The sequence below is a fragment of the Balaenoptera musculus genome, chromosome 16, assembly GCF_009873245.2.
Source record: "Balaenoptera musculus isolate JJ_BM4_2016_0621 chromosome 16, mBalMus1.pri.v3, whole genome shotgun sequence".
Lineage (NCBI taxonomy): Eukaryota > Metazoa > Chordata > Mammalia > Artiodactyla > Balaenopteridae > Balaenoptera > Balaenoptera musculus.
This window is the reverse complement of record NC_045800.1, coordinates 52414614-52486702: the sequence shown is the minus strand read 5'-3', so window position 1 is coordinate 52486702 and position 72089 is coordinate 52414614. Positions and strand designations below refer to the sequence as shown.

Here is a 72089-nt window from a genome sequence, read left to right as displayed (position 1 = left end):
TTACCTACTATCTCTGGGCCATGTTTTTCTCATCTGTAAGTTAGAATAACATGTATATAGTATTTAGAATAGTGCTTGGCACAAAGTACATACTCAAATCAATGTTAACAATAATTATTAACCAACAAATCATTCATGAAATTACCTCTCAAATATCCCTGTACCACAGTAAGATATGTATTTAAAAGTGCTCTGTGAGTTATTTTTTTGTTATTATTTCCTTCACTGAAAACCCATCAATAATCCTCAACTTTAAGAAACCCGTACAGAAATATACAGAATTTAAAAGTGGAAACAAGATGAGGGAAAATTATTTTTCCAAGCTACAAAGACAAAAATCTCATCCTGATGTTGAAATGTTCGGAAAAAAAGAAAGAAAGAAAGAAAGAAAGAAGAAGACTGGTACGTAAAGATTCTTAACCCTTTACACCTTCCAGCTCCTAGATCCATGGAGGTTTGGTGGTTAGGTAATAGGAGGATGTAGTGGGTGTGTCTGAGCCTGGGACGAACACAACAGTGTCTGCAGGGACTGCTGGGGACCACCCTCAAAAGCACCAAAAGAAAAATGCCAGTTCACAGTGCACTACGTTCCCCTCTTCAGGGGTGCCCACAGCCAGGATGAAGAGGATCAAGAGGGAGCAGGGTGAGCTCTGGAACAGGGTGCCTGCTTCACAGAACCCTCCTGCTCAAACGCCGGATATCCCCAATCCCTACACCTTCAGTGTTTTCCCCTTCCCCCAGCTCTGGCCCCAGGCTCTCCATACTCAGCCAATCGTGGGCTGGCAGGAATCATAGCATTTTATTTCAATCACTTAAAGAGACTCTGATATGTCACCATCAGCAATGAGGAGAAGGAGCTGCATGCTTTGGAGTCAGGCAATACTCCAAGGGGCGGACAGATCCTAATCCCATCATGTTGAATCAGGATTCCACGTGCTCTCTTTCTTTGCCCAGTTCTGGGTTTACTCCCACTCCCATGCCCTCTGTCTCCACACTCCCACACACACTTGCATCCACACACACTCTCACACCCGCATCCACATCCACGCAGTCACACAACTCAAAACACTCCTTTTTACATACTTATGCACACCGTCACATGCTTATACACACTCATTCACACACACACACACACACACACACACACACACACACACGTGACCTCACAGCAGCAGCCCCAGGATGCTCTGGCCCTGTGAGAGGCAGGGTGGGCTCCAATATCAAGGAAGTCCATGCTCATCTAGGGGCTGGGGGCGGGGAAAGAGGTCTGCAGTGTTCATAAGGGAGAAAAGTCCAGAAAAAGTGTACCGCTAGTGTGCATTATCTGTATGTATCAAGGTGCTGCCGTTAAATGGCTTCCTCTGACTTCTTTTCCTCACAGCCTTAACAAACACTATGCTAACATATTACATTCAAAATGTTTGTAAACGTGCCACTTTTGGAAAAGGGCTCAGGAGAGACACTTTGTTCCCCCACCTGGCTCCCAGAGCCCCAGACATATTTCTGGGTCTGTTAACAGCACCTGTTTGTCCTGGCAGGTGGCAGCAATTATACCTTCCTAATTTAGGATTTGCCAACATTCACTGCTGGTGGTCGAGATAGAGCTGGGAAAAAGTAATTAATTTTATATCATGGTTGTCATGGCTAAATGAGGACTACGAATTCTTGCTTCTCTTCCCATCGGGACGTGAAGTCTATATCCTTTGCCCTTAGAATCCGGGCTAGATGGAGATTTTCCTTGACCCAGCAGAACGCAGCATGAGCCTGCCCTAAAGAGCCTGGCAGCTTCCTCTTTTGCTCTCCTGGAGCTCTCAGTCACCAGCTAAGGTGGCCACCCTGCTGGAGAGACCACACTGAAGGAGAAAGGCACCTGGCCAGCCCCCAGGTGTTCTAGTCATCACAACAGAGGCACCAGAGGTACTAGATGTGTAAGTAAAGCCATTTTGTTTCTGCCCAATCAAGCTCCTAGTGACCCCATTCCCTGCCACCTGGAGCAACAGTGAGCTTTCCCTACTGAACCTTGCCCATAGGTTGTAGAATCCTATGTTTTAAGGCACTAAATTTTGGGTGGTTTGTTACACGGCAATAGAGAGCTGATATATAAAATGCCTACTGGTACTAATGAGGGTCCCCAACTATAGAATCAGTGTGCACATTAACCTCTGTCCTATGTGACCCACTATTGTGACACCTTATATCTAAAGTCACTTGTAAATATTTTAGGAGATATACGTATATTTAGAAGCTATAGATATATCTTCTAAAATCTCCTCTACAGGAAATTCCCTCGCAGTCCAGTGGTTAGGACTCCATGCTCTCACTGCCAAGGGCCCGGGTTCAATCCCTGGTCGAGGAACAAAGATCCCACAAGCTGTGTGGCATGGCCAAAAAAAAAAAAAAACTCCTCTACAAATCAGATGTATTCACTCCGATCTTATAGCTGAAGAAACTGATGCAAAGACTATTACAGGGTCACACGTCAAGAAAATTATAGAACCAGCTACTGAAAAACCCAGATCTATCTGATTCCAAAGCCTGTGTTCCTTCTGATAGAGCTCGCTACCCCTTAATCATGTGATTCTCTTTTGGTACCCTGCAGCCCGATGGCATTTCTAATATATGAATTAAGTGGGCAGTCCTGGACAAAAGAAATTGTTGAGTAAGCAAATCATCTCCAAAATCCCTAGGGAAACCCTCCGCAGTGTCATCTGCTTTTTTGCTGCAGAGCCCAGTGCAGTGCCCCAGGTACCGCTTCCAGAAAGAACCAACCATAAGCGTTTATCTCTGTGTGTAAGCCTGATCTTTTACCAGCTATTACAATGTGAGTGTGTTTTGGATTTTCTGGTTTCTCTGTTTCATTTTCATGGAACACACCCTGGGTTTTCAGCAGTCTGAAGTTCTCCAAAATTGATTCAGACCTTTCCCCGTCATTTCACAGTGAAAATAAAAGAAGGGATAGCAGTCTTGCAACAAATGTATCCAGGAAATATAAAGGAGGGATAGAGAGAGAGAGAGAATGAGAACTAGAATCTGGAAGATGAGCCAACCAACTGTGCCTCTTTGAAGATGAAAGCCAAACGCTCCCTTAATCAATACTTGAAAAGCACTTCTGGGATGCTTTTTTCACCTTAGGCATCCCAGGAGAACCTTCTTGGGGCAAAAGCTCCAGGCCCTGAGACTGGCCCATTTGACCAACATGTACCTGACCTGCCACTAGACTATTAGAGGATTTGCTAGGCCAGGGAGCCATCATTCTTTATTTCCAGAGCAATTTGCCTGGTGCACACATGAGGATGTTAGGGCTGTGAGGCCATGCAGTGACTAGTGAGCCTTCCCATCTGCTCCTAGCAGGAGCTTTCTGTGGGGAAGGGAGGTGGAGAACGGGGCTTTACTGTCAGTCAGACTGACCTGGGCTCAGATCCTGTCCCCATCAATTACTGTGTAATCTCGGAGAAGGTACTTATCATCTCTAAATTTTAGGTTTCTGATCTGTAAAATAAAAACAATAATACCCTCCAAGTGTTCTTGTAAAAGAGGGCAATCCCATCCATTGTCTTTCTATGAATGAAGGGCAGAAACACACCTCAGGTATAGTGGTCCAATGCAGCTAACAAGATCTGCTACAGAACAAAGGGAAGGGATGTGTAACAGAGACTATTAATTGTCCCCCAGTATCCATTCCGCCCTGTTCCTAGTAAATGAATCCCTTATATTTAGCTGAGCTCATGGCCACCTAAAATAAAGACTACATTCCCAGACTCTGCTGCTGCTAGGTGTGGCTATAGGACAAAGCTCTGGACAATGGAATTTAAGTGAAAGTATCATGCGTGAATTCTGGAAAGACTCCTGAAAGGGAGAAGGGCTATCCTTGTTAGTCCTTTCCTCATTTCTGCTGGCTGGCATGTGGACATGAAGGCTGGAGCCTAAGCAGCCATCTTGAACCATGGGACAGCATGCTAAGGATGACAGAGTAATAACAAAGAAGGCTGAGTTGCTGATGATCAAAGGGGTGCCCAACCTGCCAGGTTCCTTTAGTAAAGGAGAAACAAACTTTTTATACCACCATTATTTTAAGTTTTTCTGTTACTCACAACTGAACTGAACCTTTACTGGTTTTGGAAGTTAACATGCTTTGTGGCAAGTTTGCTCTCAATATATGCTCAAGAATACGTTTTTCAAGAACGTGTATTTCTTTTTTTCTTTTTTATTTTTATTATTTATTTATTTATTTATTTTATTCATTTATTTCTGGCTGTGTTGGGTCTTTGTTGCTGCGTGCGGGCTTTCTCTAGTTGCAGCGAGCGGGGGCTACTCTTTGTTGCGGTGCACAGGCTTCTCATTGCGGTGGCTTCTCTTGTGGAGCACGGGCTCTAGGCGCGCGGGCTTCAGTAGTTGCGGCACGCGGGCTCAGTAGTTGTGGCTCACGGGCTCTAGAGCACAGGCTCAGTAGTTGTGGCACACAGGCTTAGTTGCTCTGCGGCATGTGGGATCTTCCCGGACCAGGTCTCAAACCCGTGTCCCCTGCATTGGCAGGCAGATTCTTAACCACTGCGCCACCAGGGAAGTCCAAGAACGTGTATTTCTGATTGCTTAAAAATTGAATCTGTTTGACATGTTGCCTAAAATGTTCCTCATCTTCTTCAAGCAAGGACACTGTTGGACCCTAACCTAGTGGGCTTGTTAGCAGAGTCCAGGTACTCAATGCTGTTAAAATATTCTAGGAACCCCAGGGGCTTCTGGACTGAAAAGTTAAATTTAAACGAAAAGGTACAGCTTTGGGGAATGTAATACTTCAAACCACATGATGTGCATTCATTAATAATGAAAATAGGGCTTCCCTGGTGGCGCAGTGGTTGAGAATCTGCCTGCCAATGCAGGGGACACGGGTTCGAGCCCTGGTCTGGGAAGATCCCACATGCCGCGGAGCAACTAGGCCCGTGAGCCACAACTACTGAGCCTGCGCGTCTGGAGCCTGTGCTCCGCAACAAGAGAGGCCGCGACAGTGAGAGGCCTGCGCACCGCGATGAGGAGTGGCCCCCGCTTGCCACAACTAGAGAAAGCCCTCGCACAGAAACAAAGACCCAACACAGCCATAAAATAAATAAATAAATAAATAAATAAAAATTTAAAAAAATAAAATAATGAAAATAATAATCGTATCTAGTATGTTTTAATGTTGACTATTGGCTAAGTGCTATATACTTGACATGGACTATCTCATTTAATCTTTCCAACAAACTTGTGATTCGGTACTGTTGTCATTCCTGTATTGTGAGTGAGAAAAACCAAGGCTCTCAGCCACCTCACCAGCTGCCTTCCCAAAACAACACACTGACAGATTCAGCCCTTCAGGCCCTGAGAGTACCATGTCCCTATTTTCCCATATGCCCTGGTATCTAGGTCTGAAGAAGGTGAAGTGAAAACCCTTCAGCACTGCAGTGTGGACAAGGGGACGTTCTTTTACAGACTTGATTCCTGAGTGCCAGGGCCCTAAGTCTGAAACACCGCACGCCCTCACTGAAAAAGTGTCTTTTCCTCCAGTGGCTTCTTCCCTGTGATTCTCTCACCTCACACATAACCTTCCAAGCTGGAGGCAGGATTTGGATTAACACCGGCTCACACTTGATTTATAATATTTCATCTCAAACCCCATTGATCCAGCTAGCATTGATAAATCTTCTGAACTTCGTGTTAGTTCCTGAGATTAGTTTTGAATCATGTATTCATACCCTCAGTCATTTTAAAAGCCCTGACTGCAGGCTCAGGGATAAACTCTACACTATTCTAAATTTATCACCAACTTAATCTGGAATTTGTTCTCATCTCCATGTGAGTTACCTGGACCTCTAGTTAGACGCCAAAGCCCACATCCTGACTCTGGTTCTGCCTCCCTGAATCCCATAAAAAAGATATTCTGGATGTATAAAAATATCAGGTAAGATTAAAATGTGGCCTTTTCTAGTACAGTCCAAGATGATTTGATGTTAGACAAAATTGATAAATAGAGACTTTCATCCGAAAGTAAAATAAATTACCCTGAAATACAGAACCTCTCTCAAAACAGTAAATAAAACACCTGGAGTGCAAATGTTCCTCTGATGCCAAAACCAGTGCACATTGAATATGCTGATGGTGCCTGAAGGAGTTAATGGATAGAGATTCCTGAACATTCACAGCTGAGGAGGTAAGAATACTTTGCTGAGAGGAGCTGAGCGTAATTCTCTTGAGGAAGGCTGTGTGCATTGGGTTTGCTTCCCCTTGTCAGCAATAGTCACAGCCATCTCCCACTTGCAGTGAAATATGCCCAGCGAGCTTGGGCCAGGACAGCTGCTATGGTTTGCAATTACCCTTGAAAAATGAGCAATCTCAAGCCTTGTGTTGGTTGTCCAGAAGTATTAGCAACTGTGTTCTGACTGATCCTTTTAATGCTGGCGTGCACTCAGTCATTTGGAACGGGAAGGTGTGGGCGGCTCTAGACGTGTCTATATTTACCAGCTCAAGAATAGGGAAGGAGACCCTCTGAAGGCCATGAGCTAGTACTCGAGGCACAACAAGGTCATTGATAGTCACATCCTCTCCCTGAGATTTGCGGGAAATCCATTCATTAATTCACCAAAAATGAATTGAGCCTATACTATGCACCTCACATTGTTCTGGCTACGGTCTATAAACCTGACAAAACTCCTGCCCTCATAAAGCCCACATTCTAGAGTGGGGACACAGACAATACAGGAAATAGATGCATAAATATACACCGTGTGTGAAGACATCTACTGCAGATGCTTTGGGTGCTGCACCCATATCCCCAGGGCACCCACCATTCAGCACAAACTGAGTGCTTCTTATCACAGGCCAATGAATTGAGGGCCTTCTTGAGCCACAAAAATATGATTGGCTTTTACAGGACGTGGCCAAATGTACTGGTGAATTAACGTCCCAGGACTGATCTTCCACCAAAGAAGAACAGGAATTGGTATATTTGCCTCTCAGTTCCAAATTCATCCTCTGCTGGCCTCCTGGGATGCTGGAACATATTTTCCTTATCAACTGGCACAATGTAAAACTTTGTTGGCAGAGGGTGCTGGGGGGACCCTGGAGGAGAAAGGGGCTTCTCCTCCTGAATCCCCTCCATTTGCTCCTCTGGGGCAGCAGCTGGCATCGCAGGGACACTAGAGGCACTCACATGACACTCCCTCCCACCCCCAGGAGCTTCAGCAGCACCAGTCTTACAAGTAGCTCCCCAACAAGTTCTGCACAAGGCACATCTCTGGGGACAACTTTCCCTGGTACCCTAGAGGGTAGATTCCCAGCGAATCCTACAGGTGCAGCACCACAGCAAACTTCACCGTCCTGCGGGCCAGAGCCATGCCCTCTCTAATTAGATCTAGATTTCTGCCCTAATGGGGAACCTGTTCAAGATTCGTTCCTTGCTTGGTTCTCTGCCACAGCCCTAGAGATAGTGACTGTTCCTTTTATCTGTTATTCCTGTGTTCTTTATAGCTCTCTCTTTCTCCTTAGTAGGTAATACACTGATATAGTTAATCATTTACATTAAAATTTCCCTGTTTAAATTACTATATGGTTACTGTCTCCTGACTGGACCCTGAATGATACACAATTTTTTTTAATGACTATTTCCTTCTTTAATTCCTAGCTCAAAATATTAGGGACACACCCCCCTAAACATCCTAAACTTCTCCGAATTACTATCTCCACCTAAGAAACCTTGAAAAATGTATCCAGAAGCTGGAAAATGATCACCTTTTCCCTGACAACTCCACTTTTAAGAATCTGTAATAGGCTTCCCCAGTGGTGCAGTGGTTGAGAATCTGCCTGCCAATGCAGGGGACACGGGTTCAAGCCCTGGTCTGGGAAGATCCCACATGCCGCGGAGCAACAGGGCCCGTGAGCCACAATTACTGAGCCTGCGCATCTGGAGCCTGTGCTCCGCAACAAGAGAGGCCACAATAATGAGAGGCCCGCGCATCGCGATGAAGAGTGGCCCCCACTTGCTGCAAATAGAGAAAGCCCTCGCACAGAAACGAAGACCCAACACAGCCATAAAGAAAGAAAGAAAGAATCTGTAATAATCTGAAGAGTGAGCAAAATTTCGAGCAAGAGATAGTAACTGCAGCATTATTTATATCTCAGCCTCCTTCCCTTCTTTTACAAAAATTTATTATAATTTGTATTATTTTATATTACTTGTCAATTCTCTTGCCTTTTGAATTTCTAGCCCCAGTGGAATGTAAGCTCAATGAGGGCAGGTACCACTTCTGTCCTGTTCATCGTTAATTGCCATGAGACTGGATGAGGTCACCTAGGGAGCCAGGGTAGAAGAAAGAAGAGCTCTAAAGCAAGGAGGAAAGGGATGGAGAGGAAATGTGTGGACAGCGTGAGTGGATCCCCTGTGCCTCCACCCCACCCATTAGGGGAGACTGCCGTTGTGTGACTAGAGGGAGTGTGGCTCAGAGGCAACCTCCACAGGTGCATCTGGTACCCACAAGGCATGAGAAAAGGAGCGGAGAGCTAACAGAAAGGTGCAGCTGGGCAGGAGGGGCTAAGACAACTCCAGACCCACACAGGGTCCAGCAGAGTGAACTGGCTTCGAAGAGATCTATAAGGTTCTAAAGTCCTTTCAGAAAAGCAAAGAACCTGCCTCAGAGGTCTGTGTGTGAACACTCACTGGAGGTGAATGTGTGTGTGTGTGTGTGTGTGTATGTGTGTGTGCGTGCACGCACGTGTGTGTATACTGATGGAGGTGGGAGGGGAAACTGCTGTACACCTTGGAAGTGTAGGCGGGCAGCACAGACTACCTGCAGCGCATCGCAGGCTGGTGGAGTGATGCCACCTGTGCCAGGCAGGGCTGACTAAGCAGTGTAGAGATGGCCTTGGCAGAGAAACACTGGAGACGAAGAGGAAGCCCGCTCTCCCCTCCTCCAACCCCTAATCAATCACCAGAGGAGACTCTTCAGGGGAAGCCAGCGGGATAAGGGCCACAGCTGGGTACCACATTGGGATTGAGAAAATCTTGAATGCACTGTGCAAACCTCTGAATCATAGTTTCTATTTGTGAAAGGACCAAGATTAAGTTCTCCCCCATTCGTGGGACTAAAAACCTCACTTACACTTATAAATTAACTGGGGGTTCCACTGATGTGCTTTCAAGTTTTGTGGACGGTTACAACTGTTCAGTTTATACATGTTACATGTGGCCTCAATAAGTAGTTCCCAAACTGTAGATATGTATGTAATGTCAGATATCACTGTTCCAATTTTTGACAAATTTGGGCATCACTTACACTAACTTATACTATTATTTGACATTTTTCTTTAAAACAACTTCCTTTTATAATTAGCTCCATTCTAAGCAATAAAATGTTATAGGTTTGTTGTACTAATTATATTTTTATCATATATTTTATTACATACATTAAAATAAATACCTATTTATATCTACTAGTAAAATAAAAGGTCCGATCTTTATACTACTTAAAATCATCTCGCATACCATTGATGAGTGTAACACGGTTTACACATTTGGGGAAACACGGTACTACAAAATGTGTAAGGTCCTTCATTATTTCCAAATCACTGCAAATAATTTGCAAGGTTCTCTGGGAAATGTCAGAAAGGCTAAGAAAGATTCTGTGAGCTGTTGGCATTTTCCTGATGGAAAGGAAGATACTTTGGCCTATTTTAAGCTTTTTCTCTTCAAACAAATGCTCATCACTGGAGACATTTGGAAATATCGAGAACTTAAAACAGAGCTGCTAGCTTCTTCCATTTCCCTTCTAAGATATCAATATCCTAAGTGATGCCAGCTTGTACAGAATAAGACCCATAATCTTTGGTGCTTGTCTAAACAGCTAAAGGGAAGATAATATTAAGGCAATTACAATATGTAAACAATTAAAGACGCACAGCACATTGTTCTGGTTAGAGTAGTAGAAATGATACTAAAATTGAAACCCAAGAGGACCTGGGTCCCTGTCTCACCTCTGCCACTTACAGGCTGAGCTGGGAACCTGCAGGTAAATTGCTCCCTGTCTCTGCAACTCAATTTTTTTCCTTCTGTAATTGAGAGGGTTGGATTAGACTAAAGCTTCTTAGGCTAAGATTATTGGACAGATACCATCACCTAGTACCACCCTAACAAGAAGGCAAAATATGCAGTAGCCCTCATCAATTTTCTAAATTTTATTATTCTCCTGGAAAAAAAATAGCAACCACTGGACAATGTGGTCTCTAAGACATATTCAGAAGCTGACATTCCCTCAATGGTTTTGAGTCAGCTCTGGATAAAGAACACTTCAGAGGGGGTATCTTCTCAATGAGAGGTTCCTGGGCAAGAGATGGGGCGCTAGGAGACTTGTGCTCACCCAGGACAGAACTGATGGGGACCTTTCTCCTGCCCTTGAATATATGTTCACCAAAGGCTCACCTCAAATGCTTTCCCATGCTTTCACTCCCATCTTAGTTCTTCCGCTGAACCTAGGGCTGTCTTCTTCCGGGGACACTCAGACTCAGCCCAGAGGTCCTGCAGAGGCTAATTCATCCTGGGCTAATTCATCCTGGCCAAGCTCGTTCTAGCCAGTGAGCTGCAGTGTGATGGGCGGCCCTGCGGGTTCCAGGGCACCGATTTTCTCCGAGGTAATCTTACTTTTTCACATTTTCTGCTCTGCAAAACTTGTTCAGAACAGCAATGTAAGGCTTTTGTATTGACTAAGGCGATGCCTTCAAGATGCACAAAATGGCTCAAAGATTTACAGTCGCCTGAATTTTCACTTCTTACTCCTTTACTCACGGTCTTCGTCTTTGAAGCTTGACAAGCCTGTCTCCCTGTACATGCGTTTGTATCCTGTAATCCCTTGTGGCTCGTGTGTGAACTGCCTTAGAATGGACACTTCCTGGTACAGGGATGAGTCCTTAGGAGTCACCTTTATATGTCCCCACTAGCCACTCCTCTGATACAATCGCATGCCACTTTGTTGTGTGACAGGCTTATGCAGGACATTGGGTCCACGCCAGAGCTCTCCTCCAGAAACCTTGGTAACCACGGAAGAGGGACCCAGTTCTCCTGCAGCACCTAGAAAGGGATTAGGTTCACTCCCAGTCCCCTGGAAATAATCTCGAGCTCCGAAATAAAGACGCTTATCCAGGCCCAGCCCAGATGTTGCCACAAGCAGGGTTCTTGCCTCAGTCTCCTGGCCTGGCACGTAAGACTGTCCACAAGTCAGCCAGTGCCCCTTCCCCATCCCGCAAGGCTCCTCCCCACACACTGTTGCACCAGTGAGAGCACAAGCCAGCAGGCCTGTTCCAACATTTTATACCCATTAACTTACTTAACACACAGGAGAACCCTGCAAGAAAATAGTATGGCTCCCACCATTTTATAGATGAGACAACACTGAAACAGAGAAAGAAAAAGCAACTCGCCTGAAGTCACACAGATCCTAAACGCTGGAGCCCATGTTCAAACCCAGGCCCACTCAACTCCCCAGCAGGGAAAGGTATTCACATGCTGACCTCTTGACCTTGCTTCTGCTGATTTTAGCATAAAACCACAAGCAAGACTCAACTGCAAAGCTCTCTGACTCAGTTCTGGATTGGTGCCTACCTCTACTGAAACAGAGCAGGACCCTGTGGGACTCCTGGGCACAAAAGTCTTTATGTGCCCTGAGTTTCTTTTTGGCAAGAAATAGGCTTCATTCAGCCTCCATGACCTTCCCTGCGTTCCAACGAGCAGGTTCAAAGAGATGCTAATCAGAGAAGGGAGGGGGTGTGGAGACAAGGAAGTAGCAGTCAAAAAAAAGAAACAACAATAGTACAGCCTTGGGGCGGGGTCCTGGTTCCCCCTCGAGGGATACACATGACAATACCTTTGAGCTGTTTTGCAGATACTGAAACTGCCACCAGGTGGAAGAAGTTAACTGTATGCTGCTCATAAGCACGTAGCCCCCAGACCTGTTGGAGCCAGAAGGTTGATGATGCTGACTCCCAATTACCTCATCACCAACCCAATCAGAAAAATGTCCACCAGCTGATCACGCCCTGCTCCTTGAACACGATCAGGCTCCTTACTACCCCCTCCTGGGCGGGACACACAGTCTTGAGGGCACTAACCCACTGTGGCCCCTTTTGCCCGGCAAAAGCAATAAAGCTATTCTTTTCTACTTCACCCAAAAGTCTGTCTCTGAGATTCAATTCGGTGTCAGGGTACAGAGGCCAAATTTCGGCTACACTACCAGTGAAAGGCAGAGCAGGAAGTCACAACGAGGAGGCGACATATGTAAGAAGACCCCGAGAAGCACGGGTAAAGCCTGCTGGTGTACCCGGGGAGCACTGGTCCCCAGGGCGCCTCCCCACGTGGGCTGTGTGCCCGCTGTAGCTGCCTGCCCCGCGGAGCTGGGGCCCGGTGGAGGTCTGCAGCCCCACTAGGGTGCTGCCAACTGGAAGGAGCTTACGTGACCGTGACATTTCTCTGTATACTTTTTATTACTAACTTTGAATCATTTTTCTCTTAAAGACTTTGCTGATAAACTCTGAAATGTCTTGTTTTCAGTCAGAATCCAACTGGAGGAACACTGAACACACACACACACCCCAGTTAAGCTGGGCAATTCCTAGAGCCTGCCCGTACTTTCTGAATGTGCCTCCTCCACGCTAAATGCCTTGGAGCCAGTATTTAAAGTCCGATTCAGGGCTTCCCTGGTGGCACAGTGGTTAAGAATCCGCCTGCCAAAGCGGGGGACACGGGTTCGAGCCCTGGTCCGGGAAGATCCCCCATGCCGCGGAGCAACTGAGTCCGTGCACCACAACTACTGAGCCTGTGCTCTAGAGCCCACGTGCCACAACTACTGAGCCCACGTGCCACAACTACTGCGCCCACATGCCACAACTACTGAAGCCCGCGTGCCTAGAGCCCTGTGCTCCACGAGAAGCCATCGCAATGAGAAGCCCGCGCACCACAACGAAGAGTAGCCCCCGCTCGCCGCAACTAGAGAAAGCCCCCACGCAGCAACGAAGACCCAATGCAGCCAAAAATTAATTAATTAATTAATTTTGAAGGAAAAAAAATTTCCGATTCAAATGCCACATACTCCAGAAAGCCTTCCTTGATCTCTCCAGGCAAGAGTCATCATAATCTTTCCCCTCTGTAAACTCTAAGAGCTTTTTACTTTAGCTCTTTTCTGACACTTTTATCTTATGGGTTTGCATCTCATCTCCCCTGATACCCTTGAGGATGCAGAACCTTGCTATGTCCTCCATCTCTATAATGGATATTTCAATACCAATCAATAGATATATGTTGAATTTATTTATTTCGATAATTGTAGTCCCCAGTGATAGCTGATGGTAGAAATTAGATTGTGATTATCATTCATGATCCCTAGTGATGATGAAGATGAAAGATAATGAAAGACAATAGGAAGTGCAAACGATGGCAAATATGTGATTCAAAACAAGGAGATAAAAATTATGCATCCCACTTTCCATGCAAGGAAACGTCATAAATTTGCACTAAGTAAGGATCCTACCAGATAGCGCCAAGAACCTGCAGTTAACTCCATCTTACTGCTGGAAACTCTATAGTTCACAACCTTAATTCTTCTTCTGGTATAATATAAACACATTCATTGGTCAAATTTTTAAAACATCTAAACAGGGAAAATTATTATTTTAACATTCTTTCCTCAACACTGCCACCCTCAAGTGATATTGGTGGATGCCTTAAAATATGTAAAAATATTCAATGCCTCGATTATCCCTGTGAGTTTTAACTGTTGTTTTCATGTACATTAATAATTTCTTGGTGTAATTTTTCCCAAGAGAATGTGTCAAAAGAAAGTATGCATAGATTTACATATGTAATTGCTAATAAACCTCCCAGGAAGAAAATAGCCTTCCAACCAGGTGAAAACCACATCACTTTAAATCAACACTCAATGACTATCAAAGCATATTTATGAAAGTACAGAAGAATGCTAGGCTATAAGTCAAAGGCAATTAGGAGATATAAATGGCAATTTTGACAAATGGCTACTTATCTGACGGTTTTGTGAGCAGTTCCAATCTCTACTATGCCTTATCTGCCATTTTTTCTGCCCAGGCTGTGTACACCCTTATTATTTGGAAGTAATTCCAAGATAGTTGGGCAGTATAGCCCCATCTCCCATCATGGATGACAAAGGGGCAACCTAGCTCCCGGGCTACAGGAGTGTAGGCATGTAATGATGAACCTTGAGGAAGTAATAAAAAGGACTGATTAATGACGAAGTCCTACCAAAATTTAGTTTATAGGGAAGAAGGCATCTCGAATTCAGGTAATAGTGCTGTGGGTAAGGTTTTTTTTTTTTAAGTTATTGGCTGGTGAAAAACACAAAGTGTTTACAAGTGACTTATTATGATGTCTAGAATTGCTTCAAAATATTCCAGCAAAAAAAATTTTTTTTTAATTTTAAATGGGGGATAGATAAAATAAGATGGACAGAATTGTATCAATAATAATCAGGGAATCTGGGAATGAATGCATGGAGCCTCGTTATACTCTGCTCTTGTTGTATATGCTTAAAATTTTTCATAAAAAGGTTTTTAAAACTTTTTAACAAGTCCAAGAGTGTTGCAGGGAAGGTCCCAGAGCAGTGGTGTGCTGGAGGAACTGGTGAGCATCCAGTGACACCAGGGTTACCTGCCTATGGCCGTGCCAGGTCGTCTTGGTTGCTGTCAATTTTATGAGCTAGGTTCTCCAGTCTTCCTGGAGATTCAGTGAACTATCCAATATCCTACAGCACATTTTGGTTTTCTGCTTAATTTCCTGTCGTTTGCAGCCCTGGACCTGAACTGTAAAACCTAGTAAATTAAAAACTCTGGAAGACTTTCAGGTTGCCTCATCCAGTAAGTGCAACTTGGTAACATGAAACCGGATCAAGGACAGCAAACACATTTTAAATGTATGGCTTTTCTCCCCTCCTACACCCATGACTGGCTTTCATAATTAATTTGATACTAATTAATGACCTTCCTGTTACACCTGCTTATGGCCTCAGACTCCTTCCCAACAGGGCTCTCCAGGCAACCACTGCCTAACACAGCTGACTGGGGAATTACAAGATATTCTCCATTCCCAGTTTAAGCAAAGTAGAATAAACAGGAAAATCTGCCACTCCACCTTAAAAAGATCATGTCATTTTAAGCTGATTATAAATGAGTTGAAGATGATTGTGTCTGCCCTCCTCTCCATCTCCCTTTTCCCAGTGGCAAAGGTATAAATGACATACACATTATATTTGGTTTGAATTAATATCAGAAACTCCTCAAAAGAAAACTTCACTGCAAGGGACTATCCCTGGACCTGAAGGCTTTAGAATCCCTTTTGTTCAATCTTATCTCTGTATTTGTTGGTTGGTAAGCCTGGGAGCTCCTCGAGTGAAATCTGAGACTGCCCCCGCCCTTTGTACGTGGAGGGCAAGGAGAGACCAAAAAAAGAGGCTTTGTCATAAGTTCCCTCCGCTGAAGCGTGTGCCCTCCTGGCTTTGCAAAACGGCACGTTAAGGGCTCCAACGTATTATCCTGCACCCCTGCTTTGTCTGCCAGCCCCCAAGCTAGCAGAGTAGCGGACACCTGCACGTCCTTCTCTAACCTCAGCTCTCCTTCCAATTTCCTGATTTGAGCTGAGCCTCTAGTTGGACCTTAGTGTGCAGCGACCTGCCCACAGCAGAGCCTAGCCCACCGCGCACCCACGTGTTTCTCTCCTGTGCCACAGGGAGCTGCACAGTTCCTCAAACAGGCGCATTAGACCAGCCGGTGTTTTCTGGGTGTCCCTGTACTCACGGGGTCCCCAAGCATCTAACATACATGCCACCCCTCTCCACATAGAGGCCAATAGCCAACTCAGGATTTCCCCCCTGGATGTCTCTTTCCCAAGACCCATTCTTCAGCTTCCTGGCTGCCTCCCCAGTTGTTGGTTTCCAACCTTGGGAGCTTCCCAGGGTAAAATTCGAAACTGGCCCCCTGGACACGGAGGGCAGGGACAGACCAAAGAAAGAGGCAGACCACTCCAGACTGAAAGGTGGCAGGCTTAGTAAGCCAGGGAATGTACTCACGAGGCTTATCCTGGGCGGCCACGAGACGAGTAGATTTCCGTTTCTGCCTGCCAGAATCTTAGAAGTTTCTATAGAAACTTCTCTATAGAGGCTTTAACTGGGTTCAGTCTAATATACCGTCCAGATGGTCTCAACAACACTGACTCTCTCAAGGCTGTGTCCGTGAGGCAGCGTCCAGCTCAGGGAAGGCAAGCAGAACTCACATCCCAAGGACAGAGCAGGAGGCCAGAGCCTCCGACTGGATTGCCCCGTGCAGCTCCTGGGTCAGCCGACAGTCAGGTCCTCTCAGCGAGCCCCCTCCAACAGTGTAATCTAAGTTGTTTGCCAAGGCTACAAACCACTCCCCACGCAAGTCTCCAAGTGGGTTTTTTAAGCCCTCCCAAGAACAGGAATGGGCACTTTAGAATTGATTAGGACGTTGAAGGTTTAACGTGCATGGGAATGAGTAAATAACAAGCTCCTGCTGGGTAGCACAGGGAAGTATATTCAGTACCCTGTGAAACCATAACGGAAAAGAAGTTTTAAAAGAATATGTGTATTTGTATAACTGAATCACTTTGCTGTACAGCAGAAATTAACACAGCATTGTAAATCAACTATACTTCAATTTTTAAAAAGTGCATGGGAGTGAGTCATAAAACTAGAATGAGATTGTTTAATCAGAAGAAGTGGCTGAAAATTTATAAAATTGGGAAGAAATCTGGGGACATGCCTCTCCACAGAGAAAAGCTAGGCATTTTTAGAAAAATTAAACTCATGTTTATATCCCCAAAGAGCCGAGAATCCTCAATCACATTAGTTACACATGAAATGGGGATAATAATAACATCTAACTCACACAGTTGTTGTGAATTTTGAAAGAGTCATATGGAAGGTTCATGAAGGCAGACGTTCTGTTTGTTTTGTTCAACACCAAAAATCCTCACCTAGCACACAGGAGGCTCTCAAAGGTATTCATTGAATGAATAGTCACAGGCAGGTGCTAGTGAAATGTTCAACGTGCTATGTTCAAAATCAGCCTATCTAACCCTCCAAACTAACCAGTTCTTAGTTTGGGTTCTCCAAAAGCAGGAACTGAGACAAGGATGTGGGCTCAGGTAATTCATTTGGGAGTGTCCAGAGAAGCTGGAGAGAGAGGGAAGGAGACCCGATAAAGGCTGCTTGACTGAGCTCGTTACTGCTCAGTCCTGCTACGGAAGACACACAGAAATGAAACTTAGAGTCCAAGGTCAGTGTTGGGGTATTTATCCAACAACTCCTGCCCCCAGTGGTTGTTGGTTACTGTGGGAGTACCAACTCCTGTTTCACACTTCCAGGCCCAAGCACACAGGCTGAGCAAGCTCCTTGCACTTGGAGAAAGACCTAAGGCAGAGAGCTGAGACCCATGAGTGTGTAAGGTGGGAGGTGGTCTGCATGAAAGCTCCCACCACACCGTAGCTGGAAGCCAAGTTGGGCAGCACGGAACACCAACAGCACCTGCCCCATACCTCCTAAATAATCAACTGTTAACAGGTGTTAACCATTTGTTAAGTTCCTTGAGTGCCTCAGGAGACAGCCATGGTATCTAATCACAGAACAATTTTATAATTTAAAAAGGATTTGATTCTCTCCTCTGTCTAGACAGAAAATAAGCTTGGAGGATGACTCAGACCCTGTATACTTAAACAGAACACTTCGTGTGCACTTTAAGTTAAGATATGTTAGTCTCTAGTGTGGAAAGTCAGGTTAATACACATTGCTTTGCAGGGAAACTAATTAAATTTTTCAATCTTCCTCCTTGACCTCTATCAATTAACTGTAATTTAAACTTTACCTGGGTCTTCCGATAGAGGAAATAAAGCACACAACCAAAGACCTGAAAAGCAAATACAGTGTTCTTAGGGGAAACTTGTAAAGTGTGAGATAAAAGCTAAGAACCTGGGTACCGTGGAGTTCAACTAATTTCAAACTCTATTATTCAAGGAGGATAAAACCTAGATGGCACAAAGGATCTAACAAATATGCTGGTCCACGTTATCCATTTCAAGGAGATATTAATGAAATTCATATTTTCTACAATAAAATCAAGCAGAGAAACAGATCCAATCACAGGGCCAAGAAAACTATCCTACATAATATTGCTTCCTAAGCATTTTCTCACATGAGTTCTGGATGTTTCAGCAGCCCAACCAAAGGGCTAGTTGAAGGAATGACCAGAATGAGAAAGGACACAAAACTGTAGTGAGACTTTGCCCAGCTCTTCACAGCCTGTGGGAGCTAATAGTGTGACATTAGCAGAAATAACTCATTTTTCACTGGGCCATGCCCCTACCAGGCACTTGAAGTGTTTCTTGGAGTCCCCAGGTATATCTCAGGTGTATTTATGAACATGTCTGCTCCATCTGAGCGCTACTTCTGTCCCTCTGTCTCCTGCCAGATGTCCCCTCTCCCACTGCAGCTGAATTCCTGAACCCCCGAGATATTACCAGTGCACAGTGGTGCCTCTCCCTTTGTCTTATGCTCTGTTGCAAGTGTCAGAGCTCTGCGGCTCATGCCCTAGTGTCCTGGAGAAACATCCTTGTAGGAGTTTATGTACAACACACCTGTTCTCCAAGGGACTCCAACGTCTTCTATGAAATCCAAGGATTAAGGACTTGAACACAAACTGGAATAACAAACACTTCAAAGTCCTCCCAACCACATCCCCTTGGCTCTGGATGGTTCAAAACTTCTCCTTGGTTCTGTCTTCCTTTAGGTGGCTTTCTCTCCCAGGAGTTACCGTAGTCCTTCCAGATATGCCCAGGTGGTCCTGAACCCCAATCTAGGACCCCCTTGATAAAATAATTTTAAAAACGCTTGTTTTTATTTTCTTTATTAATTTTCAACACCTGTTCTCTCTAATGAGCTCATTCTCTACCCAAGATTCAGGATGGTGGTTTTCCCTGCATCCTCATTTCCATAAGACAGCCAAGAAAAGTCACTGGTTTTCAGGTTGTCCAGTTTTTTCTTGTTGTAAGGATAGGAGTGACAGATTCCAAGCTCTTCACATGTAGAAACTGAACTGGAAGTCTTTTCAATGTTAATCTAAACATCATAGTTTCATAAAGGAAAGTTCTCAACAGAAAGAAAAATACATTCATACGTCATTTCAAAACCGAAGACCATCCGTGCCACTGAAGCATCTTCCTCAGAACTTTTGTTGGAAAACAGGACTAAGAAGATGAAAACTTAGGTGCTTCTGTAACTGAGCAGGACCCTATGAGCCTTCCCAGAATAGACTCCCACCCATGTCCTCCGCATGCCTTTTGACTGCAGAAAAACTTTAGTCAAAGAATAAATTTAATCAGAGAAGTGAGAAAATGCAGAAAGGAAAACAGTCAAGCAAGACACAATATTAATACTTTAGCCATTAAACAAAGTCAAGGACCTTTAGTTCTTCCTCAAGTACTATTGATAGTATTCTGAGCCACGGCCTTTGAGCTGTTTTGCAGATACTGAAACCGCCACCAGGTGGAAAAAGTTAACTGTATGCTGCTCATAAGCACGTAGCCCCCAGGCCTGTTGGAGCCAGAAGGTTGATGATGCTGACTCCCAATTACCTCATCACCAACCAATCAGAAAAATGTCCACCAGCTGATCATGCCCTGCTCCTTGAACACCATTAGGCTCCCCACCACCCCCTCCTGGGCAGGACACACAGTCTTGAGGGTATTAACCCGCTGTGGCCCCCTTTGCCTGACAAAGCAATAAAGCTATTTCTACTTCACCCAAAACTCTGTCACGGAGACTTAATCTGGCACTGATGTACAGAGGCCAAATTTTGGCAACACTTGCTTGTGGTGTTTCTGCTCAAGACATCCACAGCCTTTTGTAGAAGAACCTGATTTCATTCTCAGTTCACCCTTCCCCACTGACAATTTTTTCTTATCTATAACGGTTATGTTTGAAGAGATCTGATCCCATGTACAATGTGGCCAGCACACTGGAATAATAAGCCTTAACTGTGTTCCCTTTCATTTCTAAAGATGGAATATTTACAATAAATAATAGCCATAATCTAGGAAGCTTCAGTGTTAGGCAAACATTCTTGAATTTGAAAGTTGAATGCCATCACTTAGTTTTGTCTTGACTCAATACTAATTTAGAATACGCTCACCTCCTTATCTGTGGCTACTTTTTTCAGATTGGTAAGTGACCCTATTGTTCTCTTCCCAATTCTTTTTTGTTTGTTTTAAAATTTTTTATTGGGGGTGGAGCTTCAAGATGGCGGAAGAGTAAGACATGGATATCACCTTCCTCCGCACAAATACATCAGAAATACAGCTACACGTGGAACAACTCCTACAGAACACCTACTGAACGCTGGCAGAACACCTCAGACCTCCCAAAAGGCAAGAAACTCCCCATGTACCTGGGTAGGGCAGAAGAAAAAAGAAAAAACAGAGGCAAAAGAATAGGGATGGGACCTGCGCCAGTGAGAGGGAGCCGTGAAGGAGGAAAGGTTTCCACGCACTAGGAAGCCCCTTCGCGGGCGGAGACTGCGGGTGGTGGAGGGGGGAAGCTTCAGAGCCACGGAGGAGAGCGCAGCCACAGGGGTGCGGAGGGCAAAGCAGAGAGATTCCCACACAGAGGATCGGTGCCGAGCAGCACTCACCAGCCCGAGAGGCTTGTCTGCTCACCCACCGGGGTGGGAGGGACTGGGAGCTGAGGCTCGGGCTTCGGTCAGATCCCAGGGAGAGGACTGGGGTTGGCGGCGTGAACACAGCCTGAAGGGGTTAGTGCGCCACAGCTAGCCAGGAGGGAGTCCAGGAAAAAGTCTGCAGCTGCCGAAGAGGCAAGAGACTTTTTCTTGCCTCTTTGTTTCCTGGTGCGCGAGGAGAGGGGATTCAGAGCGCTGCTTAAAGGAGCTCCAGAGACGGGCGCGAGCCGCGGCTATCAGCATGGACCCCAGAGACGGGCATGACATGCTAAGGCCGCTGCTGCCGCCACCAAGAAGCCTGTGTGCGAGCACAGGTCACTGTCCACACCTCCCCTCCTGGGAGCCTGTGCAGCCCGCCACTGCCAGGGTCCCGTAATCCAGGGACAACTTCCCCGGGAGAATGCACGGTGCGCCGCAGGCTGCTGGAACGTCACGCAGGCCTCTGCCGCCGCAGGCTCGCCCCGCATCCGTACCCTTCCCTCCCCTCGGCCTGAGTGAGCCAGAGCCCCTGAAGCAGCTGCTCCTTTAACCTCATCCTGTCTGAGCGAAGAACAGACGCCCTCAGGTGACCTACACGCAGAAGCGGGTCCAAATCCAAAGCTGAACCCCGGGAGCTGTGCAAACAAAGAAGAGAAAGGGAAATCTCTCCCAGCAGCCTCAGGAGCAGCGGATTAAATCAGCACAATCAACTTGATGTGCCTGCATCTGTGGAATACCTGAATAGACAACAAATCATCCCAAAATTGAGGGGGTGCACATTGGGAGCAACGATAGATATATTTGTTTCCTTTTTCTCTTTTTGTGACTGTGTATGTGTATGCTTCTGTGTATGATTTTCTCTGTATAGCTTTGCTTTCACCATTTGTCCTATGGTTCGGTCTGTCCTTTTTTTGTTTGTTTGTTTTACTTAAAAAAATGTATTTTTCTTAATAATTATTTTTTATTTTTTATTTAATAACTATTTTATTTTACTTTATTCTATTTTATTTTATTTTATCTTCTTCTTTCTCTCTTTCTTTTTTTTTCTCCCTTTTATTCTGAGCCGTGTGGAGGACAGGCTCTTGGTGCTCCAGCCAGGCATCAGGGCTGTGCCTCTGAGGTGGGAGAGCCAAGTTCAGGACACTGGTCCACAAGAGACCTCCCAACTCCACGTAATATCAAACAGCAAAAATCTCCCAGAGATCTCCATCTAAACGCCAAGACCCAGCTCCACTCAATGACCAGCAAGCTACAGTGCAGGACACCCCATGCCAAACAACTAGCAAGACAGGAACACAACCCCATCCATTAGCACAGAGCCTGCCTAAAATCATAATAAGGCCACGGACACCCCAAAACACACCACCGGATGTGGACCTGCTCACCAGAAAAACAAGATCCAGCCTCATTCACCAGAACACAGGCACTAGTCCCCTCCACCAGGAAGCCTACACAACACACTGAACCAACCTTAGCCGCTGGTGAAAGAAACCAAAAACAATGGAAACTACGAACCTGCAGCCTGCGAAAAGGAGACCCCAAACACAGTAAGTTAAGCAAAATGAGAAGACAGAGAAACACACAGCAGATGAAGGAGCAGAGTCAAAACCCACCAGACCTAACAAATGAAGAGGAAATAGGCAGTCTACCTGAAAAAGAATTCAGAATAATAATACTAAAGATGATCCAAAATCTTGGAAATAGAATGGAGAAAATATAAGAAACGTTTAAGAAGGACCTAGAAGAACTAAAGAGCAAACAGAGATGAACAATACAATAAATGAAATTTAAAATTCTCTAGAAGGGATCAATAGCAGAATAACTGAGGCAGAAGAACGGGTAAGTGACCTGGAAGATAAAATAGTGGAAATAACTACTGCAGAGCAGAATAAAGAAAAAAGAATGAAAAGAACTGAGGACCGTCTCAGAGACCTCTGGGACAACATTAAATGCACCAACATTCGAATTATAGCGGTCCCAGAAGAAGAAGAGAAAAAGAAAGGGACTGAGAAAATATTTGAAGAGATTATAGTTGAAAAATTCCCTAATATGGGAAAGGAAATAGTTAATCAAGTCCTGGAAGCACAGAGAGTCCCATACAGGATAAATCCAAGGAGAAACACGCCAAGACACATATTAATCAAACTATCAAAAATTAAACACAAAGAAAAAGTATTAAAAGCAGCAAGGGAAAACAACAAGTAACACATAGGGGAATCCCCATAAGGTTAACAGCTGATCTTTCAGCAGAAACTGTGCAAGCCAGAAAGGAGTGGCAGGACATATTTAAAGTGATGAAAGACAAAAACCTACAACCAAGATTACTCTACCCAGCAAGGATCTCATTCAGATTTGACGGAGAAATTAAAAGCTTTACAGACAAGCAAAAGCTAAGGGACTTCAGCACCACCAAACCAGCTTTACAACAAAAGCTAAAGGAATTTCTCTAGGCAGGAAATACAAGAGAAGGAAACGACCTACAATAATAAACCCAAAACAATTAAGAAAACTGTAATAGGAACATACATATCGATAATTACCTTAAATGTAAATGGATTAAATGCTCCAACCAAAAGACATAGACTGGCAGAATGGATACAAAAACAAGACCCGTATATATGCTGTCTACAAGAGACCCACTTCACACCAAGGGACACATACAGACTGAAAGTGAGGGGATGGAAAAAGATTTTCCATGCAAATGGAAATCAAAAGAAAGCTGGAGTAGCAATTCTCATATCAGACAAAATAGACTTTAAAACAAACACTATTACAAGAGACAAAGAAGGACACTACATAATGATCAAGGGATCGATCAAAGAAGAAGATATAACAATTGTAAATATTTATGCACCCAACATAGGAGCACCTCAATACATACGGCAAATACTAACAGCCATAAAAGGGGAAATCGACAGTAACACAATCATAGTAGGGCACTTTAACACCCCACTTTCACCAATGGACAGATCATCCAAAATGAAAATAAATAAGGAAACACAAGCTTTAAATGATACATTAAACAAGATGGACTTACTTGATATTTATAGGACATTCCATCCAAAAACAACAGAATACACATTCTTCTCAAGTGCTCATGGAACATTCTCCAGGACAGATCACATCTTGGGTCACAAATCAAGCCTTGGTAAATTTAAGAAAATTGAAATCGTATCTTTTCCGACCACAGTGCTATGAGACTAGACATAAATTACAGGAAAAAATCTGTAAGAAATACAAACACATGGAGGCTAAACAACACACTACTTAATAACCAAGAGATCACTGAAGAAATCAAAGAGGAAATCAAAAAATACCTAGAAACAAATGACAATGAAAACACAATGACGCAAAACCTATGGGATGCAGCAAAAGCCATTCTAACAGGGAAGTTTACAGCTTTACAGGTCTACCTTAAGAAACAAGAAACATCTCAAATAAACAACCTAACCTTACCCTTAAAGCAATTAGAGAAAGAAGAACAAAAAAACCCCAAAGTTAGCGAAGGACAGAAGTCATAAAGATCAGAGCATAAATAAATGAAATAGAAATGAAGGAAACGATAGCAAAGATCAATAAAACTAAAAGCTGTTTCTTTGAGAAGATAAACAAAATTGATAAACCATTAGCCAGACTCATCAAGAAAAAAAGGGAGAAGACTCAAATCAATAGAATTAGAAATGAAAAAGGAGAAGTAACAACTGACACTGCAGAAAAACAAAGGATCATGAGAGATTAGTACAAGCAACTTATGCCAATAAAATGGACAACCGACAACCTGTGAGAAATGGACAAATTCTTAGAAATGCACAACCTTCTGAGACTGAACCAGGAAGAAACAGAAAATATGAACAGACCAATCACAAGCACTGAAATTGAAACTGTGATTTTAAATCTTCCAACAGGGCCTTCCTTGGTGGCGCAGTGGTTGAGAATCTGCCTGCCAATGCAGGGGACATGGGTTCGGGCCCTGGTCTGGGAAGATCCCACATGCCGCGGAGCAACTAGGCCCGTGAGCCACAATTACTGAGCCTGCACGTCTGGGGCCTGTGCTCCGCAACAAGAGAGGCCGCGATAGTGAGAAGCCCGCGCACCGCAATGAAGAGTGGCCCCCACTTGCCACAACTAGAGAAAGCCCTCACACAGAAACGAAGACCCAACACAGCCAAAAATAAATAAATAATTAATTTTTTTAAAAAAATCTTCCAACAAACAAAAGTCCAGGACCAGACGGCTTCACAGGCGAATTCTATCAAACATTTAGAGAAGAGCTAACACCTATCCTTCTCAAACTCTTCCAAAATATAGCAGAGGGAGGAACTCTCCCAAACTCATTCTAGGAGGCCACCATCACCCTGAAACCAAAACCAAAGATGTCACAAAGAAAGAAAACTACAGGCCAATATCACTGATGAACATAGATGCAAAAATCCTCAACAAAATACTAGCAAACAGAATCCAACAGCACATTAAAAGGATCATACACTATGATCAAGTACGGTTTACCCCAGGAATGCAAGGATTCTTCAATACACGCAAATCAATCAACATGATACACCATATTAACAAACTGAAGGAGAAAAACCATATGATCATCTCAATAGATGCAGAGAAAGCTTTCGACAAAATTCAACACCCATTTATCATAAAAACCCTCCAGAAAGTAGGCATAAAGGGAATTTTCCTCAACATAATAAAGGCCATATATGACAAACCCACAGCCAACATCGTCCTCAATGGTGAAAAACTGAAACCATTTCCACCAAGATCAGGAAGAAGACAAGGTTGCCCACTCTCACCACTATTATTCAACATAGTTTTGGAAGTTTTAGCCACAGCAATCAGAGAAGAAAAAGAAATAAAAGGAATCCAAATTGGAAAAGAAGAAATAAAGCTGTCACTGTTTGCAGATGACATGATACTATACATAGAGAATCCTAAAGATGCTACCAGAAAACTACTAGAGCTAATCAATGAATTTGGTAAAGTAGCAGGATACAAAATTAATGCACAGAAATCTGTTGCATTCCTATACACTAATGATGAAAAATCTGAAAATGAAATTAAGAAAACACTCCCATTTACCATTGCAACAAAAAGAATAAAATATCTAGGAATAAACCTACCTAAGGAGACAAAAGACCTGTATGCAGAAAATTATAAGACACTGATGAAAGAAATTAAAGATGATACAAATAGATGGAGAGATATACCATGTTCTTGGATTGGAAGAATCAATATTGTGAAAATAACTCTACTACCCAAAGCAATCTACAGATTCAATGCAATCCCTATCAAACTACCACTGGCATTTTTCACAGAACTAGAAAAAAATTTCACAATTTGTATGGAAACACAAAAGACCCCGAATAGCCAAAGCAATCTTGAGAAAAAGAAAATGGAGCTGGGGGAATCAGGCTCCCTGACTTCAGACTATACTACAAAGCTACAGTAATCAAGACAGTATGGTACTGGCACAAAAACAGAAATATAGATCAATGGAACAGGATAGAAAGCCCAGAGATAAACCCACGCACATATGGTCACCTTATCTTTGATAAAGGAGGCAAGCATATACAGTGGAGAAAAGACAGCCTCTTCAATGAGTGGTGCTGGGAAAACTGGACAGCTACACATAAGAGAATGAAATTAGAACACTCCTTAACACCAAACACAAAAATAAACTCAAAATGGATTAAAGACCTAAATGTAAGGCCAGACACCATCAAACTCTTAGAGGAAAACATAGGCAGAACACTCTATGACATAAATCACAGCAAGATCCTTTTTGACCCACTTCCTAGAGAAATGGAAATAAAAACAAAAATAAACAAATGGGACCTAATGAAACTTAAAAGCTTTTGCACAGCAAAGGAAACCATAAACAAGACGAAAAGACAACCCTCAGAATGGGAGAAAATATTTGCAAATGAAGCAACTGACAAAGGATTCATCTCCAAAACATACAAGCAACTCATGCAGCTCAATATCAAAAAAACAAAGAACCCAATCCAAAAATGGGCAGAAGACCTAAATAGACACTTCTCCGAAGAAGATATACAGATTGCCAACAGACACATGAAAGAATGCTCAACATCATTAATCATTAGAGAAATGCAAATCAAAACTACAATGAGATATCATCTCACACAGGTCAGAATGGCCATCATCAAAAAATCTACAAACAATAAATGCTGGAGAGGGTGTGGAGAAAAGGGAACCCTCTTGCACTTTGGTGGGAATGTAAATTGATACAGCCACTATGGAGAACAGTATGGAGGTTCCTTAAAAAACTAAAAATAGAACTACCATACAACCCAGCAATCCCACTACTGGGCATATACCCTGAGAAAACCATAACTCAAAAAGAGTCATGTACCAAAATGTTCATTGCAGCTCTATTTACAATAGCCAGGACACGGAAGCAACCTAAGTGTCCATGGACAGATGAATGGATAGAAAAGTTGTGGCACATATATACAATGGAATATTACTCAGCCATAAAAAGAAACGAAATTGATTTATTTGTAGTGAGGTGGATGGACCTAGAGTCTGTCATACAGAGTGAAGCAAGTCAGAAAGAGAAAAACAAATACCATATGCTAACACATATATATGGAATCTAAAAAAAAAAGAAAAAGAAAATGGTCAGAAAAACCTAGGGGCAAGATGGGAATAAAGGTGCAGACCTACTAGAGAATGGACTTGAGGATACGGGCAGGGGGAAGGGGAAGCTGGGACAAAGTGAGAGAGTGGCATGGACATATATACAGTACCAAACTTAAAATAGATAGCTAGTGGGAAGCAGCCACATAGCACAGAGAGATCAGCTCCTTGCTTTGTGACCACCTAGAGGGGTGGGATAGGGAGGGTGGGAGGGAGGAAGATGCAAGAGGGAGGGGATATGGAGAAATATGTATATGTATAACTGATTCACTTTGTTATAAAGCAGAAACTGACACACCATTGTAAAGCAATTATACTCTAATAAAGATGTTTTAAAAAATAATAAAATAAAATTTTTTATTAATTTCAAAGAAATCCATAGTAATTGTATATCATTTAGAAAATGCCAAAGTGAAGGGTGTAAACAACTATTCATTTTCTCACCGTGTAAAGGCAACTGTTAACATATCAAATTTTTTCTTCTAGCTTTTTACGAAAACCCTTTGACAATTCAACAACAGTTGTTGATTAACCAGAAAAGTGAAATAAAACAAAGCTGTTGTCCTTCCAGCTGGATGGGGATATCAAATGGTTAAATAAAGATTATTACTGTAGTATGAAGAAATCCCTCTTCCCAATTCTTATATTCAGTGTCTTATTCAAATATTAAGCATGACAAGAAACCAGAGAAATATAAATTGAGTGAAGAATGAGGTATATTTATACCCAGAGTATGTTCACAAAATTTGAAACTCCAGCAGAGTGGAGAGCAGGGTGTGGCAGAGGAAAAGCCATCAGATCACCTGACAGCTGACCACTGTGCCTTCTCAGGACAGTCGCCTGTCTGCTCACCTGTAAGCCTTGACATTCTCACGTGAAAATGGGAGCAATAATAGCACCTGTTAACGTTGTAATGAAGATGAAATGAGGGCATCCCTGAGAAACTTAAGACAGTATCTACCAGACAGTGAAAACTAACTGACTTTTAATCATTGCTGAGTCCAGTGTCATCATGTGTGTCTGAAACACTCCATGTGAGTTCGCCACACCCACAGCTCATGACCAATACAGGCTTCAAACCTATGGTCTCCAATTGCGTTGTACTTTACCCTCCCCCCCAACCTTGGCTTTTTCTGCCCCACTGCGTCTTCAGTCTTTTAAGTGTCTCTCAGACTTTTGACCTTTTTTTTTTTCATTTATTTATTTATTTATTTTTGGCTGCACTGGGCCTTACTTGCTGAACGCGGGCTTTCTCTAGTTGTGGTGAGCGGGGGCTACTCTTCGTTGCAGTGCACGGGCTTCTCATTGCGGTGGCTTCTCTGTTGTGGAGCACAGGGCTCTAGGCGCTCAGGCTTCAGTAGTTGTGGCATGCGGGCTCAGTAATTGTGGCTCATGGGCTCTAGAGCGCAAGCTCAGTAGTTGTGGCGCCCAGGCTTAGTTGCTCCACGGCATGTGGGATCCTCCCGGACCAGGGCTCGAACCCATGTCCCCTGAATTGGCAGGCAGATTCTCAACCACTGCGCCACCAGGGAAGCCCTTGACCTTTTTTTTACTTCCTATTTCCTTTTGTTCCTCCTACTTGGAATTCCACCTCCAGTTTGAAGTTCACAGCAGAATTTCAGCTTCACTAAGTTTTCTTGTCAGCAGATCCCTAGACGGAACTTGCAGTGCCCTTCCACCTCTGTCCACATGGGAGAGCCATCCTACCTGACCCTGCTCTGGCCTTTTGAACACCTCCACCCACCCACTTAGCGAACCTTAGTTGGTGACATCATTATAAGTAAACTCTTTTAAAAGGCAATATGGAAGAAAATATGAAGAGTTTATATGTTCATCCTCTATGACTCGGCAATCTCACTCTTGAAAATACAACCTAAGAAAACACTACAAAATATAGGGATAAAACCATGGCATACAATATGTTTTAATACAGCGTTATTTATGATGATGATAAATTAGAAACAGACTAAATGTCCTGCAGTAGAGGAATGCTTAATTAACTTATGGCACATACACTCCACGGAATATTATGCAATCATTTAAAAAGAATAAAAAGAATAATTACAAAGAGTACTTAGCAACTCAGAACAATGCTTATGAGTCAACTGAAAAAGCCAGTGATAAAACTATATATAATCCATATGATTGCAATTATGCAAAAATATGAGTGCATAGAGAAGAAACACAAAAATACCCAAAAAGAATAGTAACTATGCTAATAAGATGAGCAGTGGTTCCCTTTTCTGTTTCTTAACTTTCTGTAATATTATTACATTGTTTTTACAATCAAAAGAAGTTCCTTATAAATGTTAATAAATAGCTACAAGGCCAAACTCAGCTTCCAGAATATCTTATACTTTTAGCTCAAGTGATTCATATTCCAGGGTTAATTTCTCATGCTCAAAGGCTATTCTACAGGCAAAATTTTCTTCCCAGATAGAATAAAGGAAGTAATTGAGTTTACTGAGGAAAATTTGACCTCTATGCTGAAGTAATGTTGTACAAAGATAATGCTTTTGCTCCTCTGTGAGTAGGGCATATGTTTTGAATTGCTTTTTCCCTCCTGGGGATAGATTTGAGCTGAACTGTCCTTTCCCCTTTCACCTTGCTCTCTGTTCAGCTGATGATGAAGCATTTGTAAGGCTGGGGACAGGGGGGCACTCAGGAGCCTGGCCAAGCAAAGCAAATTGACCTGTCCACTGAGTACATGGAAACCTTGGCCAAATACTCAATCCAAACACGCTGAATTGAGATATAATAATGCAAGGCTTGTAGGCGATTCTGTGCCAGCCAGATGAAGCACAGTCATTCAGTGGAATGATGAATTATCTAGAATGTCACCAGATAATAGTATGTGTGTGTGTGTATTTTAATATAAACCACCTGGAGAAATAAGGGAAATTACATGTGCTAATGTATAAAGAATAAATATTATACTCACAGCCATAACTTACAAGTATGAAAAGAGGAGAGTATGTAATAGTAATCTCCTAAATTGGTCCCCCTCCCCTCCTGCCACCCTTATCTCTTTCCCAGCTCCTTCAAACTCACTGAAAGTGTTGTCTGTACACACCGTCTCTCCATCTTCACTTCCCTTAGGAATCTATAGGGCCTGCCCTCACCACTGTGCTGAAATTGCTCTGGTGATGTAAACTCATAGCTGCCATATTGTTTCAGTCTTTCTCTTACCTGACTTCTCTGTAACCTGGATACTGGTGAACATTCCCCCCCTCCATGAGACTTTTCCTCACTTGGCCTGCATTTTCCCACTGTGTTAGTTTTCCTCCTACTGTTCTAGGTGCCCATTTTCATTCTGTCTGTGTGAGTTCCTTTTCTTCTCCCTGCCTTTATGTTGGTGATCCTTAGCCTGCTATGGACTCCCTTGCCTCTACATACTTTTCCTGGACGAGGTCATGCATCTCCATGAGTCCAACTCCCACCAACCCACTGATGACCTGCAGCTCTGTATTTCTGTGCCAGGCCTCTCTTCTAAGCTCCAGCCTTTTGTATGACCAACTTATCACACAACCCTCTGTGAATGTCCCATGGGGGTTCCTCCACTCTGCATGTCCCTACTTGAGTTTTTCTTAGCTCTCTTCTTCCAAGATCACTTATGCCTCCACTATTCCTTATCTCCAAGACAGAAACCTCTTGCCATACTTGATGCCTGCCTTCCTTGCTCACATCTAATAAGTCATCATGTTCTCTTGAGTCTGCCTCTGAAATAGGTCTCATATTAATTACCTACCTGCGTTGCACTTGCCTCAGTCCATGCTCTTGTCATCTCTCCTAAATTATTTCAAGTCTCCTAACTTTTAGTCTCTCTGCCCCAGTCTTGCTTCCTTCCAATCTCTCATCCACATATTAGCATCACAGTAATCATTCCTCAAAATAATTCTGACTCTACTTTACAGGAGAATTCCTATTACTAAGTGTAGAAGGAATAATGGAAATAGGAAACGACCACTCGAACACAACAATAGTAATGGCTCCAGGTAAGATCCATGGATAAATGCTAAAATTAGTGGGCAGAAAATTAAGGAGAAGCAGGATATTTGTATCGTGTCAAAGAACGTCCTCTCAGAATATTTAATAATCACAAAGGAAAAAAATAACTTCACAGTGGATAAACCTAGCATACTCCTCCTTAGCCAAATGAATGAGGTTGAAATCACCAATAGTAACATATCAACATCAAGTACCACTTGCTATGATGCGCTCAGAAGGGCAACTCACTTCTGTAGTATTCCTGCCAGAAAAAGCATAACCTCAGTCTAATCGTGAGGAAACTTCAGACAAACCTAAATTGAGGGACAGCTACAAAACACCTGACCAGCACGTTTCAGACATGTGAAGGTCAGGAAAGACAAAGTCTGCAAAACTGTCACAGATAAGAGAATACTGAAGAGGCATGACAACCCAATGCAATGTGGTATCCTGGATTGGATCTTGGAACAGAAGAAAAAAATTAATGGGAAAACTGATAAAAATTCTAAACAAAGTCTATCATTTAGTTATTAGTATTGTACCAATGAAAATTTCTCAGTTTTGATAAATATATAAGTTGTTGACATTACAGGAAGCTGGGTAAACAGCATATGGAACTTTGTACTATTTTTGCAACTCTTATGTAAGTCTAAAATTATTCCAAATTAAAAGGTTTAAAAAATGAGTGTTTCCCTAGTACCTGTAAAATAAAATCCATTTTCTTTAGCATGGCATATAATATCTCTTATGATCTGACCTATTCGTACACCTCTATCTTCTACCACTACTCATAACACACCCAATGTTTCAGCTACGCTAAATGTCTTACCTTGTACCGTTTTTTATAAACATACACACAAATACACACACTCATACACACACTCATATACACTCACACACACAAAACACGAGACCCACCGATAACTGCCCAATTTTATTATAAATGGACATAGGACTAAAATCCAGGTTTCCCAATTCCTAAACCACTAGTCTTTACTGAATCAATATAATTCCAATCTATTCACTGGAACAGCCAAATTATGTCAAATCACATGTCATAGCTAAGTCAAGGTAATCAACTTAATTTTACCACCTGCGTGATTGAACCTTTTGATGGGGAGTAATACCCTATAATGGTGTATGTCACACATGGAATTGAGGACTCTGAACTCATTCACCTCAAAAGCAAACACTGCAATCAATTGTCATGAAGCGAAAAATGTGCACACTTACACACATTTCAAAGTGTATAGTTCTGCTTTTATCCGTCCCATTACAATCCTGTCTAAATTCTAAAGTGAAAATGAATGCCACAGTGAAAAAATTACTGGTTGCATATGAAATAGCCTGGTCTAACTTTTTAATATATTCACAAACAGGGATTTGATTCTTTTATGAGTAGTTAGAAAAGGTTGCATTAATATTCAGTAGTTAAAATGTGCCATTCTCAATTTTTTATAATTTCCCATGGGGGAATAATTTTTTGGAAAATATTCCCAGCAGGTGAATGACTTTAATAACACGGTGTCTGTGAAGATGGCAAATAAAATGGCTCATAGATCTATGTTTTGGCAAACAGTTGAAATAGCTTTTCTTTATAGACAAGTGTTAGCCGTGCTTATGTGAGGTTGATTGAGATTGGTTAGCTTCTGGATATGTGTATGTTGACAATTCTTTGAGTCCTATTGACTTTTTGGGTCCCAAAATCCTTTCCTTTAAAAGTTAATTCCTTAGTAAAGAGAGCAGAGAGAACAGACAGATGGGCCCGGAGGTAAGTGAAGGGTTCTGAAGTAAAAGAAATGAAGACAGCAAATGAAATTCTCTACTTCTCAATCCCTGTCTCTTTTTCCTTTCTCTCTTGGTTGCAGAAGTACAGGGTGACCAACCTCTATTTTTTTTTTTAAAGAATAGCAGCTTGAAATAGCAGGAGGGTAAACTTCTTACTCAAACGAGGAAAAGAGCTACTAGAAGCCCCAGGAGCAGACAAGCAATCATCGTGGGCCAGAAAGGACTGCAATACCGTCGAAAGCTTTTCTTCCTGAGGTGCTGAAGAGCACCGTGGAACACCCTGCAATTCCAGCCAGCGGAACCAGATGTAAAATTGCCTGGGCAGAAAGGATCACAGCAACTACGCCCAAGGCTAGTGACGGACTCTGCTCTAGAAATTGTCCACAGTCAGGTAAATACCACTTTTCAAAACTCAAGAGTGCCAGGTCTGAAGATGCCAACATTTTGAAGTTGGAGTTACTATCCTGTCGCTGAAGGTCCTGAGGTAGATTTGTAGATGTGGATGTGCGGAGCTGCAGTTCCCAGGCAGGCTCACGTTCATGGGCAAACACCTCAGACATAGAAGGGAAGGGATGAGGGGACGATTCGGGCAGTCCCACCCAATCCCTTCTCTAAGGGAGAGGACAGCAGAGTACATGAAAACAGCAATTGTCCTAAAAGTAGTAAAATGACCTTATGGATACATATATGTTGGGGGAACAGGAAGATAGATCAATGAAAGTGATAGATGGATAGACCAACAGTGATTACTCTACATTCACAGAAAAGGTTCTAGAAGTACCTAACCATTACATTAACAGTGTTTATCTCTGACCACTGGGATTATAGGTTGCTTTGTTTTTCTTATGTTTAAATCAGCAGAGCACTTAGTTTAGGGTTTTGGGGGGTTTTTTTGGTATAATTAACACCAAAAAATGTGTGTATTTTGAAGTATAATTGACGTACAAAAACTGCACATATTTAAAGTGTACAACTTGGAAATTTTTGACATATGTACATGCACATGAAACCATCACCATACTCAAGATAGAGAACATATCTGTTACCCCAAAAGTTTCTTTATGCCCCTTTGTTGTAACCCCTTCCTCTTGCCTCTCCCTGCCTCCGCCCTCCCCAGGCAACCACTGACTGGCTTCTTGTCACATTTTCTAGAGTTTTATATAAATGTCATTGTATTCTTCTTTTTGGAGGGGTCTGGCTCTTTCACTCAGTATCATTATTTTAAGATTCATCCATGTTGTTGTGTATATCAATAGTTTTTGTTTGCTTTGTTGTTGTTTTTGGTTTTTATTGCGGCATGTTTACTTTTTACAAGTCTCTGGGATAACCTAGGTTGCTCATTGGATGTCCCAGCTCTAGACAGCATCCTTTCTAGGAAAAAGGTAAACCAAATGACAAAATATTCCTCCTGGACCTAGGATTTTGTCACAGAGAACTAAAGAAGGGACAAAGAAAATCAAAGGGATCTGGGTACCTTTGCTAAGTGCTTTTATTGAAAAGAAAAGTAAACTTTTAGCATATTTTTCTATAGAAATACCGATTTTATCTGCCAGTTACCTCCCAAATATTTCCATAGTTCCTTCCTTTATTATTTTAATCACTTTTTAAAATGAGACTATAAAAATTGCAAATAAATTACTTTACTATAAGAACAGCATTATATCTTATTTTATGAAACCCTAAATTAGGAAGAAAATATTAACCCTAGTTTTTATTTCAGGTATTTTTATCTTACACCTGAAATTAACTGAAATTGACAGTTTTTCCATGTTGCCTTTTCTGACAGCAAACTTTTAAAAATGTATAATTAAATATCAAGATCGCTTGTAAAAACGGGAAGATAAAGAATTGCTTTGTGGTAAAATTATTCATAGACGATTCCTCAGTGTGTGTGTCGGTAAGGACTTCTGAACAAAAAGCCCCACTCTACCACTCAGAGGCACTGGCTCATGAGTACTCATACACTGGCAACAGCAAGCAAATGTTATATCCCCACTATCTTAATGATTCAAATCTTATGGCAATTGTGCAAGCTGTTTAGCTCCAATCTGTTATGCGAAACCTGATAGTTCTGTATTATAGGATGACTTCCTTCCTTGAAATTAGCCTCAAAGGAAGTTGCATATTTCAAGTGGATACTAATAAACCTACAGCTTTTAACAAATTCCTTCCTTTCTCTGGAAGGGAAGCTTCAAATTCATATTCATTTCTAAATCAAGAACTAAGAATGAATGGTAAATGGAGAATGAATGAATGATGAACGTAAATGCTTCCACATAAAAAAGGATTTGGGGACTTCCCTGGTGGTGCAGTGGCTAAGACTCTGCCCTTCCAATGCAGGGGACCCGGGTTTGATCCCTGGTCAGGGAACTAGATCCCACATGCCACAACTAAGAGTTCGTATGTGGCAACTAAATCCCGCATGCCGAAACTACAGATGCTGCGCGGCAACAAAAGTCCCGCATGCAGCAACAAAGATCTCCTATGCCACAACTAAGACCCGGCTCAGCCAAACAAACAAACAAACAAACAAATAAATAAATAAGACTGAGCTTTGAAGCATTCACAAGAATTAATTTTTAAAAAAAGGATTTGGATCTAAATATTATTCTAGTTTCTTTTGAGGACAAGGATCAGGAACCCCAACAGGCTAAATATGTTCTCAGATACTCTGTTCCCAAGAATTCCCTGGTGGTCCAGTGGTTAGGACTCCACACTTTCACTGCTGAGGGCGTGGGTTCGATCCCTGGTTGGGGAACTAAGATCCCACAAGCCACACGGTGCAGTCAAAAACAAAAAACAAAACAAAAAAAAAACTCTGTTCCCAAGTCCATGGTAATCCCTGCTGAAATATATATTATAAAGCCTAGAACAGAGAAGATTCTCTTATTAAATATAAATGTAAATAGCTGCAATAGATAAGGCCCTGAAACCCTGTGCAACGTACAGGGAGAGGCATCTAGAATACAGAGCAGGAGGGAAAACCATGGCATGCTCAGATTTTTTTCCCCAGATCTAATTTTTTTTTTTTTTAATGCTATTCTTGTCTGCTTACATTCTTTTTATGTATGTATGTATGTATGTATGGCTTTGTTGGGTCTTCGTTTCTGTGCGAGGGCTTTCTCTAGTTGTGGCAAGCGGGAGCCACTCTTCATCGCGGCGCGCGGGCCTCTCACCATCGCGGCCCCTCTCGCTGCCGAGCACAGGCTCCAGATGCACAGGCTCAGTAGTTGTGGCTCACGGGCCCAGCCGCTCCGCGGCATGTGGGATCCTCCCAGACCAGGGCCCGAACCCGCGTCCCCTGCATTGGCAGGCAGACTCTCAACCACTGCGCCACCAGGGAAGCCCCCCCAGATCTAATTTTTAAAACTTCAGTGCAAGCTCACTCCAAGGAGAAATTGTATTAAGCACAGACTCATTTATTTTCTGCTGATGAACACAACCATGTGAACAGCTGATAAAAGTCATCTCTCTCTGCAAAAGGATACCAGCAATGTAGTTATGAGTTTCAATTCCAAAGTTCAAAACCACCCTATTTGCTAATGCAATTATAGGTGTGTTGCCACTGCACTAGGCTAAATATACAGGTGACTTTTAGTTCTGCCTTTTTTTATTGTCTTACTTAGCAGGAATGTCCAGGAAACATGCTCTACCTACCAGAAAAGAAGTGTTTCAGACATCCATTCAGGAATTGAATGCAATGGGAGGTGATAGGAGTATTTCTGGAAAAGTGTCAGAAATCCTTAATTTAAAAAAGTTCTCAGCATGAGCATGCCGAGTGTGTGTTTTGAAACCTGGGTGAGGAAGGCTAGTTGCAGAGTTTTCAGCTGCCATTTGCTCAGGCTCTTCAGAGAAGGCTCCTCCACAGCCCATTGACAATGACCCTGTGCTGGGGCTCTTTTCAGGGAATCTCATTGATTCTCCATTTCATTCAATCTCAAAGCCTTGAAGATAGTCACATAGGGTATGACATCTATTACAAATTCTCCACTCTAGCCCTGCAACTGTCTTGAAAGCTATTAAGCCTAAAGACAGGACCGCATACATGATTTGCGAGGTCCAGTGCAAGATGAAATTCTTAATGATTTTTGAACATTTTCAAGACAGCAAAAGCAGAACATTAAACCAAGTACTGGATTTCTCTAAGCCAAGGGTCCTATGTGACTGTATAGATCGCAGGCCTATGAAGACATCCCTGCTTATAGAAACGTTATTCACCTCGTCCTGCAATGAGCCCCTTGTGTATTGGCTACACTTCTCTCCGTGAATCCATGATTTCCCTGATGTTTCTCCCCTCTCATTAAGCTAACATAATCAACTTCTTACATATAGACAATGTATGTTCATGCACGTGTGTGTGTGTGTGTGTGTGTTTCAAGAACAGTAAGGAATGCATTTTGCAAAAAGAAGCAGAGAATACTGACTCTCATTTACTCAATCTCAATGAGCTTACTGCTAGATTTCTTTAGACCGTGGACTCATGGGCCAAAGCACAAGATGCTCACCTTTAAATCCTTGCTGTAAATTATTTTTTAAACATAAAATATTGCCTTCATCATAATAATATCAAATGCTCACATTCATAATACAAAAAGAATATTGAAAGAAGAAATGTCAGCATTATTACTTAGAGGTATAATAAAAAAGCTGCAGGGAGGTTAGGCATGAAGTATTATCAAATATGAAATGCTAGGAGTACTTCCATTAATGTTAATAAATTAGCATTCTGTATTTAGCTAGGCATGATTAGTACATGATTTGTTTAAATTAATGTTGCAGTATAATAGATTCAGAATCACTATAAATAATTTAAGATTTTTTATTATTAATACTTTCCTTAAAACCTGAACTACCCAAAGATGTTGAAGGTGATCCCATGTTAATGGACCTGGTTTTAATGACCTATCTTAGAGCAGCATCTCCAGAGCATTGCTTAGAGCAATTCTCTAAGAGTAAATACATACAAAGAAGCAAAAATCTTGAGAGAAAGAATGAAAAGCAAATGGACATTCAATTATTTCTAAACAAGGTTAATTTTCAGCCCGGTTTGTGACTTTAACACACACAGCTAGCGCCACCTATAGAAACAAAAATAAAAAATTGTGCTAACAGCAAACAGGCTGTTTCTGCAAAAACTGAACCGGATCAAACATCATAAAGGAATGAGTCATCATTTTAGTGAAAAACTGTGGTCTTTGTTCAGTAAACAAAGAGACCTCACTCTAATGAGCTTCCGCACTGAGCTACTAAAGGGTTATTAGAAATGGAAAATGTGGTTTATTATCAAGGCTGCTTCTGAGTCTTATCCCAGCCTATTGTAAGAGAAAAAGAAAAGTGAAACATGCACAATTCTACCAGAGGGGGAAAGCGTTACTGAGCCTTTTATTTTAACTAAGATATCACATTGTTTGTCCTTTTCTTCTCTAACTCACTGTACATTCAAAACAACATTTTGGAGACATCTACTGTCTGCCAGGTACTAGAAAATAAAATGCTTACTCACTCTGTCCTTGGAGCATCCAACCTAATTGGAAAAATATATACATATATACATAAATAACAGAATTCAGCGTAGGAAGTATTAAATGCCATAAAACTCTTCATGGCACAGACAAAAACTGTGATGTGTAGCGGAGGTACTTCTAGCTGGAAGATCACGTAAAGTTACGTGGAAAAGTGGTACGTGAGCTGGACTTTGAAGAAAAGTTTGATTTGGAAATGAAGAGATTAGGACAAAAGGGAAAAGTGGGAAAAGACAATTTATATATGAAGAATAGCAAACAGTTCAGAAAGAAAGTAGAGAGAGAGACACATTTGGAAGGGTATCCTGGAGCCAGATCATAAAGAACTTAGACAGCAAAGTAATAAAATAGAAAACACTTGCATAGTGTCTGCAATGTGTCAGGCTCCAGTCCACAAACTTTCTATAAATTAACTCATGTCATCCTCAGAACAGTCATCAAGAGGTAGGTACTACATTTAATATCTCAATTTCACAGATAAGAAACTGAAGTATAGCAAGGTCACATAACTTGACTGGAGATCACATAGCCAGTAAGGTTTCAACCATGCCCAGAACCACCACCCGCTACTGGCTCTTGGTAATAAAGAGTCTGGACTTAACTCTACGGCATGAAGAAAAATGGAATACTTGCTCTTGTTTTTATAAAAGTAAACAAATGCTTTCATGGAAAAGTAAATAGATGCTCATATAGATAACTCAAAGGATAAAGCAAAAAGAAGGGGGAAAATACAGTTTTACTTCCCAGAGATAAATTCTGATAACTGTTTTTCTCTTTTACTCCAAAGTGTTTCAAAACTTCATGGACACAAATTAAAGAATAAAAGAGAACCGAGGCTGGAAAGAAACATAGCCTGCCCCCACACCCGCCATTCCTGCTCCGCAGCCCCTACCCCAGAAGCAGCCTCTTTTTTTATATATAAATTTATTTATTTATTTATTTTTGGCCGCGTTGGGTCTTCATTGCTTCGCGCGGGCTTTCTCTAGTTGCGGCGAGCGGGGGCTACTCTTTGTTGTGGTGCGCGGGCTCAGCAGTAGTGGCGCACGGGCTTTAGAGCACAGGCTCAGTAGTTGTGGTGCACGGATTTAGTTGCTCCGCAGCACGCGGGATCTTCCCGGACCAGGGCTCGAACCCGTGTCGCCTGCATTGGCAGGCGGATTCTTAACCACTGCACCACCAGGGAAGTCCCACAGGCTCTTTCTTGATTTGAAAATGGAGGAAGTATTTCTTGAAATCCGGTACGCTACTCCTGCATCTCATAATGTTTGACAATTACAGTACTGCTTCGAAGTCTACTATTGGTTATCTTAATCATTTTAAATTATACAGTGGTCCTCTACTTATTCTATCAACTTTAGTTGGCTCATTCTTCCCTTCGCAAAATGAGAATATTAATTCCTCATACCTCCTTTCAACTTTCTTCCCTTGACCTTCTGCATTTGCACTTTTACTTTTATAGTACCAAGGCTGTTAACATTTATATTCTCTGCTGCAACCATAACCAGGTCTCCTATTCTTTGTATTTAGTTTGACTTTAAGAGTTAAAAAAACCAATAAAGAGCATTTACATGAATATGACTCAATATTTTTTACTGCAAAGCCAAATATAATGCTATGATTATATTTCCTTTTTTACAAGTCCAATGTCACAACCCCTAGGCCATGGTGAGAAGAATGATCCTTGTGTCAAGGTGAAATGGGTTCTCTTATAGTCTATCAATTATGTTTAAAATCATTGCATATCTTACTTTGCTTCAAATTTGGATCACAACAGCTTGTGGTCTTACATAGATTTTATTTTGTGGGGGGGGAGGTTTTAAATTGCCTCTTTTTGGAGCCTTCTGTACTCCTATTTCAAGCTGATATGTTTGTGCTACAGGCCTGGGGCATAGTCCTTATCTGGGATTTTCCTTCACTGCCCTCTGGAATTGGATCCACTGTTCCCTCTTGTTCTCTTGGAGTGGATCCAGGCTCTTTCTTGAATTCCTCCCTTGCTTTTCTAGAGTATATCATCATAAAACTTCCTGAGAAGGATTATGCCAGAGATAAACTTCCTGATTCCATGAACTCCCAAAAATATCTTTATCTTGCCATATCACTCAAATTCCTAACAGGAAAAGTAAAGCCACTAAAGCATTTAAACAGAGGAAGTTTAACGGAAAAAATTGGTTGCATAAATAATGGAAGAACTAAGAAACCAAACAAGGGGAAAGGCAACCCAATTATTACAGACTGTGGACATTCACAGTCATCCTTAGGCTGGAGGGACAAAGCAAGAGGTGGTGTTAAACAGATCCCACCCCTGGGCCAGGTAACCCTGGTGAAACTGGAGCCAGAGAGAACACACAGCAAAGGTCAGGTTCCACTGCAGGGGGAGGGGTGGGAGGGATTGGGAGGAATTATATCCTGGTATCTTCATTCCTCCTGTGCTCTCTCACTGCTTGAACCCAACCAGAAGGCAGTAAAAGAGGAGCCTGGGAACCGCAGCCTACAGAACAAGTCTCCTGCAATACAGAGCACAGTGGAGGAAAGGCAAGGAATCTATCCCAGAGCAAAGTCCAGCCCTCGCTCATACTTGATTTATATTCTTGCCTAGTATAAAATTCCAGGTCCTCCCTACAAAAACTAACCCAAAACAATTAAGAAAATGGTCATAGGAACATACATATCGATAATTACCTTAAACGTGAATGGATTAAATGCCCCAACCAAAAGACATAGACTGGCTGAATGGATACAAAAACAAGACCCATATATATGCTGTCTACAAGAGACCCACTTTACACCTAGGGACACATACAGACTGAAAGTGAGGGGATGGAAAAAGATATTCCATGCGAATGGAAATCAAAAGAAAGCTGGAGTAGCTATACTCATATCAGATAAAATAGACTTTAAAATAAAGAATGTTACAAGAGACAAGGAAGGACACTACATAATGATCCAGGGATCAATCCAAGAAGAAGATATAACAATTATAAATATATATGCACCCAACATAGGAGCACCTCAATACATAAGGCAACTGCTAACAGCTATAAAAGAGGAAATCGACAGTAACACAATAATAGTGGGGGACTTTAACACCTCACTTACACCAATGGACAGATCATCCAAAATGAAAATAAATAAGGAAACAGAAGCTTTAAATGACACAATAGACCAGATAGATTTAATTGATATATATAGGACATTCCATCCAAAAACAGCAGATTACACATTCTTCTCAAGTGCACACAGAACATTCTCCAGGATAGATCACATCTTGGGTCACAAATCAAGCCTCAGTAAATTTAAGAAAATTGAAATCATATCAAGCATCTTTTCTGACCACAACGCTATGAGATTAGAAATGAATTACAGGGAAAAAAACGTAAAAAAGACAAACACATGGAGGCTAAACAATACATTACTAAATAACCAAGAGATCACTGAAGAAATCAAAGAGGAAATAAAAAAATACCTAGAGACAAATGACAATGAAAACACGACGACCCAAAACCTATGGGATGCAGCAAAAGCAGTTCTAAGAGGGAAGTTTATAGCTATGCAAGCCTACCTAAAGAAACAAGAAAAATCTCAAGTAAACAATCTAACCTTACACCTAAAGGAACTAGAGAAAGAAGAACAAACAAAACCCAAAGTTAGCAGAAGGAAAGAAATCATAAAGATCAGAGCAGAAATAAATGAAATAGAAACAAAGAAAACAATAGCAAAGATCAATAAAACTAAAAGTTGGTTCTTTGAGAAGATAAACAAAATTGATAAGCCGTTAGCCAGACTCATCAAGAAACAGAGGGAGAGGACTCAAATCAATAAAATCAGAAATGAAAAAGGAGAAGTTACAACAGACACCGCAGAAATACAAAGCATCCTAAGAGACTACTACAAGCAACTTTATGCCAATAAAATGGACAGCCTGGAAGAAATGGACAAATTCTTAGAAAGGTATAACCTTCCAAGACTGAACCAGGAAGAAACAGAAAATATGAACAGACCAATCACAAGGAATGAAATTGAAACTGTGATTAAAAATCTTCCAACAAACAAAAGTCCAGGACCAGATGGCTTCACAGGTGAATTCTATCAAACATTTAGAGAAGAGCTAACACCCATCCTTCTCAAACTCTTCCAAAAAATTGCAGAGGAAGGAACACTCCCAAACTCATTCTATGAGGCCACCATCACCCTGATACCAAAACCAGACAAAGACACTACAAAAAAAGAAAATTACAGACCAATATCACTGATGAATATAGATGCAAAAATCCTCAACAAAATACTAGCAAACAGAATCCAACAACACATTAAAAGGATCATACACCACGATCAAGTGGGATTTATCCCAGGGATGCAAGGATTCTTCAATATACTCAAATCAATCAATGTGATACACCATATTAACAAATTGAAGAAGAAAAACCATATGATCATCTCAATAGATGCAGAAAAAGCTTTTGACAAAATTCAACACCCATTTATGATAAAAGCTCTCCAGAAAGTGGGCATAGAGGGAACCTACCTCAACATAATAAAGGCCATATATGACAAACCCACAGCAAACATCATTCTCAATGGTGAAAAACTGAAAGCATTTCCTCTAAGATCAGGAACAAGACAAGGATGTCCACTCTCACCACTATTATTCAACATAGTTCTGGAAGTCCTAGCCATGGCAATCAGAGAAGAAAAAGAAATAAAAGGAATACAAATTGGAAAAGAAGAAGTAAAACTGTCACTGTTTGCGGATGACATGATACTATACATAGAGAATCCTAAAACTGCCACCAGAAAACTGCTAGAGCTAATTAATGACTATGGTAAAGTTGCAGGATACAAAATTAATGCACAGAAATCTCTTGCATTCCTATACACTAATGATGAAAAATCTGAAAGAGAAATTATGGAAACACTCCCATTTACCATTGCAACAAAAAGAATAAAATACCTAGGAATAAACCTACCTAGGGAGACAAAAGACCTGTATGCAGAAAACTATAAGACACTGATGAAAGAAATTAAAGATGATACCAACAGATGGAGAGATATACCATGTTCTTGGATTGGAAGAATCAACATTGTGAAAATGAGTATACTACCCAAAGCAATCTACAGATTCAATGCAATCCCTATCAAATTACCAATGGCATTTTTTACGGAGCTAGAACAAATCATCTTAAAATTTGTATGGAGACACAAAAGACCCCGAATAGCCAAAGCAGTCTTGAGGAAAAAAAATGGAGCTGGAGGCATCAGACTCCCTGACTTCAGACTATACTACAAAGCTACAGTAATCAAGACAATATGGTACTGGCACAAAAAGAGAAACATAGATCAATGGAACAAGATAGAAAGCCCAGAGATTAACCCACACACCTATGGTCAACTAATCTATGACAAAGGAGGCAAAGATATACAATGGAGAAAAGACAGTCTCTTCAATAAGTGGTGCTGGGAAAACTGGACAGCTACATGTAAAAGAATGAAATTAGAACACTCCCTAACACCATACACAAAAATAAAATCAAAATGGATTAGAGACCTAAATATAAGACTGGACACTATAAAACTCTTAGAGGAAAACATAGGAAGAACACTCTTTGACATAAATCACAGCAAGATCTTTTTTGATCCACCTCCTAGAGTAATGGAAATAAAAACAAAAATAAACAAGTGGGACCTAATGAAACTTCAAAGCTTTTGCACAGCAAAGGAAACCATAAACAAGACGAAAAGACAACCCTCAGAATGGGAGAAAATATTTGCAAACGAATCAACGGACAAAGGATTAATCTCCAAAATATATAAACAGCTCATTCAGCTCAATATTAAAGAAACAAACACCCCAATCCAAAAATGGGCAGAAGACCTAAATAGACATTTCTCCAAAGAAGACATACAGACGGCCACGAAGCACATGAAAAGATGCTCAACATCACTAATTATTAGAGAAATGCAAATCAAAACTACAATGAGGTATCACCTCACTCCTGTTAGAATGGGCATCATCAGAAAATCTACAAACAACAAAAGCTGGAGAGGGTGTGGAGAAAAGGGAACCCTCTTGCACTGTTGGTGGGAATGTAAATTGATACAGCCACTATGGAGAACAATATGGAGGTTCCTTAAAAAACTAAAAATAGAATTACCATATGACCCAGCAATCCCACTACTGGGCATATACCCAGAGAAAACCGTAATTCAAAAAGACACATGCACCCGAATGTTCATTGCAGCACTATTTACAATAGCCAAGTCATGGAAGGAACCTAAATGCCCATCAACAGACGAATGGATAAAGAAGTTGTGGTACATATATACAATGGAATATTACTCAACCATAAAAAGGAACGAAATTGAGTCATTTGTTGAGATGTGGATGGATCTAGAGACTGTCATACAGAGTGAAGTAAGTCAGAAAGAGAAAAACAAATATCGTATATTAATGCATGTATGTGGAACCTAGAAAAATGGTACAGATGAGCCAGTTTGCAGGGCAGAAGTTGAGACACAGATGTAGAGAATGGACATATGGACACCAAGGGGGGAAAACTGCGGTGGGGTGGGGATGGTGGTGTGCTGAATTGGGCGATTGGGATTGACATGTATATACTGATGTGTATAAAATTGATGCCTAATAAGAAAAAAATAATAATAATAAAATTCCAGGTCCTCAGTTCTATTTCTTCAGAGCTTTAAAGTCATTGCTCCACTGACTTCTAGCATTTAATGTTGTGAATAAGAAATCTGATGCCAGTCTGATTCTTCTTTCATTTTAGGTGTCTTGTCTTTTCTCCAGCCCATCAAGCCACTAGAGAAAGTGAAAGTCCCAAGCTTCCTATTCCAAATAAGACATCACTGCCATCAACATTCTTTCTTTCTCATCTCCCCTCAACCCATCCAGCCTGTCCTATCACTTTGCCCACAGGACAGGAAAAGGAATATTTTAGAGCAACTCAAATTTCTGGCATTCAAAATAACAGTCACCAGGAGTCCCCAGAAGGATGCACTAACTTTCCCGTGGGTCACCAAACCATTCATGCCCATAACAGACCCTCCTCAGAGTAGGTGCTGAATAAATATATGTTGAATAAATAAATGAAACTACCTGGAGATAACAGACCTCAGGACTCTTGCCTCTCTTCCTTGTTTTCCAGGTGCCACAGAAACCCAAAATCTCCAGGTTCTTCATCAACATATCCCTATAGTGATCTAGACCCATCCCAATCTGATCCTATTTCCCAAACCTTCCATCATGAGCCCTGGAACTCATGATACATCACCTGTAAGTCCTCTTCCTCCTTCTAAAACCCCAGCAACATTTGAATGTATGTATCAGGTGTTACCTCCTTAATTCTGCCCTTTACCACCCCGCCTCCTAACCACTACCATCACTCTCACTAATTCATTCATGACTCTTACATCTGCTGTGTTAATTTCCTATGGCTGCTGTAACAAATTACCTCAAACTTATTGGCTTAAAACAACACAAATTTATTACCTTACAGTTCTGGAGTCTAAAATGGTTTCAAAAAGGGCTGCCTCCCTTCTGGAGGTGCTACCTCCTAGAAGGGGAGAATCTATTTCTCTGCCTTTTCTAGCTCCAAGAGGCTGCCCACATTCCTTGGGCTATAACCCCGTATCACTCCAATGTCTGTCTCCATCGTTACATCTCCTTCTCTTACTCTGATCCTATTGCCTCACTCTTGCAATGACTCTTGTGACTAATTGCCCCTTAGCCCCACAATCCAGGATAAACTCCCCATCTGAAGATCCTTAACTTAATAATATATACAAAGTCCCTTTTGCCATGTAAGGAAACATATTCACAGAGTCCACAGACTAGAACATGGGCATTTTTAGGGGGCCATTATTGTACTTACATACCCACCCTCCTTTCCACCCCTAGTCCTGTCGCCATTCTCAGTGTATCAGCATCCATTGGAAGATCTGTCCAACACCTAGACCTCTCAGCTCTTTGCCACTAATAATCATCTTTTCTTCCACCATACCTCAGTCGCTTATCCCGTGGTCATACTCATGACCTTGCCATTACCATCAACCACACTTCCTCCAATATCTGAATTTCAAATATCCAAATTGTTTTTACTACAACCTCATTTCATTGAAATCACCAACTCTAGCAATAATACAAATCCCAAAACTTCCAGCCCATTAACTATAGCAGGTTTTTAGTTTCTCTCACCCTTCTCACATCCATCCTGACCCAGCCTAGATCCTATGGTCCATCATTATAATCCCTCCCTTGAAAACCCTTAATTTGTTTGCCCTTTTCACCCGCCCACACACCACCTGAAAAAGCATCCTTGGTCAAATCCAATCAAGAGATTTAAATTCTTGGGGCGGGTGGGGCGGGGAGGTAACAGGGGATAGGGCAGGGTCAAGCCTCTGAGGCCATGTTACAAGAGTACACAATATAATAAATATAAAATGACCAAAAACTGGTAATGTCTGCACATAGTAGAATTCAATAAGCTTTAGCTATTATTAAACTATTCTTTTGGCCTACTTTCTGTATTATTGCTAAAACAGTATAATTCTAATAGCTAACAAACTATTTCACCACTGTTAGCTTTTTTTTTAAAGATCCATGGGAGCCCCACACTTTTGGGTTTCTGATCATGCGGCCCAGTACTGAAATATCTGGGTGACTGTGCTTTATTACAAGCACACCCTCCATTCCTGTAAATCTAAATAAATCAAGTCAGATTTCAGCATAGCCCAGATGAAGAAGTACAAAGCCTGTTCTCGGAGAGACATGTTACACATCAAGGAGAAATAGGATCTCATCAATTGGTATGATCAGGAGTCTGGTTAGCATTTATGGAAGTAGACTCTAAAGGTATTAAAGAAAATAAAATGTATGGTTTGATTATCAATATGGATGCACTTCCCTGGCATTCAGGATTCAAATGTGTTAGTGTGAGCTTGTGGAAGTGTCTTTATAGCTTTCTAGTTGGTTAACTGAAGCTTGGACTAAACAATAACCTATACTATGAGTATGAGATGGCAAAATTTCTCTAGCATACTGTTGAAAAGTGATTTTTAATTTTTAACATGCATAAATATCACCTGTAGATTTGGTTAAACAGTTTCCTGGGCCCCAGACCCAGAAATTCTGATCCAGTAGTTTGAGGAGGGCCTTGAATTTGCATTTCTATTGTTAGAGGTGATGCCATTGCTACTGGCACGAGGACCTAGGACCTATTAATCCCTACACTTGGAGAGCACTACTATAAAGGAATCTGAAGGCTCAGGGAGAAACGAATACTGGAGTACATCTATTACATGCAATCCGCTGGACCACCCCTTAGCTATAACTTGGTTTTAGACAAGTTAGATAGAGATGTCCCAAAGCAGTTAGAAATAATATATTGGAACACAAAGAATACAGATATGGAATTTTTATCAAGAGATCATAAAATTACCTCAAATAACATCTCACTGATAGAATCATAGATGGAAAACTAAGATTTTTCTGCTGAGCAGGTCTGATACCAGAGTGGACCACCATGAGTCAAAGGAGTCCTAGATTCTAGACCAAAGTTTCTCAACCAATTTTTCATGATTCCTTCCCTAAGGAGCCGTTTCAGACATTTTTTTCCTAATTGCCTTCCCCCATGAAATTTTAATGCCACAGATATACTGGCACATGTACTGTATGTAATGTATAGCTGTGAGATATATATATATATATATATGTGTGTGTGTATATATATATATATATATATATATATATATATATATATATATATCCAGGCATACCTCATATTATTGCACTTTATTGCACTTTGCAGCTACTGCATTTTTTACAAATTGAAAGTTTGTGGCAACCCTGCGGTGAGCAAGTCTGTCGGTGGCATTTTTCCAAAGAGGAAATGCAGATGGCCAACAGGCACCTGAAAAGATGCTCAATGTTGCTATTCATCAGGGAAATGCAAAATCAAAACCATAAAGAGATATCACCTCACACCTGTCAGAATGCTATCATTAAAAAGAACACAAGGGCTTCCCTGGTGGCGCAGTGGTTAAGAATCTGCCTGACAGTGCAGGGGACATGGGTTCGAGCCCTGGTCCGGGAAAATCCCACATGCCGTGAAACAACTAAGCCCGCGAGCCATAATTACTGAGCCCCCGTGCCACAACTACGGAAGCCCATGCACCTAGAGCCCGTGCTCCGCAACAAAAGAAGCCACCACAATGAGAAGCCCGCACACTCCAATGAAGAGTAGCCCCCCTCACTGCAACTAGAGAAAAGCCTGCGCACAGCAACAAAGACCCAACACAGCCAAAAATTAAAAAAATAAACAAACAAATAAATAAATAAAATAAATTTATTTTTTAAAAAACACACAAATAACAGATGTTGGCAAGGATGTGGAGAAAAGGGAACCCTCATACACTGTGGTGGGGATGGAAACTGGTTCAGCCACTGTGGAAAACAGTATGGAGTTTCCTCGAAAAACTAAAAATAGAACTACCATATGACCCAGCAATTCCACTCCTGGGTAGGTATCAAAAAAAAAAAAAACACTAATTCAAAAAGACACATGCACTCCACTGTTCATATTCATAGCAGCATTACTTACAATTGCCAAGGAAGTGACCTAAGTGTCCATCAACAGATGAATGGATAAAGAAGTTGTGATATATAAATATACACAAAGGAATACTACTCAGTCATGAAAAATAATGAAATTTTGCCATATGCAGCAACATAGATGGATGTGGCGGGCATTATGCTAAGTGAAATAAGTCAGATGGAGAAAGACAAATACTGTATGATATCACTTACATGTGGAATCTAAAAAATACAACTAATGAATATAACAAAAAAGAAGCTGACTCACAGATATAGAGAGCAAACTAGTGGTTACCAGTGGGGGTGGGGAGGGCCAATATAGGGGTAGGAGAGTGGGAGGTACAAACTATTGGGGTAAGATAGGCTCAAGGATGTACTGTACAACATGGGGAATATAGCCAGTATTTTGTAATAGCTGCAAATGGAAAGTAACCTTTAAAATTTTTTTTTAATTTTTAAGAAATAGACAAATAAAATAAAATATATTAAAAAATGTTTAATTTAACAAATAAATAAAGAGCAGCATTACTTTAAAAAAAGAAAGAAAGAAAGAAGAAGAAACATCCATGTTAAACAAGAGGAAAAATGTGTGGCCTGCTTTCTATCCCTCCATTCTACTTCCATGTACCGGCTCCCGGGTAGATGCCTTCAGCAGATCTCGGAGGCAGCAGCCCCCTTCTCACCCATGGCTTCATTTTCCTTCAGTTGCTGGAAGGATTTAAGTGTTGAGGTTGACACAGTTTTGTCTCTCACCCAGACAGAGTCAGATGCTGGCTCTGTCATACAGAACACGCCATGGTCTGTTGATGCCCATCTGGGTGTCTTGCCCATGCATATTTCTGGTGTCCCCTTCACTACTGAGCAGTGTCTTGAAGGGTACAAACAAGCTGGCCCATGCTCACAGCTACAGTCTTGGGTTTATCCAGGCCTCAGGGATTCTAGGACTCTCTGACATGGCAAACTTGAAGACCAAGAGAAAACAGGGTGAGGAAGATCTTGACTCCTTCATACATGCTTTGTTTTCTGCCACTTAAACACTATCTGAGAAGTTGGTCCCCTGTGTTCAGAAATGTCACCAAACTTTCAGAGAAGAGCACCTTTGTTGGGAAACACAGTGAACACATAAGACCCCGTTGGGGAAGGCAGAGAATAAAGGTCACAAACTCCCTTTTCAACTCTCTTTCAGCCATACCACATCTCCTGATGGAAAAGTCTAGTAGTGTTACTGAACATAAGTTCATGTGCCCAATGGACAGTAAGACCAAACAAACCAAAATTTGTTTGAAGCAGAGAAAGGTTTATTGCAGGGCCAAGCAAGAATGGGTGGTTTATGCTGAAAAACCCCGAACTCCCCAATGGTTTTTAGGGAGAAGTTTTTTTTTTTTTTTTTTTAGCAGGAATGCCTTTTTTATTTGTTTATTTATTTATTTATTTTATTTATGGCTGTGTTGGGTCTTCGTTTCTCTGCGAGGGCTTTCTCTAGTTGTGGCAAGCGGGGGCCACTCCTCATCGCGGTGCGCGGGCCTCTCACTATTGCGGCCTCTCTTCTTGCGGAGCACAGGCTCCAGACGCGCAAGCTCAGCAATTGTGGCTCACGGGCCCAGTCGCTCCGCGGCACGTGGGATCCTCCCAGACCAGGACTCGAACCCGTGTCCCCCGCATCGGCAGGCGGACTCTCAACCACTGCGCCACCAGGGAAGCCCAGGGAGAAGTTTTTAATGGGCAAAATTTGGGGGGAGGGCTGCAGGGTGTGTGACTTTCTTCTAATTGGGTGGTGGTGAGGCAACAGGGCGATGCCCCAGGAATCAAGCGCTCAACCTGAAGTTACCATCCTCCACATGGGTGGGAGATTTTGTTCCTGCAGAAGAACTTAAAGATATTATGTATATTCCATGAGAAGGAACCAGGAACCTGCCCCAAGGCTGCATTATTTTTTTCTTCACTGCTCCTCCCTTGTTTCTGCATTCCCCCACTTCCCTGATTGGCAACTGTTTGAATCTGCTCTTTGGAGCTCAGGGAAGATCTAGGAGGCTGAAGCCTTTATCCTGCAAATAAGAAATGAGGGACCTGGAAAGGCTTTTGCACCCAGGAGGGCCCTTCAGCATCCTGCTCAGTTTCAGTAAGACAGGGTGAGGGTATTTATTTTAACTAAAATATTTTTAGTCCTTGAGTCTGATTTTTCTCCTCTATAACCCACTCTCTACTTAGCCAGCAAGTGGAGGATAAGAAACCAGTCAGCAGCCTTTAATAAAAATTGTAGTGTATATACAGCATTAGGATTTGTGATTCATGACTTTTTATCTTATCTGTCCTATGCTCCAAGGTCTTAGAAGCAGAGAACTTACAATTTAACACTTCATACTGAGTTTTATCTACTTCCCCCACATTTGTATCTCCTCCTGTAATCTATCTCTAAATTAATGGTGCAATTATCCACCCAGTTTCACTCAATTCAGAACAGAGGGATTATCCTGGGTGCCTCCCTCATCCTTATCAGTGATAGTCATCAGTCATTAAAACCTGTAAATTCCTCCTTAGTCGTTTATCTGTCATACACCCCTTTTCTGTCCCTCTGTCTTAATTCCAGCCTTCATCACTTTTTGCTTAAACAATTGCAATAAATTCCCAACTGGTTTCAAAGTCAATGAAACCTCTCCTCCCTCCACACTAAGCATATCTTCCCAAGGATGTGACAAGGTAACTCTCCTGCCTCAAAACATTTAGCATCTGTGGAAACAGCATTAGCCCCATAGGTAAGAAAAGAAAACATGAAACCAGAAATGTTTCTTCTTTTTTGAAGATAATAAACTTTAATCAATAATCTTAAAGCAAGTCACTTGGATTTAAAAAGGTATTTCGTTTATTCAGGTACTGTGTTGTGAATGCCTTCTCTTTGCTGGTAACAGAAGCTCTAGGGGAAAAATAGCACTAAGGGAACTAAACAGAGAACTTATTTGCTAGCTGATCAAATTGGGTGAAGATCTAAAGTAAGATTAAATTGATCATGCTCGATCTGTTCACTATCTCAAGCGACAGATTTCTCCAGTGTTTTCCTGCCATTTTCAGAGTGAGTAAGACCTGTGTGCTGCCAAGCTGTTTTATTACCCACATAAAACGCAAACCTTTATGTTTGTCAAGATTTACATGGTTAGAGGATTATCGTAAATCACAATTAACAATAGTTTAGGAGATTAGGTTCATGAATTTTACATGTTGTTAATCACCTTATCGAAATAGCGCCCGTCTAGGGTTTTACGCAGATTTATTTTTCTTCTTAGTACTTATCACTAACAAACATTTTGTCTATTTTCTTGTCTCCAACAGAAAGTAAGCGCCATAAGGGCAAGGAGTTTGTTTTGCCAAAACAATGGTACAATATGTCTTTTATTTGCATGTATCCCTAGTGCAGAATTTGGTACAAAGTGAGCCTCAGTAAAGATTTGTTAAACGGGTAAATGAGAATGATAGGAGGGGAAAATCTTCCTCATGTAGCCAAGAAATGGTTTTTCAACTTACAAATTACGTGCATATGAATAGTTCTCAAAACAACCCTGGGTAAGAGGCAGAGCCTGTTGTACCAACCTATTATACTAGTATTCACTGAACCTTGAAAATGTGTCAAGGGGAGGTCACAAAGCAATGAAAGAACTCCTAAGATCCGGCCAGGCGGCTCTCCGACCTCGTGACTCAGACCCTTTTGTAGATTTCACATCTGCCGCAAGAAACCCGTTGGCTCCGGTCTGAAACTGCCAATTTGGCACACTATCTGGCAATAAATTCTTGACAAGAGGAAAGAAACGGGACGAATGAATAATTTTTAATTCTCACACTATCCTCTTTCAATTTTAAAATAATTTTTTAACTACTGCAAGTGAAACTGTTGAGAGAAAAACGGTGAGCTCCTCCACCCAGAGCTAAAATGGCTGAAATGCCTTCTCTGCCCACACCCACGATGGACTTTGACTGCGAGGCTCCCAACAATCCTCCACTGGCCCCGCCCCTACAGCTCGGAACCCCTCCTTCCTACTATGCCCGCCCTTCCGTTAGGCCTCCGCTCGTGATTGGCTGTCCATAGTATTTGCGGCTTCTCCGGATGTTGCGTCACGCAGCGAGCTAAAGAGACTGCGTTCACAGTCAGTAAGAGGTGAGCGGAGGGCGCGAGAGCTGGTGGTCGTTGCTCGCCGGCCCGGAAGGGGAACTGCGCGCTTGGGTTGACCAGGGACTGAGGTAAGGCTCCCCCGGGCCGTGAGGCACCGCGATCCACCGTACTACTGACAACCGGCCCCGTTGGGCCGCTGCGTGCGTGTGGGGAGGGCTGGAGGCGGCGGCGCTGCGGGCTGCGTCACGGGCTGGCGGCGCGTCAGGGCCGTCCTGCGGGTGATCCGGTGGAGGGGACGGCGACTTCGGGGCCTGGGGTAGGCGGGCAGGGGCCCACTCTCTCTGCCTGCTTCTCCCTGGGCAGCGAGGTGCTGAATCATCCCCGCGGCCGGGCCACCCAGGCGCCGCTGTGGTAGATAACGGGGTGCCTGCGGCTGGTGTGCTGTAGAGTGGTGCATTGACTTTGGGAGGCTGGAGTTTTTGCTGCCGGGCTCTCATCCGAGTCTTGTGATCTAGCTGAACTTTCTCGGGGGACCAGGCGCCGGAGCTCATCGATGCACACGGAAGCGTACGGGGTCGGTAATAGTACCCATTTTGTAGTTAAGGCACCTGAGTCTCAGGGATCAAACATTCGCACGGGGCCACTTCTAGCATGTGGTAGAAGTAAAATTCCCACTCTGGAGGCCATTCTGTCTGAGCTGGTGCTCCTCAGTAGGTGTGTTGAGGACTGAGAGGCACAGCACCTTTAGGCTGAGATGATGTAATGCCACGAAAGTGCTAGAATGATTCGGTGTTTTTACAAAGGATAGGTGTCAGTTTTGTACACCCCTCGCAGATCCCGTGGCAGAGTTGGAAGGACACTCAGGTATTTAAAAGCAAGGATTCTTAGCTTTTGGGCAGCTAGTTAAAATACATATTACTGTGTCCTATTCCTAGGGGTTAAATCATTAGGACCGTAGTTAGACCTAGGAATCTACATTTTTAAGATACATCCCAGGTGGTTTCAGTACCTTGAATATTTTTATATCATATTTTGAAGGGAAGTAATACTTGGCATGCTTGGTTTCCACTGATGTTTTATAGCCTTGCAATGTGGTATGACCTTGAAGAGTTAATCACTTCTTGGCTGACATTTTTCCTCTGCTCAAAGTTACTCTTAGCCCTCTTTTAAATCTTCCCACTGAATGCTGGTATAAATCTTAAGCCAAAACCACATGTATAAAATCCAGCACACACCCCTTAATTCTCTTAAGATATTAAATCCACTCTGTATTGGACACATAACTTAGAAGTCATTCCTCTTGTTATTGTTCCAATTGGGATTTAAACCCATTTTGGTGGTCCATCCCAAACCAGTTCTGTGGGATGGATTTCTTGAACTAACAAGGGACAAGCAGCGTATTCATCATGATCATTTTAAAAGGTCACTTTATTTCATCTTTTCTCCTAAGAGATGATTGGCTCTTTCTGAGAGCCAGTGGGTTGGTTAATGGGTGATTTTTTGTCTCTGTCTCTAACTAGCATTTCAGATCTGCTTGGTAAACCTGGTGCACCACCATGCTGGCCGCAAGACTTGTGTGTCTCCGGACACTACCTTCCAGGGTTTTCCACCCAGCGCTCACCAAGGCCTCCCCTGTTGTGAAGAATTCCATCACGAAAAATCAGTGGCTCTTACCACCCAGCAGGGTAAAGATAATCTGAATATTTTTATATTGTTTGTCTCTCTGTATGCTCCTGGGACTCTTTTTTTGACAGATTGTGAAGCTCCCTATTCTACCATTAGTGATTTACTAAAACAGCCCTGAAAATGTCCCAAATCAGCTCTTTCTCCCTCTTAGTGTTGTATCATTCTGTTCCATCCTTATCATATATGAAAAAGAACTCCTGTGACTTCTCCTTTACTTACAGCTCTTGGAGTTTCTCATTCAGAGAATTTAGAGTAATTTGTGAAGGATTGAGAGCTATGTGGTTCAACAGAGAGATCGTGGAGCCTATTGTCAAAAGCTTAAGAATATTACCATTTGGCCAATAACTTATTAATAAGTTACTAAACATGGCATTTCAGCTCTTGTTTAGAGAATGGTAAAACAAAATCAAGTTAGAGAGAAACCCATTTCCTTTTGTAGTAGATTTCTGCTCTAGCATTCAAATTAGTATCAGTTTTGAAATGTGAGGTAGATAAGGAAATATACAGAAGCTAAAAGAGACAACTTTTTTCTCTTAAATTAACTGTTCCACTGTTGAAAAAGAGCTAAAATAGAGGTAGTAGTCATCCCTCCCTTTGGCTTTGTGTCAAAGGAAGGATTGAGCCTATTTCCCAGATGAAAAAATGCAGCTAATACTTATTGAGTGCGTGTCTTTTAAAAGTTAGTGTTTAAAATATGATAATTCTAGCGATATAAATAAAATTTGTAGTTTATGAAATAAACAATTCTGAAACCTGAACTAAGAAGTTAGGTTGTAATGAATTAGTGAATCACTTCAAAGATAGAGCACAGGTAGGGTCTACATTTAATTTTTTAGATTGGCTAACGTACTTCCATAGTGAAGTATGTATGACTTACATACATAGAAAGTACCAAGTTACATTATACAGAGTTTTCTAGGGTGATGAGATCCTCTGTTTTATTTTGTTGTTAACCATCTTTTGGTGTGGGTGGTGTGTGTCTTCGTTTCCATGTGTATCAGGAATATGCCACCAAGACAAGAATTGGAATTCGACGTGGGAAAACTAGCCAAGAACTCAAGGAGGCAGCTTTGGAACCATCATTGGAAAAAATATTTAAAAGTAGGTGGCAGCCTTTAGTAAACTCGTGTTTTAAAAAAAAGGTCCATGAACAGCCTCCTTAAAGTATATGCAAACTTGTACATATGTGCATTTTGTGAGAAGAAGGGCAGTCATCCTCAGGTATCTGATGACCCTGAAAAGGTTGGTACTTCACACTGAGCTCAGTGGTCCCCAGTCATATTTCTTCCAGAAAGAAATTTTACTTTCACAATTTTTTTTTAAGGATTATTAGTTAATGTGCCATGATCTGAAAGTTATAATCTGTTAATGAAGTTCATTTGAAGTCATGTAGAATCTTACTTCAAACATAATATTTGTATATGTTTCAGGTCAAGAGTAAATCACCAAAACATAGATGTTAATAAAAAGCTAGTTGTTCAAGAGGGGTCATCTTGATTGGCTGCCCATTTAGGGCCTCTCGGGAAGCAATACCCTAATGAAGTCAGTTTGGTTCACAGTTTGGATTTCAGCTTTGCAAGTTCAGAATCTAGATTGGTAATCTACCCAAAATCAAAGAACACTACTGCTCCTTAACAACCTTGCAAAAGGTCAATACCCATCTTCCCTGACTTAAAATGGAGTTACATCCTGATAAACCCATCATAAGTTGAAGATGTTCTGAAGTTCAAAATATATTTAATATACCTAACTTACCAAATATCATAGCTTAGCCTAGCCTACCTTAAACGTGTTCAGAATACTTAACATTAGCCTACAGTTGGGCAAAATTATCTAACGCTAAGCCTATTTTATAATTAAGTGTTGAATTCTTCCTGTGATTTATTGAATCCTGAAAGTGAAAAATAGAATTGTTGGGTGAGTACAGAATGGTTATAAGTGTATCGGCTGTTTACCCTCATGATCAACTGGCTGACTGGGTGCCGCTGCCCAGCATTACAAGGGAGTATCGTACTGCATGTCAGTAGCCCAGGAAAAGGTCAAAATTAAAAATTCAAAGTACAGTTTCTACTTGAATGCATATCGTTTTTTAAAAATCTTAAGTTGGGGACCATCTGTATTTTAAAATGGGAGAGAGCCCTAGTTGGCATCCCTCAGGGCATTTCTGTTGGTCAGTTGGCCCTAGAAACCAGATTATATGAATCATAGCAACAGTGTAGTAACATTTTTAGGGAGCAAACTTTGACTAAAGGGAGCAAGATGCTCTTTGTGAATACCTCCATCCAGTTGAGTTAATGAATTATTTCCTTCTCAGTACTCTAGAAAACAAGAGCACCCTCTCCCTTGATCCTGCTGCATAAACACTAATTACATTTTTCTTTGGTTCATTTTTTCTTGACTCCATGTAAAGCATCATCTTTGTTAATAGCACTTTAGACACAATATTAAATAGAACATGTGATGTTAACATTTTTCTCATCTTTATTTTCTAAGAGTGTCACAAGAACACACATCTCTTATGACTAAAATAACATATATCACAGAAGTACCCCTACATCTACAGATACACTGCCTCCGCAAATTTTGTTAGAGTGAACTTAAAGATTAATTAAGTCTAATCATTTTAGTCAAGACAGCAGTATTAACTTGCATTTCCTCCTGTGTTCTGCAGTTGATCAGATGGGAAGATGGTTTATTGCTGGAGGGGCTGCTGTTGGTCTTGGAGCTTTGTGCTACTATGGCTTGGGAATGTCTAATGAGATTGGAGCTATTGAAAAAGCCATGTAAGTAAATTGTTCTCAAACAATTTGAGCCTTAAAGGTTCCAGTTTTCTTCTCATCCTTATCTTTCACCACTTTTAGAATATTTTGTGTCCAGTGTTCCAACTTTGTGGAAATATACATGAATAAAAATAGAATCTCTTATTTCCTTGGCATATATTTATTCAAACAATAAATAAAAATCTTTTACCAAGGTTATATGTGTTTAAGCAAGAAGCAAATGTGTTGTTTTGTATATGTGCCAGGTGCTTATATGTTTTATATTACTTAATTTTTTATGGTAACTCCAACATGCATCATTATTTCCATGATAATGGAATGCGATTTAGAGCAATAAAGTGATATTTCTCAAGATCTCCCACCTAGTAAATGATTCAACCAAAATTCACATTCATAATTCTATAAATTAACCATGTTGCGTTTCTTACAGAATTTGGCCTCAGTATGTGAAGGATAGAATTCATACCACCTATATGTACTTAGCAGGAAGTATCGGCATAACAGCTTTGTCTGCCCTGGCAGTGAGCAGAACTCCTGCCCTCATGAACTTCATGATGAGAGGCTCTTGGGTGGTAAGTTAGCTAGTTTTTGTTTTCCTTTCCCACTAAATTGCAAAAGATTAAATGAAAACTATCGGAGGAGGGGATTAAATGGAAAGAATGCCTTACTATATTAAACAAATCTTTGTTCAAGTAATATGTGAATTATTAGTGCAGCTGAAACAAAGTAGGAAATACCTTCTTAGGCAAGTCAGCTATTATTCCTTGTTGAATACGTATTTTAGTAGCAACAAAGGTGTTGGAACCCAAACTTACAGGAACATTCTACTTATCTAGCAGCAGATATCAAACAGCTCTATTTTGTAGTAATTTACTAAAAAATAAGGCAGATGAAAATCCATCTTATGTGGCACATATATACAATGGAATATTACTCAGCCATAAAAAGAAACGAAATTGAGTTATTTGTAGTGAGGTGGATGGACCTAGAGTCTGTCCTACAGAGTGAAGTAAGTCAGAAAGAGAAAAACAAATACTGTATGCTAACACATATATATGGAATCTAAAAAAAAAAAATGGTCATGAACCTAGGGGCTGGACAGGAATAATGACGCAGACGTAGAGAGTGGACTTGAGGACACGGGGAGGGGGAAGGGTAAGCTGGGACGAAGTGAGAGAGTGGCATGGACTTATATATACTACCAAATGTAAAACAGATAGCTAGTGGGAAGCAGCCGCATAGCACAGGGAGATCAGCTCTGTGCTTTATGACCACCTAGAGGGGTGGGATAGGGAGGGTGGGAGGGAGGCGCAAGAGGGAGGAGATATGGGGATATATGTATATGTATAGCTGATTCACTTTGTTATAAAGCAGAAACTAACACACCATTGTAAAGCAATTATACTCCAATAAAGATGTTTAAAAAAAAAAAAATCCATCTTAGAGGTCAGTGGAGAATAGCTGTCACAAAAACCCAAGCACTCTATACAACTAGGAGTAGAATAGTGCTGGCACTATTATTCTGAACTTTTCTTGACCCTATATAAGGTTTTATATTCAGTGAGAGTTTCTTGAGCATTTGTTGTTTTGCTAGCATTTTTTTTTATTTTAGTAGGAGAGGACAGGGTAGTCGAGTTTTATAAAAAACAACAGCTTGGGCAAAGGAGAGGAGGTAGTCATTACAAGTGACTTTATAATCCCATTCAAGTGAAATTCAAGTGTTTGAGTGTCTGGAGTGTGAAGAAGACACAATTAGAAAGGGTGTGTTTGATTGCCAAGCTAAGGAGAGCACCTAAGCAGTTAGAGGCCATTGCAGATACTGGAACAGCAAAAGTATGGTTTGTATTTGAGCTTTAAGAGCTAATGTGGAATAGACGGGAAGCAGGTGTACCAGCTGTGCCTTTTCAGGGTCTAAAATGACGGTAATGCAAACTAGAGCAACGAGTGTGAGACTGGAAGGGAAGGGGAGATGGGAAAGTTTATATAATACAGACTTCCCACAGCAAATTCCCACTGATTCTTCCCATGGGCAACCCAAATCCCTGTGACTTTCAAATCTGTAATATTTCCACTATTCTGTACTTTCCAAAAGGAGAACCATTTGCAGTTGTGTAGCCATTTAGACACTTCAGTATTAGGGTCTTGCTTCTCAGATGGGTGTCATGAATCTCCTAGCCTAGAGGTTATTAAAGGCACAGAATCAACTTGTTGCATTCTCATCAGGTATGTCAGTTTTAATCAGAGGTAAACAATTTAAAGCAATGCTTTTGTAACAAAGCAAACATGAAAGATTAAAATACACAAAAGAGTTTAGCCCCTAAAATAAGACTTCAAGGAGGTTTTGTGCTTGGGCCATATTCTCGGGTGCTTGTGGGCATAAGATCAGTCTCACCTGCCTTTAGGGCTGCTTAAGTAAAATAGTTTAGAAAGGCAGACAGGTGCTACAGAAATGAAGAAGCCTTTGGGAGGTGACAGACATACACACAGATAATGTCAAAGTTTGTACCAAGTGCTTTTGGAACAGAGTAGAGACATCTGACACTGCTTATTACAGCCAGGGTACCTACCAGAAAAACTTTACAGGCAAGGAGGTAATCCTTGAATATGTCAACCAGATAGGAAGGAGGTATTTTTAGGCACAATAAACAGAATTAAAGAGGTGTGAAACTGGGGCATGTTTGCAGCCTACCAGTTCAGTGTAGCTGGAGTGTAGAGTATGGGAAGGTAAAAGGCAAAAAATGAACCTGGATGATGAAGGACTTTAAAAGAAAAATATATAATTGTGTTAAATATCCTGAAAATGCTTTGCACAGAGATAGATGAAGTAGCTTTTAGTAATTGTTTCTCCATTGGAAGGTGGTGAAGTAGAACCCAGCGTGCTTTTCTGTTTTATGAGTGAAGGCTTTCACATTCTCAGCAAAAACAGCTGTTATGTTTACCTGTACTTTACCTCAGAGGTTGACCATTCAGATGCCCATGGGTTAGCCATCAGATGAGTGAGGCAGGCCTGGTATGTCACATGGGATTTTGGCATCTACAGAAAGCCTTCCAACTAAGTGCATTCACGCTCAATTGTTTTTTGAATAGTTGGCCAAACAAAACATCTGCTGCCTGATCTTGCCCAAGGGCTGCAAGTTTGCAATTTCTGCTTTAAATTTCCTGAAGATTGATTATCATCTTTCATTACAAACATTTCTTCCTTGTTATGCACAAGCAATATTTAAATGTATAACAATGGAAATCTAAGATAGACAAAGAAAAGGGATGAGGGCCAATTCAGCCAGAAAATTGGGAGGATAGAAATGTAGAATCTTATTTCTCATCTTTTCCGTGTGCTTCTTTTTTTCATGTTTTCATTTAGCAAATACAGAGTTTGAGACAATGTGCGCTCTATATATATATATATATATATATATATATATATATATATATATATATATATTCTAATTGGTGTATCATGACTAACTTTTTTAATGTTACTTGTGCTATACCAAAATAAATATAATTTAAAATAATTATTCTGGGATTTTTAAAGGGGTTTTGTTATACCTCTGTCTAACAAGAATAAAATTTTTTAAAGATGATGTTATCTGCCAAAGCTCTACTCATTCACTTAAAGTTGTCTGGAAAACTTTATGTATGATAGTAGGGGGTGCTCTTGCTAATTTGACCAAACTGAAATAAGCACAAGGCCTTTTAATGTGCTAGAAAAATATAGGATTCTGTTTATTATCCTTCATCTTTTTAAACATGGTTTATTGGAGGGACTAACTGGACTTGGAACCTGTGGGTTTCTACTTTGTTGTTGTATAAGGATCAATTTTTCTTAGTAATACGTGTCTTTCAGACAATTGGTGCAACCTTTGCAGCCATGATTGGAGCTGGAATGCTGGTCCAGTCTATATCATATGACCAGAGCCCAGGCCGAAAGCATCTTGCTTGGTTACTACATTCTGGTATGTTCTGTTTTACAATTGTTGTTAAACAATCTTAAATACTGCCTTTTTTGATGGCTCTTCACAGTCGTAAATGATATGTACACAATTTAATTAAGCTTCATGTCTGCTAAACATTTAACGGTTTTCTGCACTTATTCCTGGTAGTATTATTGCCAGATCTCCACTCTGGAAAGTTAATGATTCTAATACTAAGACCATAGACAGCCCCATTATTACACTTGCCTCTGGTGACCGTCTAGTATATGCAGAGATTTCCTTTTATGTATTTTGTCTAATACCAGGAGGATTTCAGATCTGATACACATCACTTGAGAATTGTTCTTGTTGTATATCTTTAGAAAAATAAGAAACTGGGGGTCTCTACCAGAGAAGGAGGACGTAAGATGTGTGAAAGAATAGGAGCTGAGGTTTTTGCAGTGGAGCTTTGGGAAGAAGAAAGCAGTCAAAAAGATCTTTGGAAATTCACTTTTGTGTGTGATGCGGTTAGCTGGGTCAGTATTTAGATAGTTCTTGGCACAAAGTTACTGTGGGCAGGACAGAGGCTGTCCAACCCTGGTATTGTGGAACAGTATTAATATTCCTTTAGGTATATGTAATATTTTCCTTAATTATGGAAAGAAATATTTTAAAGTTTACATAAAGTATTTTCCATTACAAGTATCCCAGGGTATTCTGCCTCTGGGTTGAGTAAAGAACACCAGATGCAGAAACAAAAATGCTTTAGATGCATGACCTCTACCACAAGACAAGACAAATTTTATAAGCATTTCCATGAAAATTCCAGGGAGACAGACTGAAATGTTTTTAACGTAGGTTAGTAAATGGAAATTAGTTTTGAGGAACCTAGTATGATGAATTTCCAGTGCGAAATACATCATTTATATTCTTTATGTGCTGGCTTTGTTTTGGTGAATGTGAGAGAGCATGACTTCCCAACCTTGGTTTTCAAGCCTCTCTTCCATTAGGTCTTAGGTAATTCAACCATAGATATTTTCCATGGACCTTTACAAGACAGAACTTTTGTGGTTGGGAGGGCGATGGTCCCAATATTTTCTTCTAATACCAGTAACCTGCTTTTAAGAAAAAAATTACTTAAAACGTAGTGTGTGCATTTTCTATAAAATTTAATATCTCTTAGTGCCATATAAATATTCAAGGATTATTCAGTGTCTTGGCCAGTGAATAGAGTTCTACACCTGTTTCCCATTTTAGACACTGTTTCCTTGAATAAACAGGTTCAGTGTCATTTTATCTCTGATAAATAGTAGATCCACTTGTTGAATTAAAGTAGCTACGTAGTTTTAATTCGAGCTAGAATAAGTAAGCCTTTCTACCTTAGAAAACCTAAGGTGTTGCTTAGAAAACCTCTTCTTATCTGATATTATTGTAACATAAATTACTTAAGTTCTGGGTGTTTTATGTGTGTTGGAGGGCAGTCCCCAAGACCACCCATTCATTCAGCAATTTGTTAGATGGAGTCACAGGACTGAGCATATAGTTACACTCAGAGCTAAGGTTTATTACAGTGAAAGGATACACAACAGGATCAGCAAGGGAGAAAGATACAGGCAAAGTATAGAGTGTGAAGAAATCCACACACAGGCTTTCAGTGCTGTCTCCTTCCTTTGAGGGCACATGGCAAGAATGCGAAATGTGCAGTAACATGTACAATGTTTCTGCCCAGGGAAGCCCATTAGAGACTCAGCGCCCAAGGTTTTTATTGGGGGCTGATCATTTAGGGACCCTCCTAGCAACTACCAAAATCCAGACTCCCAGAAGGAAAGCAGGCATTCAGCATAACTCATTGTTTGCATAAATAGTCTAACCCTAAGGTTAGAGAATGGTTCCAGTGCCAAGTTCTTAGATGCCAACCAAGGACTAACCTTGCAAGCAGGTCTTTGTAAAGTTAGGCTTAGGTCTGCTATGTTAACCCTTTCTTGTGCAGTATGAATGCCATTTTTTTTTTTAATTTGTTTTCAAAATTTGCTTTATTCTTCATAAACATCTTGGGAAGCTGTGTGTGCAGGCGTTAGCCTGTCCATATGTTCATGGATGAGGAAGCTGAGGCTGGGTGAGGTCATACAGCAGGAAGTGCCAAAGTCAAGACTGACACCCCCCGATGTTATTTCTTTTTTTTCCCCCCCCATAAATTTATTATTTATTTATTTATTTTTGGCTGCATTGGGTCCTCGTTGCTACGCGCAGGCTTTTCTCTAGTTGCGATGAGCGGGGGCTACTCTTCGTTGCGGTGTGCGGGCTTCTCATTGCAGTGGCTTCTCTTGTTGCGGAGCATGGGCTCTAGGCACATGGGCTTCAGTAGTTGTGGCACACAGGCTCAGTAGTTGTGGCTTGCGGCTTCTAGAGCGCAGGCTCAGTAGTTGTGGCGCACGGGCTTAGTTGCTCCACGGCATGTGGGATCTTCCCGGACCAGGGCTCGAACCCATGTCTCCTGCACTGGCAGGCGGATTCTTAACCACTGCGCCACCAGGGAAGCCCCCAATGTTATTTCTTAAAGTCCAACTCTCTGTCTAATTCTTCATTCACTGGCATGATTCAGTTTCAGACCCCTTTAATCCAAAGTGGATGACCTAAGGGCAACCACTCACAGTGTCAAAGAGACATCAAAGCCAGCTTTTGACCCAGGATAAACATCCCAATGCATTCTATTTTCGTTTTTCATACAGATGTTTAATACCTTGTGGACACAGCTGCGGTCTCAATCAGGCCTAAGTGATACTATGCAAGAATTACTGAAATGCTTGCTGAAAGCTAGTCTCTTCTAACTGTGTTTTTCCCCTGCTTTATTGAGATATAACTGATACATGATATTGTATAAGTTTAAGGCATACAGCATGTTGATTTGACACATTTATATATTACAAAATGATTACTACCATAGCATTAGCTAACACCTTCATTTCGTATTTACCATATCTTTTTTATGGTGAGAACATTTAAGATCTACTCTCTTAGCAGCATTTATGATACGGTATTATTAGCTGTAATCATGATGTACATTAGGTCCTCAAACTTGTTAATCATAACTGGAAGCTTGTACCCCTTGACAGGTATCTCCGCATTTTCGTCTCCCCCCAGCCCCTGGTAACCACCACTGTGCTCTGTGTTTCTCTGTTTGACTTTTTTAGATTCCACGTATAAGTGAGATCATACGTTATTTGTCTTTCTCTGTCCAACTTATTTCACTTAGCGTAATGCCCTCAAGATCCATCTGTATTGTCAAGAAGTGCAACATTTCATTCTTTTTTGAGTATGAATAATATTCCATTGTTTATATATACCGCATCTTCTTTATCCATCCATCCATTGACAAACACTTGGGTTGCTTTCATATCCTGATTTCAGTTCCTTTGCTTATAAACCCAGAATTGGGATTGCTGGATCATATGATAGTTGTGTTTATTTTTTGAGGAACCTTCATACTTGTTTTCCCCAGTGGATGTACTAATTTCCTGAAGGGCAGTTTTCATTCACAATGATAATGTTGAGCTATTCTTACTAGTTTTGTAATTGATTTGTTCTTAAGCAGCAAACATCTATTGCCATTTAAGATTTTTATCAGTATCATTGGAAAAAATCTCAATAATCTCCTTGAAAGTTTTTCTTAAAATTTTGATGTCAGTTGCAAAACTGGTAGGAATTCTAATAGAAATGTCATACAGACGAATTTCTATCCAATATCTTTCCTAGAGCAAAAAATTTTTTAATTTTTCATCATCATGTGATAAAATATGCCCTATTACTTGATCTAGAAATGTTAGTCTCAAAAGAGACACACTGGTATTAAAATTTCAGTGTGAAGGTAGCTCTGTGCTTATTCCATGAGTTCAATGATGCACATTTAATGTTTAAGAAAAGGGTATAGTTGAGAATTCCCTGGCTGTCTAGTGGTTAGGACTCTACGCTTCCACTGCAGGGGGCCCAGGTTCGATCCTTGGTTGGGGAACTAAGATCCCACAAGTCACATGGTACTGCCAAAAAAAAAAAGAAAAGGGTATAGCTTGCTCTACTCAATACGGAAAGAATGCCTTATCTAAGATCTATTTTTTTTAAATAAAAGATTTCTATTTACCTTTGCTAATGAAATTATTGTTACAATACTTTTGGTGGACATGTTTATAAATATCTGGCAACTAAAATTGCTTTTTACAAGCTGTGATTACATTCCCTATTACACAAGGTAACAGCAGCATCTGTCCTTGAAGTTCCTACTTTAAGATTAGCATCATATACTTATTCTTTCCTTTTACTGTGTTCTCTTTCAGCACAGTAGATTTGACCTTCATTTATTTTAAGCCTTTCATCTCAGTTCTTCCAAATGTGAATATTGTTATAAAGACTCTTGGTAGACTCAGATCCAAATAATGAACTATACTGAATTTGACATAGTTACTAAAAATCTAGATTAGTGTTTATACTTGGGTGAGTTTTGACTGATTGACTAGGAATAGTGTTAGTTGTGATTTAGAATTTGGATAGGTACAAGCTTTAGTTGTGAGGTTATGGGGATAGTGTCACCTAAATAAGGAGAAGACTTTTTGTAATCATATTGTTTAACTATAAGCTATAATATGTTCAGATGGCATGTTAGTTAGAAGAAGCATTTTCCTTTTGGTTGTTATTTAGTAAATATGTAACTGCCTGCTTGCTCTTTCTGCAGGTGTGATGGGTGCAGTGGTGGCTCCTCTGACGATATTAGGGGGGCCTCTTCTCATCAGAGCTGCATGGTACACGGCTGGTGTTGTGGGAGGCCTCTCCACTGTGGCCATGTGCGCACCCAGTGAGAAGTTTTTGAACATGGGAGCACCCCTGGGCGTGGGCCTGGGTGTCGTCTTTGTTTCCTCACTAGGTAAGCCACTGTGCTTTGACGCTTGGTTCTTGGTTTTGATGTCCTAAGATCATCTGACATACTCAGGTATCCTAATGGAGAGAATTTAGTAAGTGTCATTTTTAAAAGTTGGTTAAAAGATATATGCTAATTTGACTGGATTTGCTCATTTGGCATCATGGCAAACCATTATTATTGGTTTTACCAAATACATGTAAAATGGGAAAGTTGATCTGGAGAACATGAAAATTGCTCTGATGCAGGAACTTTCCTATAATGTGGGCAAGTGACCCATTGCAAGAATGAGTATAATGGGTTTTGAACTGAATGTATGTAAAATTAGAGCACATACTCAGATGTTTCCTTATCTGTGCAACATACCAAAGAAGAAAATTTTTTTAAGTAATGCTGATTATAAATCCAGTTACAGAAAAATCCTTTTTCCCAGAAAAACTTTTTTTTCCCATTTTGATTTCAGGATCTATGTTTCTTCCACCTACCACTGTGGCTGGCGCCACTCTGTACTCAGTGGCAATTTATGGTGGATTAGTTCTTTTCAGCATGTTTCTTCTGTATGATACACAGAAAGTAATCAAGCGTGCAGAAGTAGTACCAGTGTATGGAGTTCAAAAGTATGATCCCATCAATTCGTAAGTAGCCTTTAATGTCTTTTCTTTGTTGCATAAGGACATTTGTGTTGCTTTGGCCTATTTTGTTTTATGACTGTGTTAGTTTCCAAGGACTGCTATAACAAATTATATAAACTGGCTGATTTAAAACAACAGAAATTTATTCTCTCATAGTTCCAGAGTCCAGAAGTCTGAAATCAAGGTATCATCAGGGTTGGTACCTTCTGAGGGCCCTAGGGGAGAATCTACTCCATGCCTCTCTCCTAGCTTCTTGTCATGGCCAACCATCCTTGGCATTCCTTGGCTTGTAGATATATCACTCTTACCTTTACTCCTGTCCTCATATGATATTCTCCCTGTATCTCTGTCTCTTATAATGATGCCATATTGAATTAAGGCTCACCCTTCTCCAGGATTACCTCTTCTTAGCTCACATCTTAATTATAATCACAAAGACCCTATTCCCAAATAAGGTCACATTCACAGGTACCACAGATTAGGACTTGAACATATCTTTTGAGTTCAACCTGCAACAATGACTTTGTTGAATTTTACTATTTTATTTCTGTTATTATTTGGTCTGTTCTCTTTCCTTAGTAAGCTATGTGTACACAGAACATTTGATTATATTGCAACTAAGTGTAATAATTAGGTATGTATTCAGTTGATTCAGAGTATTTTACCTATTTTTGTTAATTAGCCTTATAGTGCTCTTGTTGGTCAGTTAATTGTGTGTGTGTGTGTGTGTGTGTAATTTTTATTTAACAGACTTTAAAACTGAAGAAAAGATGTATTAGTCAAGTGTTATTTTTTGGAAGTGTACATAATTGAAATTTTTAATAGAAAAGCCTATTTTATTAAAAATTGGAAACACTTCAATTTTTAATTTTTTACTAAAAATTGAAAATTCCATTTTGGAGATATTCAACTGTAGCTGATGTTAAGTGTTGTGTATAATAATGCTTTTTCCTTTCCTTGGCCTCTCCACCAAAGTAGGTTATTTTATTTAAGTAATTTCCTTGAGTTTCATGGTGTCTATCACATTTTTTAAAATAATTTATTTTTCTTTCTTTAAAACTTAATGTAATGATTTTTTTAAACATTGCTATAATGCTTACAGATTTATAGCAGGTTTTTGGGGGTAATGAGGGGAGGCATTGAGGGAGTGTGTTGTATTTTAAAACGCCAGACTTGTGTCTGACACATTTTTGTGAAGGTGTTTCTTTGGTTTTTGTTTTGATTATTTCATTGTCTATCACCCATTTCTTTTTTCTTTTTTAAGCAAGATACTGTACTCATAGTAGAGTGTCAGAGAATATAATGATTTTTAAAACTGCCCTTTAACATTTAAAATATTAATCTGCCAAAAGAAAAATCTTGATAGTTTTCTAGTCTAGGACTTCCTTAGTTGGCGTCTTTTTTAAAATTTCCATTTCATATACCTGGGACAAATAATCAGTGTTGCGCTTTCTTCTCTCCTACATTAAGAAATATTTGTTGTCATTGTTACAAGAATTACATCATATTTAACAGGCATAATTTCTTTTCTAGGATGCTGGGAATCTACATGGATACATTAAACATATTTATGCGAATTGCCAGTATTCTAGCAACTGGAGGCAACAGAAAGAAATGAAGTGACTCAGCTTCTGACTTCCTTAATACATCAGATATCTGGCTTGTTTATTAGGGGCAGATATTCTTTAAATAGTTTGTGCAAGCAGCTTTCGTTGAAGTTTAGAAGATAAGAACTTGTCAACATGTTTCAGGTGTTCCAGTAATGTGATGCTTCAGGTCTGCTTTTTCTTCTGGAGAATAAATTCAGTAGTTCTCTTCCAAATAGCACACACATTTTCAATTCTTGTGTTTGAGTAATTCTAAAATGTTCAAATGAATATGAAAACCAAGTTTTGTGTTGCAGGAATTTAAGTTATTTTATCTATTTTTAAATTTATTTGGTTAAGTGAAATTTAGCAAACTTGTGTACCTGCATTTTTCATTTTGGATTGCAGAATATTAACAAGTAATGTCATAAGTGATGTAGGGGTTTGGTAAAGGGACCAGAGAGGAGTAAAGCGACACCTGCAGTCTTTCTGTGAATACTTAGAACTTAGCACTCGTGTAATTGTGGTGAGCCAGTGAGGGGGTCTGGATGTTTGGAAACAAGTCATGGCTGTACGTCTGCTGAACTTACCAGAAGCACTGAGCAGAAAACAAAGACATAGGTGATTCTCCAGGCTCTCCTTACGATATGGATGTGATCATGTTTGGCTTCTCATTGTTTGACACTGTTAGGAGAGTCCACAATGCTAATCATGCGGAGAATTCCTGTTATGTATATTATGTGTGTAAGTCTTACTTTTGAATCGTCTAGTAGAACAAAATATCCGTAAAACACTCAGGAAAAAAATATTCGAAGCATGAAAATTGTTGCATTTTAAGTATACAAACAATATGTGCATAGTTGCTGAATATTTTTGCAAATTAATTGAAATGTTTAAAGGAATACATGCTTGCCTTTCTTATCTCTTCAGGCTTTAACTTTTATCAGAAAAGCCTATTCGTGGTTTACACTTGAGATTATGAAAGCAGTTTTCCCCCTCAGATTTAGTTTCTTGCATTCCCTCTCAGAGGAATCACTAAAAAAAGGAAGGCAGGGCTTCCCTGGTGGCGCAGTGGTCAGGAATCCGCCTGCCAATGCAGGGGACACAGGTTCGAGCCCTGGTCTGGGAAGATCCCACATGCCATGGAGCAACTAAGCCCATGTGCCGCAACTACTGAGGCTGCGCTCTAGAGCCCGTGAGCCACAACTACTGAGCCCACGTGCCTAGAGCCCGTGTTCCGCAACAAGAGAAGCCACCACAATGAGAAGCCTGCACACCTCGACGAAGAGTGGCCCCCGCTCGCTGCAACTAGAGAAAGCCCGCGCACAGCAACGAAGACCCAACGCAACCAAAAATAAATTAAATAAATAAATTTATTTTAAAAAAAAAGGAAGGCAAAGCGAGGCTTCTTTCATGAACTATATCAATCAAAAATGTAATGGAGAAAATGCTTCACTAGAGTTTCTCCTAGCAGAATTTTCCTTCTGTCCTCCATAGGCCATTATTTAACTCTCTTGTGCCATTTATAAGTTTTTTTATACAGAAGAGTTATTTTTGGAAGTTCTTATGAATGAAATAAGTGTATGATTATTGAGATAGTTGGTGTTTTGACAAATATTTAGTACAGTAATCCATAAATAACTATTCTACCCACCTCAAGTTACATAGGATGCATATTTCTGAAATAATAAAGGTTCTAGCCAGATGGTGATTGGTCTGATTTTTCCAGCTGAACCATATGCATATCATTGAATAGGAGATTTGTTCAAGAAAGCAACTTATTCCCTTACTGATGTAGTATATAGAGTATGGTATGATTATAACTATGGTCCTTACAGCTAGACTGCATTTATCTGAACCCCAGCTCTTCCACTTATTCCTTACGTGACCTTTGGCAAATTACTTAACCTCTCTGTGCCCATTTCCTCATCTGTAAAATGAGGATGATAGCAGAACCTACCTCATAGGGTTAAGGTGAAATGTGCAGGCACTTAGTAAACGCTATATAAGTTTTAGCTGCTGTTGCCGGTTTTGAAGGGTTTTTTCCTAAGAAAGATATATGAAACTTCTGTATTTTCCCTTCTCTACCTTAGCCCCTGTACAGTGTGATCTTAGAGTGAAATCTTACCGGTCCTGTTGTTGTCAGTCACGTTTTAGCACACAAAGTTTATATCCTTATGTTGGGATGATATACACACAACACAAAATGATATAATTTCAACAGTGGTATCAGGCAAAGGCTTATCTAGAAAATCAAGGGGGTTTTTTTTGTTTTTTTTTTTTTTAATGACAGCATTTTATTATAGCACTTCTTCTGATTTTGCTAAGACAGTGAAGACTTTTCAATATAAAATGTGAATATTTATAAATTAAAATGTTATAATAGGTCTTAAATGATAACAGAAGAAAAATCACTATTTCTCTGGCTACTGTTAACATACCTCTGGGGTTTTTTTCCCTCACATCACTCACAGGGAAGAGTGGAGACCTGCAAATTGATAGGCTTTAGGCAAAAAAAAAAGAAAAAAAAATCCATTTCTCATTTTCTGAAACATCATCTGAAGTGTTAAAGGATAAGTGAGGTATGTGGTTAAAAACAATCACACAAAATAATAAAGGCCCATTTGGTTTGCTTAGAATGGTATCTAATGAACATTCAGAGGACGTGAGTATAGCGTCTGGACCACGCTAACTGGATCCAGGGGAGACAATAATAGAAGTTGCCTTCTAAAGCATAGCAACCTCATGTAAAGACAGCCGTAGCCTGTTGTGATGAGTGTCAGAAGAGAACAATGTTATGTTTACAAGATGTTCGAGGAGGAAATCTTCAAGAGTAGACATAGTTACAGCACATAAGAAAGGTAGGGCATTTTACACAGCAGAAATATGGAGAGAGAGTAGGTATATGGGGGAAGATGACAAGAACAGGTTCCCCTGAAGCCTGATTCCCTGCACACAACTGGTGTGTGTGCTGTGCCTAGAGCCCTGACCCTTGAGTATTTTCTGTGCACTTTAAAATGTTAGGATCTGGGAAGAAAAGCAGGCATGTTTTCCTTAAAATTGTTCATCTGTGTAGGATGTGTCCACATTAAAGTCCCTGAAATTGAATATACCCAAGATCTAGATCATTTGAATAGGGTAGGAGGGTCCAGATATG

General features: G+C 40.9%; 1 protein-coding gene across 2 annotated transcripts; it reads left to right on the top strand.

Annotated features, from left to right (window-relative positions):
* Positions 1-53420: 53420 nt before the first annotated feature.
* GHITM (growth hormone inducible transmembrane protein) lies at positions 53421-70643 on the top strand. Of its 2 annotated transcripts, none has more exons than XM_036828749.1 (9): positions 53421-53556; positions 54949-55113; positions 56116-56215; positions 57786-57897; positions 58325-58466; positions 61742-61850; positions 66532-66720; positions 67178-67349; positions 68880-70643. In XM_036828749.1, the coding sequence occupies exons 2-9, from the start codon at positions 54985-54987 to the stop codon at positions 68962-68964; spliced, it is 1038 nt and encodes a 345-aa protein (XP_036684644.1). In that variant the 5' UTR covers positions 53421-53556; positions 54949-54984; the 3' UTR covers positions 68965-70643. The 2 variants fall into 2 exon arrangements, with proteins under 2 accessions (XP_036684644.1, XP_036684646.1); XM_036828751.1 differs by lacking the exon at positions 53421-53556 and adding an exon at positions 53679-54002.
* The last annotated feature ends 1446 nt before the right edge of the window (positions 70644-72089 follow it).

Coding starts and splice junctions, on each gene's coding strand:
- GHITM (XM_036828749.1), top strand. CDS start 54,985: ATGCTGGCCGCAAGACTTGTGTGTCTCCGGACACTACCTTCCAGGGTT. Junction 61,851..66,531: donor TGCTTGGTTACTACATTCTG/GTATGTTCTGTT, acceptor CTCTTTCTGCAG/GTGTGATGGGTGCAGTGGTG. Junction 66,721..67,177: donor CGTCTTTGTTTCCTCACTAG/GTAAGCCACTGT, acceptor TTTTGATTTCAG/GATCTATGTTTCTTCCACCT.